This window comes from Hippoglossus hippoglossus, chromosome 20, assembly GCF_009819705.1.
Source record: "Hippoglossus hippoglossus isolate fHipHip1 chromosome 20, fHipHip1.pri, whole genome shotgun sequence".
Lineage (NCBI taxonomy): Eukaryota > Metazoa > Chordata > Actinopteri > Pleuronectiformes > Pleuronectidae > Hippoglossus > Hippoglossus hippoglossus.
This window is the reverse complement of record NC_047170.1, coordinates 7402640-7474728: the sequence shown is the minus strand read 5'-3', so window position 1 is coordinate 7474728 and position 72089 is coordinate 7402640. Positions and strand designations below refer to the sequence as shown.

Here is a 72089-nt window from a genome sequence, read left to right as displayed (position 1 = left end):
TTGTCATCCAACAAAAATGTTGTGGGAGCATTGTACAATAGTAGTTGTATCTCTCTGGTGTGTTTGTGTGTATCAGGCCCTAAGGGGCAACATTTTGAATCAATAAACAGGACTGTTTGATGACACTGCTCTGTTTTTAAACGAGGTTTCCATCAATAAATTGTACTGTACAGTGATTAGTTTGAAATTTAATATTAGATCAGCTAAACACAAACATTTTTACATTTTCTTAATGGAGTGTAACAGTGACGTGCCACTTTTAGAGCGGCTCTGATTCCGGAAGTAAATTTCCCATTCATTTTCTTCATTGACGTTCAGAAAACCTTAAAAAATAAGTATTTTAAACCTGGACGCAGGCTGACCAGCTACGAGAGGAGTCGTGACCATAAAACATTTGATTTGGATAAAGAATGGCAAAGGTACAAGACCATGTACCTAATTATTGGGACAAAGGAACCATACATTCCATAAACTTAAAATACCATAGATTGTTTTCATGTCGTCATCTCTCCTGTTGTTCTCAAGTGGCAGCGAGGCAGCGCTCCCTTTCAAATGACCTGTAGTCAGAAATGTGAAAGGCTGCTGATTGGTGCTCAGGCTCAAAACCAGCCTGAGGGGTTTCCAAAACTGGTTTGTGTTCATTTTCCCTCCTGTTGTCCAAAGCATTCCACCCACATTAGCACTGAAGGTTGTTGTGCTGCCACTCATGTGGAGCACTGCCGTGACTCAGTGCCTCAGCGACCTGATGCCTGATATCATGTGGCAGGCTTTTATGTTTCTGTGCACGGGCTCCGACCATACAAGGCCTTTTTTTAAAAAATTTTATCAGCAGCCCTCTGCTCTCCCTCTCTCTTTCCCTTCACATCATTAAAATCATTTTGCTTTCAGCAGGCCGCCGACAGCGACATTAGAAGAGCTCAGCTGTTAGTGCAAAATCAGTGGGTCGACTTAATGTGATTAAAACTCACATCTGAGAGCAGATATGTGTTTTTTCTGTTTAACAGATGTGCTGACTTTCCATGTGTGTGCACTGCTTTATGATACATGTGACCAGACTGTCTCTAATACTACTGTTACTACCATTACTGCTTCTGTGGCTGCTTGTACTACTAACAATAACAGTAATACACTACTGTCCTCTGACTATTACGACCACACACTCTGTTACATCACTTGCTCACATCTTCCTGTATCATGACTCTAAAGAAGGTTTAAAACTGTGTCTTTTTCTCAGCCTGGGATCTAATCGGATCTAATCCAGGCCTGTTGACACCATGACTGTTCATTATTATTTACCAGTGATCCGAAATAACCCACATGGAAAAGCCATATACAGAAACGTACAGTTCCAGTTTCATCAACAGCGTTTGTTTGTTTTGTTTGTTAGCAGGATTATGTAAACACGACTGAATGGATTATCACAAAACCTGGCGGTATGGGTAAATTTGGTGGTTTTGCTTAATATAATCGAACAACTTTCTGTACCGTATCACAATTTAGTGATATTCAACAGGTTCATCGATTATCTTGAAAAAAGCTCAAAGGGTGATTTAAAAAATCTAATTATTCTCCTGCTGCTCCTGATTCTACCTGATGTTTACATGACCATTTTTTTTGTCTGTGTGTGTTCTACAGTGGGATCTGGTGTGTGGTCAGTACTGGCTGGTCCCTGTGGAGGAGGTGTGTTTCATCCTGGGCGTCCTCACTGGCTGTCTGGGTCTGGGCTATGCTGCAGACAGGTAATAAATGCTAAACACACACATGTAGACAGACAAATTTAACATTTGGTCTTCACAGAAGTGTTCACAGACAGGTAAAGAAGAGGAAGATCATCTTTGCCTGCCCTTATTATCTTTGGATGTTGACTAGGAGACTTAGGACCGTTCCCCTGTTGTACCAATGTACAGGTGCAAACTTTCCCCATGAGGATGAGCAGCTCAGATAATAGGATGTTTTCCCAGCTACCACTTTAGTAGTGACTCAGCAGTATTTTCATGTTCAACAAATCAGGGAATCCTTTGTAATACCTCTTTAACACCAAAATTTGCAGGTATACGCAGATTTTTAAACGTGGGTTAACCTGCTAAAAAAGCGACTTAATGTAGCTGGTTTTCATCGTTGTCGATTAGAACCAGAGCCATTTAAAACCTGTGTCTGCTGCAGAGTCATTTGACCTGGGAGTGAAAGCTTATTGTATCAATTCCCATTGCAGACAAAAGCCAGATGTTAGTAGGTGTTGGTGGGGTTTTTGACCAATGGAAAAGGGGCTATACATCCCTAAGGATGAGCCTGGAAGTTAAAAGAACAGCCGGACATTTCAGATTCTGCAGGTCCTCGTGTCAGATTTGTTCTTGAACTCAAAATTGAATATAATTGTGTGATTCAGCATTAAATATTTTTTTCAATTTAATTCATTTATTTTATTTTATGGAGCCATTCAATTTCTTTTCAATCTTGATTAATTTTTATGTTCAAATGAAATTGCTGTAGATTTACTGTGACTGCCAGTGGTTCCAATGTGAGTCAGCAGCCGGTGGCCACCAGTCGACAGGAAGACAGATTTAGTAACAAGCGCCCCTAAGGGCATCTCACTGGGGTTTCCATCACAGACAGTTTGCTACAGACACACTGTGGAATATATTACAAGCCAATTTACTGCACATAAGCAATGAATGATATAGAAGTAAATAATGAAAAAAACATTTCTAAGCGTCATTATGCTGGATTTTAGGACGTCATGCTCGGGAGTCGCCCTTGGATCACCCCAAGTATTTTAGATAATTGATATAATGGATCTTGTGTGTGTGTGTGTGTGTGTGTGTGTGTGTGTGTGTGTGGTGTGGTGTGTGTGTGTGTGTGTGTGTGTGGTGTGTGTGTGTGTGGTGTGTGTGTGTGTGTGTGTGTGTTGTGTGTGTGTGTGTGTGTGTGTGTGTGTTTGATTGAAAGCCACACAGGGGAAGCTGTATTTCTGGGGGCATTGTGAGGGATGATGGTGCCACTTTAATCAGCTAACAGCCTTCATTAATTTGCTGACCAACTGAGCATAGCATCTGTTTGTTAAGACTGGTGAATTAACGCTGCCTCCTGTGGATGCACAGAGAAGAAAAGAGAACTGTGTTAATCTGCAGCTTTGGAAACAAAACTGCTGTTACATGCACGAAGCTGGAAACTGGCAAATCATCACTCGGTTATATCCGTCAGGAAGTTGCTAGTATTTGTTGTGAGGTCTTCTTGTTCTCACCGTGTTGTTGTATAATAACACAAGTGTGTGTGGGTCATGCGGTCTTTCAGTGTGCATGTCTGTGTCTCTGCAGGCTGGGCAGGTCCAAGACTCTGCTGACCCTCCCTGACCCTGTCGGTGGTGTTCGGGGTGCTGGTGTGCGTCTCTCCGTACCCCTCCATCTTCATCGTTATGCGTTTCTGTCTGGCGGCTGCCTAGTGCGGGAGTCTACCTCACTCTGTACATCACCAGTGAGTATTTTTGAAGGAGGCACCTCTGATACACACTGGTGCAGTAACTATCTTGACCTTCAACCATGAAATCGCAGGAGGGACTGAAATAAATAACATCTGGACTGAAATAAATACATCTGGATATAAACCATTACTTACACGTTGTAGCTTTGAGCTTTAACAACCAGACAAAGTGAATAATTCCAAGTAGAGGACAGTTTTAACCCTCGGAAAACGTCCTGCAGGCCAATCTTAACCGGCTGCAGGACATAGTTGTTGCATGATCCTATTTAAATCTATGTATCTAGAGATATTTAGAATCTGAAGTATGTTTAATGTTTATTTAGTTGTAATAAACATGTTTATTATTTCTATTTAAAAATGTTTCGACCAATTTCAAGAGTTTTTATAATTTATTATGATTTATTGACTTGCATAACCTTTTAGCTTAGCTTGTACAGAGTTTAGTTGTGTGAAGCATTTGAGATGACAAAATGACATCACAGTAAGTGAAAATACCAGCACTAGCACCAGCAGACCATTTGTTTGGAATATTAATAAATCAATCTGTGTTCACTCAAAGGTACGTTTGCGATTTGCTCTAATCCTGTAATGATTATGGCTTCATAAGGGTTAGAATGTTTTGCAGCACAATAACACATTTTCATCCAACTTCTGTCGCATCAATTATAAGGTATGTGTATTATCTGTCCATCCACATGCTCTTTTGCCTGTGCACAATGGCAGATATAGTATGCTTCAGTTTGCTTTCAGAGTCCACCCCCTCCAATATAAGGTGTTTGTCTGTCAGGTCTAGAGCTGTGTGAGCCCTCTCTGAGGCTGGTGGTGACGATGCTGGCACGGGCTGATGACTGTAGTGGAGAGCTGCTGCTGCTGGCCGTTGGCACTGGGCTGCAGTCCTGGAGAGGCCTGCTGGGAGCTGGGGCCGCACCGCTGACACTGTTCCTCAGCTATGGGTACGGTTTGGAGTCTTTGACTTTAATCAGAAGCATTTTTCTTTTGACTGATGTGTTGGAAGCTTTTGCGGATTGTATTGATCCAGGGCCCCCTCATCCACCCTGAGCCCTTCAGCTCATGTCGGAACGCATCAGGGCCACTTTGTTTGAGGTCTCCACTCCCTGTAAGGCCTCTGTTTCAAGATAAGCTTCCATTTCAGTTTAATAATCAAATTAACAGAGATTATAGAAAGATTACTGGCAATGAATTTCAGGTATTAAAAAGAATGGAAGAAAGCTGGATTAAGAACTAAAGGCCCACGCTGGTTATTTTCCATGTCGAAGCAGCAAATCTGGGTAACAGCACAAAATCCTCCAATGTGTATATACTGTTGCTGCTGGGTAAAGGTCAGCATAGATCGAAAAGTATGTGAGGCTTATATTTTGTCTCTGCTCTCCTGCAGCATTCCTGGAGTGTTTCCAGAGTCCCCTCGCTGGCTCCTTCTGTCAGAGCGATCTGCAGACATGAACTCGTTCAGCGAGAGAAGAAACTCCAACAGAGATGCGAGGGATGACGAGAGCTTCACAGGTGTGTTTGTGTGTGTGCAGCGACGGGTTTACTTCCTCATTCTGCTTCGTAACATGAGAGCGACTCGTCAGTGCCGGCCTGAATACGCGTTCAATTTATCTAGTGTGCATTATTTATATGTTCGAGTATCTATCACACACCACATCACCACCAAGAGCACATAATGATGATCAGTTCTAACCCATTATTTATTTAAGGCTCCTCAATAACATTGGACTTTCAATGGAGCACAATGACCAACCAGCCGCTACATAGTCATCTGAGCTGGAATTTCACTCGACAGTTTACATGTAAATGTTGTGAGTCGACGTAACTGAACAAGCTAAAAGCATCAAACAAATCTTCCACTGTGTTATTCACTTGACACTACTTTACTCTGCGATGTTACTCACATTTGGGATCACACTGCTAGAAGGCTCCAGTAACCTGGGATTTGGGAGGGGAAGTGATTTGCTGTCAATACAATCACAGACACAGAGCAGACAGACATGCATTGTGGTTAACCCAGGGTTTCTGCTACATGCAGCTCAACACTTACAAATGATTACCGCCGCTCTCCACTTTCCCGCTGAACTACGCTCACTGTACACTTGGACAATAAACACTTACACTAAAAGTTATTAGGACCCGTACAGTACTTGAAGTTCACTTTCTGTTTGTTTAATCCACACTAGAATTCATAAACCACCAATTTTCCATAACAAAAAAAGTCACAGAGTTCACTCGCCACAAACAACATGAGACCTGCACTGCCAGGACATAACGGCTTAAGTGGAAGTGAACGATCCAGATTCCAACCCTAACCCCCTTCAAACCATGAACCTACTTGACAGTAATAACCACTGCACCACTTCATAAATGAATATGCATATAAATAAATAAATGAAACGAAAATATATGTAATTAGACATTTTATATGGTTCAAGGTCAGTCATAGAAGTTGCAGTTGTTGACCAATGCAACAATAAACACTTACAATGTCATTTTCTCTGTGAGTTACTATAGATAGTGGGTTATAAACGTGAATCTGGGTTCTTCCTCTACTGTGTTCAAATTAAGTGACCTGTTCATGTGCTGTGGTGTGAATCGATTGAGCTTATGTGCTCCTGACATTGACTGAGAGCTATTGATTCAAAGAGGAAAAGCGGCTCATTTCATTATTTTCTGTGTTATTGGACTGTTAATAAAAAGAGAAATGCTGTAGTTGTCCTGTTTGTTTTCTGCAGAGCTGGATTCAGAGCCGTCCACCTCCTCCCGCCCCCCACCTGTCCTTCCCCGAGCTCTTCCACAGCAAGAACATCTGGAAGAACATGTGTGTGCTCGGCTTCACCTCGTAAGTCATCCTGTGCTTTTGTCATTCATTTACACCTCTGGAAAAACATGGCTGCTGACTCCGTGTCCTTCCTCCCTCAGGTTCATCTCTCATGGCATTAGTCACTGCTACAGCTCGTTCCGAGGTGACGTCAGAGGCACTGCCCCCAGTTTCTATTGGATGTACCTGTTGCCTGTGTGCGCAGGCGGCGGCGCCTGGCTCCTGCTCTGGACAACCGTGGACAGGTGCGGTCGCCGCGGCATCCTGCTCCTCTCCATGACGATGACAGGGCTGGCCTCTTTGATCCTCCTCGGACTCATGGAGTGTAAGTGGGCTTTGGTCGGCAGCAGGATGTTGTTTTCTCAAGGACATCTAGAGTTAAATGAGGAGAGCTATTAATAGTCTTAACCAACAAGGTGGGACCCCCCCCCTCTAATGAACTCCCCTCTGCTTTTACCTTCATTCCAGTTAGGACAGAGGGAACCAAGACACACATCCTTGTTCCTTAGTGACAACGGAAAGAATGTAAATGTTGATAGATCTCAGACCCGTGGTCGTAACGTCACTGCGTGATGTTGACCTTGTGTTCCACGATTAAAATCACACCTGTCATCTTTAGTCAAGGTGCCTTCGTTCTCTCTATAGAGAAACACGCTGTCTCCCCCATGTGGCCATTATTGAGCACGACATTGAGTTTATATAGGACACTGCAGTGGCAGCAAAGTCAAAGCTGTGTCAGGTTGTGCTTTAACCACTTATTGTGGGCTGAGGGGGGTGCAGAGGCCGTCACCTGTGAGGAAGGTTTTAGGTGAGTTACTCTTCTACTTCACGCTCTAAGTCAGTGAAGGAGGTTTAAGAAAAGCTGAGGGAGGTTGATTCAGTTCAAGTCAACAGGCATCATGATGTATTATCTGAAACTGAAAAGTAGAAATGCTGGACTTGATCAAGATAATACATCATCCCTAATGGGTGTCCCCCCCCTCCCTTCTTCCTCTTTTCTTTCAGACCTCAGTGAGACGGCCATCACCGTTTTCTCAGTGCTGGGTCTGTTCTCCTCTCAGGCCACTGCCTCACTCTGCATCCTCTTTACCGCAGAAATCATGCCCACCGTTATAAGGTAGGACAACGCACGCACGCACACACACACACTCACACACACACACACACAGACTCACACAGACTCTCAAAAAGTGGACTCATATAGTTCTGCAGAAAAACCTCTTAAGGTGTAGAAGGCTTGTGGAGCCTGCTCAGGATGCCTACATGAAAAATACAGCCAATCATGACTGAGGAGAGTAGGAATCTCCATCAGTAGCTGTCAGTAATGATGAGACATTTTCTGACATCTGGAAATGTCTCCCTATTAACCTGGATCACTCGTATACGAATAATACATCAGTGAGCTGTTGAGGTGCTGGTAGTTGGTCGATGTTTCCATTTGTTTCCAAACTTAATGCAAAACTAAGCTAACAACAAAATGTTCTCTTCTAAGACCTTTGGACCCTATTGTTCACATCTTTAATATAACTGTTATTAAATCCAGAAAATCAGACAAAAAGTGTGTTCACAAATTAACAATTCTAACACTTAACACTGAATCTGAAATAACGTGTTGGTATATGTCAAATCTGATTGGTGTGTCTGTGCAGGGGCATTGGCGTGGGCATCGTACTCGCTCTGGGCTGCCTGGGCCGCCTCAGCTCCCCGCTCATGGACCTGAGGAACCACTACGGCTACTTCCTGCACCACGTAGTCTACTCGTCTCTGGCGCTGCTGGCCGTGTTGTCCATCCTGCTGCTGCCCGAGAGCAAGAGGAAGCCGCTGCCACAGACGCTGGCCGACGGGGAGCTGTACAGACGACCCCCGCTGGGCAGGAGGAGGAGGGACAATGTGCCACTGCTGGCGACGCCCAACCCAGAGACCTAAACGATCCAGAGACAAGAGGCATAGACCGTGTAGCGTTTGCAGCCAGGACATTACAAATGTCATGTTCCTGCAGAGGAGAAAAAGGATGGAGCGGTGCAGAGACTTAAGATGGATGGAGACAGAATGAGGTCGAAGCTTCCTGTCTTCCCGACACAGGCTGATGGTTCAGCTGCCAATATTCTACATCTTCATCTTTCTGTTTCCTGTCATTTAGACGTGTTTGAATGTGTTTGAATACACTCCCACACACACCATCTTTCTACATCTCCTCATGACAGACCCCACACAGCAAGATGTTGGCTGCTTATTACTGACCATCCAGACACAACGAGGAACTGAAATTATTCTTTGTCTAAACCTGCGTAGACTGTTTTTTTTTTGTCATGTCTGCTGTGTATGACGACACAAAATCTGCTCAGAAGTGTACGAAATTACACAAAGGTAGATTTTGTCTACTTCTTTTTTAGCTGACACTCCAAACAGAGTAGGACTCTGTTCTCTGACGTCTGTTCTAACACTATGGGGGCTGTGGGTGATACATGCCGTGTAAATACTCTAGACTTAGTTTCTTTAACTTAAGCTGAGTTTTGGAAAACTATGCACAGTATGCTATGCAGTGGAGAAGCAGTGCAGAGGAGTTTGTGAGCACAAATTAGCTATCATCAATATTGAGATCAGAGGCAAATAAGCAGAACAAAAAGGCCTTTAATCAGAATATCATGTTCGAACCACCGAATCTGGCCTGGAGCCAGCGATATTTATAACTTATGTTGTTAATAAGCATAATCAATAAATTATCCAGAAGCTGGAGGCTTTTGGTTCTAAGCTAAATACTGTTAAATTGGTTTGAAATTATGTGGCATGAAGGAAAAGTTCCATTTTCTCCGGTCCAGTGACTGTCACAACATTCCTGTCTGCATGTCTGGAGGAACTTGAAGGGCTGGTTTTCTTTCCTCTGTTTTACTTCAGTAATTCTCTAGATGGCCAGTCTCCGCTGTAAGAGAATAGACGGGTACAAACAAACTACATTAGAAGTTTTAAAGTGTCTTGTGTGTAACCAGACACATACATTTTTTTTGTCAGGACATGGAGGTCGTTTGTTATTTGAACTGAATGTTTTATCAATGCTGGAGAAAGGGCCCGATGACGACGCTCTGTGAGGTCTAAGTGGGAGCGGGTGAGGGCCCCTGCAGCTCCGGATGAACCCACCCCTCTACTCCTCCTCGGCCACACATCAGAGATGGCTGTTCTTTATTTTGAGTGTGAAATCTTGACAGCGTCTTTGTGATGATGTGCTCGGGTAATTATTTTTCTCAAGTCGGGTGAGTGGCATTAAGAGAACGAGGTGGGGGGGGGGGGGGTTGAGGAGCTATTGAAGGACACTGAACCTCTGCTGGCGCCCTCGTCTGTCAGCCTTTGGTAGTTTTTCTTAATGTCCTGTATGTTGCACTCAACGAGTCCAAACACTTATACACTGATTGTTGTTAACTTGGCTCGAGTAATATTATTATACCTGACAACACTGTTGATCTGTTCAATGACGAGTGTGATGTTGTTAACTCTGTAGCCTGATTTCATGTCAAATTAAACTTGTTACACAAACGACACATGGACGTTTTTGAAGTGGTGTTATGGGATGAGTCAGAAAAAGCTGCAAATGCATGAAAATCAAAAAATGTCACTTTGACACATTTTTCTGTGTAACTGGGTCATTTTAGATAAAAATAGAATCTACTGGTATAAGATGAGTAAAAATTTAGATAGATGTATTTTTAGGTTGAATCCCACAGATCGGAGAGTCAGTCTAAAACACTAATGAAGCCTGTCTGTACTGTTGCATACATTTAACGTCAAGGCGAGAACCTTTTTGTAAAGTCGCCTTGAGGATACAAATGTGTTTAATATCTCAGCATCACAAACTACAATGTGCAGTATCACTAACTCAGCTGAAATAACAGTCACTACTTTACACTAACTATATTTCACATATCATTCCAGATACATGCAGGAGTTTCTGTGAGTATGAATGTTTCATATGCATAAACTCCGATAAAATGTAACTTTACATATTTACCCATGTTTTCATATCCAAGCAGAAACTACTGTAAACTGCACCTGCTCCCTTAAAAATAAAGAGAGGTGGGTTTTCAGCCTGGTCCTGGTGGTTCAACAAGAGGAGAGAAGTGGAGTGAGGTGGAGAGGGAAACGTGCCGACAAGAACCAGTAGGTGGCGATGACTTAACAGCTGAGGATGAAGGCAGCCAGGATACAGCTTCACCAGAAGAGTACGCTAACAATTATATTTCATTTTCATTAGATAAAATAAGATTAATCCTTTACTATTCCCCTAATGGGGACATTTACTGTGCTGCAGTAAAAGTAATAAATAAGAACATGCAAAATCAAAATATTGAAATACAATAAAAACTAGATGCTCCCTCTACAAAAACTACACTTAAGTACAGATTTACACTCTGCCTAATTATTTCCACATAACTTCACATCAACTACAATTGAGGCAAATGCTGCTGTTTTTACCCAACTAGGGCTACATTTATTTGATAATTGTGCATAGTCCACTTTGTAGATTAAAAATATACAATTTAAAAATAAAAAACAATAAATAATGGTGTCTCTGCATAATATATTTAATGTAACAATGTTTACATAATATACACTGAAAAAAAACATTGAAAAGTATAGACAGTACAAATAAAATAGCTTAAATGTAATATGGGACAATAAAACTGGAAGAGATAAAGAGAAAAATCTAAAATCTAAATGTCATACTTTTAAAGTATAACAGCCAATAATGTCTCAGGTGTTTATTTGTTTGTTTATGGGACTATCACATGTGTATGTGTGTTGTTTACAAATATAACAGTGATCGAGAATCATTCTATATAATTTCAAAATAGAAAACTAGTTGTGTGACTCTATCATTTCTCTAATTATTTTTCAAAAATGTGTCCTATATGGTAACACTGGAGTAAATATTATCTTTAAAACCCCCAGCAGATGGTGTGTGTGTGTGTACGTGTGCTTGTTTGTGTATTGGTTTTTGTTTCCTATTCAAGACCTTTTCCAGCATAAACACTAATCTTGTCAGGACCAGTGGACCTCATGGGGACCAAAAGAGGCAAGACATGATTTCTGACCTCCTAGCCCTGCTACTCTAGATGATAAATTAAAGAAATTCATATCATTGATGGGTTTTTCTGTCAATGAATTATTGTCAAAAGAATAGAGAGAAAACAGATTATTTGAAAAACAGAGATATGACGGAGCCGTGTCGCACGCTAGTTTTGAGGCCAAATTTTGGTCCGATACCATCATTGTGAGGACATTTTGGCTGTTCCTCACAAATTCAAGGGACTGTTTGAAGGTTAAGAATTGGTTTTAAGGTTAGGGTTGGATTTAGGTTTAGGTTTGGGCCCGAACTGACTCATATACCTGCTCCGTCCTATCCGCAAAAACTAAAACCTGAGAGCCCGTCCTATGTGGACTTGTGGTGCAGATGCCAATGTTGATAGTGGGGAGTAAAAAATCCAATACCAATATATTGGCAAATATATCTATGAACATTAAAATAATTCAGACATAGCTAAACATAATTAATACTTTGTATGTAATATTTTAACGTATTTAAGACTTTAAATTCAGATAATGGAATTTTAGACTTTTCCAACCAGCAGTAATTGTGGATTCACAGTTTTATTTCACTGTCTTAAACAATATGAGACAAAAGATTTCTTTTACATTTTCACTGATTTCACAGAGAATAATTCATGGATCTTGATGAGAATAATAATACATTTAGGGGACTGGTGGAATCCACGATTATTAATCTCGATTTTTGCATTTTGTGATGAAATATGATTATGAAATATATTGAAAGTAAACATGCAAAAATAAAAAAATCAAGGAATAAATGGAATGTTCCAGAAGAAGAGGACTGTTTGGGGTGGCGTATAGCCTAACTTGTAGAGCTGCTGCCCCAAAGAGGAAAGCCTTCAACCCGCAGACGCCCGGGTTAGATTCCAACCCGCGGCCATTTATGCATGTCCTCCCCCACTCTCTCTCTGTCCCCCTTTCACAACTAAGCCTCTGTCCTATACAAATGAATAAATAAAGGTTATAAAAAGCCCCAAAAATACATTTAAAAGAAAAGGACTGTTTAAAATCAAAGACGTTTAATGTTAAAGATTAAAGACATGTTCAATGTTCTATATCAAAGGCTCATGCTCTTTGATCTTAAATGTCTTCATTAGGTCTCTAATATATAGCAACAATAAGAGGAAGGGGATATACCATCCGTACAAAGGATAATGTGACATCGATTTCAGAAAGTGACACCCCACTGTGAGAGAGGGAAAACTTCTACTGACGCAGAAATCTGTTCAGAATAATTGTAACTTTCTATTTCAAACTAAATAGATTAAACCAGTGATGGAAGGTGTTTTTCACCTAAACGTGGGGACTAGTCAAACCCTAGGTTTGATTCAGCAGAACTCTATTTGTATGTCTCAACAAATAAGCTACCTCATAGACCTGCTGGCCAAGGAGAGGGTCTACCTTAGTACAGAGTACCACTGGAGGATCCAACTGGGCCAAGAGTTGGAGGAGCACAAACAAGAGCTGGTTCGACAGAAAAAGCTAAAGGAAATGTTCATTAACAGAGGAAAGGAAACAAAGCAAGAGCTGGAGATGTTACAAAAGTACAGCAATGCAGAAGCCCTCAGCGCCACAAAGATCGCCTCTCAGGTAAACAACACCATCAAGAGGAAGAAGAAAAAAGACCTTCAGAAAGATTACGAGGAGCTGAAGGTGGCACACATCATCAACCAGGAGAAGTTTAACAATGAGGTTCAGCTGGAGAAGGATAAAAACAAGCTTCTCGTAGAAGAGATGGAAAACCTCATAGCTTCCTTTGGTGAATTCTACCAAAGTCATGCAACCAATCAGGAGAAGTTCAACACCGAGCTTCAGGAGGAGAAGACGAAGAACAACTCTCTCCAACAAATGCTAGGGAAGCTCAGAGCTTCTTACCGTTATATGAGCGAAAGCTATGAAGCTGATGTTCTCACTGCCGGGCTGAAGGTTGACCACTACCAGCATGAGCTTGTGATGCAAATAAGCTTCCATGACGAGAGAGTGTTACAGGATGAGCTCCTGATGAAATCCGTGAGGGATGAGCAGGACTCTCTCCGTCGGCAGATGGAAGAAATGAGACTAATGCAGCAAAATGCTTCTGAGCAGGAAACCCTTTTGCAGCAAGAGATGGAGGAGCTGAAAACTCAGTTCTATACTGAGGTCTGTGGTGAGAGGCAGGGGGTTAACACTGAAGTCTGCCAAAGTCATACAACCAACCAAGAGAAGTTCAACAGCGAACTCCAGGAGGAGAAGAAGAAGAAGAACAACAATCTCCAAGAAGAGCTGGAGAAGCTCAAAGCTTTTAATCACGAGGTCTGCCAAAGTCACATAAGCAACCAGGAGAAGTTCAACACCGAGCTCCAGGAGGAGAAGAGGAAGAAGAACGATCTCCAAGAAGAGCTGGAGAAGCTCAAAGCTTCTTATCACGAAGTCTGCCAAAGTTATACAACCAACCGGGAGAAGTTCAACACCGAGCTCCAGGAGGAGAAGAGGAAGAAGAACGATCTCCAAGAAGAGCTGGAGAAGCTCAAAGCTTCTTATCACGAAGTCTGCCAAAGTTATACAACCAACCGGGAGAAGTTCAACACCGAGCTCCAGGAGGAGAAGAGGAAGAAGAACGATCTCCAAGAAGAGCTGGAGAATCCCAAATCTTCTAATCATGAGGTCTGCCAGAGTCATACAACCAACCAGAAGAAGTTCAACACCGAGCTCCGGGAGGAGAAGAAGAAGAAGAATGTTCTCCTAGAAAAGCTGGAGAAGCTCAGCGCTACTTATGATGAGGTCTTCCAAAGATATATACCTGATGTTTCCAGCACTGAGCTCACTGAGGACGAGTCTCTCTCCAATGTTCTCCCTGATCCCAAACCCAAGGAGACGGGGCTGCCTGAGAAGACAGAGAAATCAAAGAAGGCTTCATTCTGTAAGAGACTCCGCCGCTTTGTGGGGTTGTGAAGGAGGTGGAAGAAGTCAGCGGCGCCAACATCCCCCAGCAACTGTGCTGACTTCACCTTCTTCACCTGCTGTGAGGACTGTCAAGGTGTGGTATATTCAGCTAACGTAGATCGTTTTGATATGGGTGTAAAACATAATGACAGGTTTAAAGCTAGGGGGCCCTCGTTTCTGGACTCTCAGATTTCCTAATTATTATTCCATATGTTACTTGTTAGTTCTCTCCCTCGGAGAATGCTCTTTGACCTGTTCGATGGAGGGGTTTCCATTTTTATGTACGAAGCATGTCTTTAATTAGAGGCCCCTATGTGTGACGTCATTTTATCTCAAGTTTTGGGCGTAAACAAACTTCCCTATATGAATGCTTGTCCGACACCGGGGAGACAGACTTCGGCATTGGCTGAGAATGTCTCCAGGTATACCTAGGTACCTGTCCTGACCTGTAACTTCTGTGTAATAAACCTTATTATACAAGCAAGAACGGTGTCCGCGGAGATTCCTTCATCATCATCTTCAACATTACTGCTGCTTAAATATACAACAAAGGTTAATGGAGGGATTTACAATTTGATTACAAAACATCATAAAAAATAATAATGTCCTCACAATGATAGTATCGCACCAAATAAAACGATAAAAAAATGTATTTCTTGCATATGTTGATGTATTTAGGATAAGATAAGATAAGATGTACCTTTATTTATCCTCCGTAGAGGAAATTCACAAATGACACAGCAGCAGAAGAAAGTGAGAAACATCCTCCTGCAGAACCGTTCCAGATGTACACATGCAAGAGTCATGGAACCACAGTTTAGGCCTGTGCATGCACCACCAGTTTGGTTCTCATGGTTTTCCAGGTATGCATATGTCAAACTCTATCAAAGCTGCCAACATTATTAAAACAACATATATATATATATATATATCAAATTTTCTTCTCTTCTATAAAATGTTTGTGGATATAGATTTTTTTTATCAATATAAACATTTATTAAGTTAACACAGCCATAACCCTACATAATAAACATTCATCAAAAACAGCTGTATGCCTGCACACATGCAAATCAAAATATACAGACACTGATATCTATATCTATATCTATACAGACTTTATACAGATTTTGTGAGTTTTTTCAAGGAAACATAAACTTGAAGAGCTTTTGTTGACCTTCGTTTGGGCACAGCCATGGAAATCTGACTGGAGATATAGAGTGCTACTTAAAGCTGTTCACTATGCCACCAGTATATTTATTTGTCTATCATAGAGTGCTGGAATTAATATTCTGCCTTGATGATGTTAGAATGAACACTAGATGTTCAGTTTACTTCTCTTAGTGGGTTTGGAACTCGTGCATGCGTAGGTCTAAAATGATGGAGAACAGGGGCTCTCCGGCTCTGAAGGTCGATGATAATAAAGAAAGTAACAGCTCAAGTGGAAAATATAGTTAGACAAAAAATATGAGTAAATATAGAAATATATACAAAAGTAGGGATAATTCTATATATACACAAGGCTATTTAAAAAAAAAAAGGCAATATAGAGATGGGATCAGAGTTGTGTTCATGTGCAATTTGACCATTCTTTGGGCCCGAGGTGCTGTGGGACGATCCTCTTAAAGGTTTTCATGACATGTGACACTGAAGACGCTTACATCTGTAAGTGTAACACCTTACAGATCTGAGGGGAATGAATAAGACTAGAAATGTTGCTCTTGACCAAAATCACATTATGAACTATAAATGAATATATTTCTATTTGCTCTGTATTTGTGCTGTAAAGAATCATGGCAGTGATCAGATAAACAGTCTCTAATCATGTGTTTCTATTCAACCTACAGATCCAAATATACCTCGTCGAGCTCTCCACCACCTAAATCAAAGACCGACGCACAGTGTCAGCGAGTTATCTTTGTCCTCAAGGACGACAGGAAGGAGACAGCCACCAGCAGCAGAGACGGGCGGCGCTAACGTCTCATTGTCACGGTGAAGAATGGCAATGGGAATTGATGAGGTTGTCAAGATCCCAAAGATAATTCTTCCTCAGGGTTCACAATTAGCAGCTCGTAACATGTCACTCTCCTTAGACAGTAAAACATGTAAAACACGCAGAGAAAAAAATCGGAGCTCTTCGTTAAACCTCAGAGCGTCAGAGGTCACTCTAACTGGTCTGTGTGTGTCTGTGTGTGAGGATGTTTTGTGTTGGGAAATTTCAATGTAGAATATGTTGTAGAAAGCACGAAAGGAGTGTGTCCATTTATTCGTAGGTTCCTCTGTTAACACTTGATGGAAAGCATCTCTTCTTTTAACATGGTCACTTGGTGTGGACAGTTGGATGTCAAGTGTAAAGCAAAAATATCAAGAGAGGTGAATATGGTGAGCAAAGTCAAAGGGGAACCACAGATGCAATGAAGCGACAGGTGAATACCCCAAAATATCTGTTTCAAACCACGGGGTCAAAATCACTGCTGTGATACTTAATATTGAGCTGAATAACAGAGCTTTTATTTCTGAAAAGTTTTGAACTTCCTCTGAAAAAACAACAGTGGTTCAGCAAATCATTCAATAAGCCACAAACAGTTATGAAGCGAAGTCGGTTTCATTTTATAAAAAACATTGTCTTTAAAATCTTCACTCCAGACGAACCAGGTAGGATAAACACAGAGTTTTCTAACTTCACTCTGCAACATCGACTTTATAAAAAGTGTATCAAAACCTCTGCACACAAACAATAAAAAGTGACAGTATATTGCAGAACTGTTTGAGGAGGACTCACTAATGACAAGGAGACATTCTGAAGTAGCTCCAGAGCATTAACACAGCAAATTACAAACAGGCAGGTTTAGAACTGCACAAGTTTTAAGACTATTACAAGTTGTCTTAATTAAGTGTTATTCTTATCAAACATACAGAAAGTGTGGTGTAAAATCATCTTCACAAGTCTTCACCTATACATCCATGCACCTGTCACATTCCTCATATCCACCTGCTCCAGTCTGTCTTCATGACGAACATACCACCGCAGCATACCAACTACAAGACAGTTGACAGTAAGAACCTCGACACAGATTAGCCCTGAAGGTCCGAGCGGCGCTGTGGATACAAGGTGTGGAGCTGTGGAAGCTGAGATATGAGACGGTAAACAGGTGGTATACTTCCTCCAGTCACTGGGTCATGTGTTAACTGTGCGGAGGGAGGCCGCACTTTCCCTGAAGCACATCACACTGACAGCTCTGTTGAGTTTTATTACAGTGGAGCTGAGCTCAGCACCTTGTTATTTACATGACAACTGTTTGTCATGTTTCGGGAGCCAGCTTGAAATATCTTACATGACTTGCTTGTCTACACTCTTATCAAATAATACTGTAAAAGCGAAAACACGACACTATGGCTGTAATTCCAGCTGTGTCACTGACACAACTCCCTTTGGTCTAGACCATAGAATATGTAGAAAGACCAGACCTGTTGCTCTGGTCCAACACCCTGCATGTCTCCTACTTGGGATGATGCTGTTGAAGAAGGTAATGAGAGGAAGAGGCTGCAGTAACCACCATCAAGTTGCTCAAAAAGCTTGGTATCCATGGAAAAGCCCTGCGAACAGACCATAAAAGAAACCGAAGACATGACGGACTGCAGAACGCTGCAGCTACCAGCTCTAGGTCAGGAGGAAGGATCCCAAGTGGGCCCCAAGATGTTAGGGACACACACCCAGGTCTGATCAGCCTGTGGTGGGCCTTCCTTAGCAGAGGCTGTCTTATAAAGGCTGAATCACCCAGTGGCGCTAAGGTACACAACTGATGACATGTCCCTGACGTCAACTGGTGGTAGCTAACATCTGCTGGTGTTAAGCAATTCATCATCAAACTGGTGTGAAAGACTTTCAAAAGTGAAAGGGATATTCACTATTGTGTCCTTTGTTCTAAAATGACTGCAGCCAGCCACCGGGGGGGGGGGGGGGGGGGGGGATCAAGGGGATTTGGCTTCACTTTTTCAGAGCTGTCATGTCCTACATACAGTCTGATCGATGTGCTCTTCAGACTGTTGTCAGTAGAGGATGAGTGAAAACAGGCTGCTCACATGTAGCAGACAGGCAAATTAGGTGAGCAGTTCTCCATATAACAGCTGATAATCTCCTGTGTGTGTTAGTGAGGGCTAAATCGACTCCTCGGGGTCAGGACCTGAAGTGAGGAGCCTCGAGTGTTGAAAGGCTCTTGTTTGCAACACAGAGGTCATGGAGGAGCAGATTCTCTCTCCTCCTGCTGAATGTCTGAGAGCACTTATCACTTTGTAGACGGCCTTACACTTTGCACGGCGCAGAAATGGCTGCAATGATCCCGGTGTTGACTGCAGACGCCTTCCATTTCCTCACTTCACTTAAGGAGGAGGAAATAGTGTTCAGCGAGTCAGGGGATAAATCTTTAGTTGTTTGCAGAGGCGGACGTACACAGAAGTAAAACACATTCTTTACTCAAGTAGAGCACTTTTGTCAAAAACAGCTCAAGTACTGATTCAACCTCTTGACTCAAGTAAAATGATAAAAGTACATACACACATATATATATATATATATATATATATATATATATATATATAAAAGAAAAGTTACAAGACAGGGATAAATATTAATACACTTTTCTTTTTCGTCTTTTCTCTTTATATTATCTTTTTGATTTAATTTAATTTATTTTTTCCTCTAAATAATTTTTTAGGGGTCTTAGTGGTTGGATTGTTAATATAACAATAACATTTTATTATTATAGTTCCTGTCATTAGTATTACTATCATATCTGATTTTATAGAACTTCCTCTTTATGCTCTTTATGTGGTTTCATGTTCGGTGTCAGTATGTTTGATATCATGTGTCACTGTGCCTTTGAGATCTGCCTCTCTGTGCCAAAGACACTTGTGGAGGCTTTACCGACGTCATGTGGTCACAGCTCAAGGACAGAAGCGAGGGAACAATGAGCCATAACCACCTCTCTGTCCTCTGTGCTTTAAGACATTGTGTTAGGGAGCATGTGGCGGCCTTTTATTCACACCCCAGAGCCTATAAATAGAGTATTTATGAACATGAATTGAAGCAGTGTCCTCAGTGTATTATTAGTAGATATAAACAAAAGTTTTCCTTTTACTCCAAATGCCCACTATTAATATACAGCTGTATTGTACGTTTCTTTCAAGCAGACTCTTGTTTCACACTGGAACTTGTCTAGGTGGGTTTCATTGTCCGTCTTTATGACAAACAGCTGGAGGCAAACGCATTGGAAGTTAAATAACAGTCCTATTTCCTTGTGCCTGGAGCCGGCATCAGTTTGGGCAGTGTGAGCTGACCCCAGCCCCATTGATTATTGTGCTTTAACTAAAATTCACGAACCAACAACTCTCTGGTTTGTGGTGGTTTTGTATCTGGTCTCTCCATTGAACTCCAATCTTAACAGCATGATGTCATTTGTGTTTTTGTGGATCAATTTCTTGTTTAAAATGATCTATTGATATTGAGTTATTCCAGATTCCCATTGTTTCTGTTCATCTATCTACCCTTATTCCAGAAATTTGTGTCTGTATGTGAAACGCATTGTCTCGAACCGTTCATCTTGCAATCTTCACATTTGTCTTGTATTTGTGTATTAAGGGCCCTTGGAAGTGCAGTGTCAAATGTGACGCTTTCAATATTAATACATTTTTAATAAACCGGCGACCAACGCTCTCTGCTTTTCCTTAAGCAAATACGGACAAGAGGTGTCAAGTTGTTGTTTAAACACTCTTCAATACATTGTGTTCACAGCGTCCATGTTTTTTCCACATTCCGACTTCAAAGTTGTTAAAGTCAACAGGGCTTGTCTGCTTCTTGAGGAGGTCTTAAGGTCATTAAACCAGAGTGCGAAAACTGGCAGAGCAGGAACTGCTGGATGTCAGTGAGCGGGTCCAGCTGCTGCACTCCCAGGTATGCAATTTGTAATCAATGTATCATCATCTATCAGTCCAAACTACATACGAATGTTCCGGATACCCTCCCTACAGAACACCAGCCTGCTGAACCAAAAGAAGAAGCTGGAGGGAGACACCACCCAGCTTCAGAACGAGGTGGAGGAGGCAGTGCAGGAGTGCCGAAATGCAGAGGAGAAGGCGAAGAAGGCAATCACTGACACTGCTATGATGGCAGAGGAGCTGAAGAAGGGGCAGGACACCAGCGCTCACCTGGAGCGCATGAAGAAGAACATGGAGCAAACCATCAAGGACCTGCAGCACCGTCTGGATGAAGCTGAGCAAATAGCCATGAAAGGTGGCAAGAAGCAAGTCCAGAAGCTCGAGGCCAGAGTAAGTGATGAAGAGTTAAGAGGTGGATATGGTGTTGTGATCCCACCATCCAGAAATGAAGCAAAAATATCCCTGATATGAAAGTTGAGACAACGTGTATTTGGAGCCAGAGTTTGCGTAGTAGCGATCGGGGTATGGAGCCACAGTAGCAAGGTCCTGCCAATACGCATGCTTGACCAATCATGAGCCAGTCTCAGCTGTCAATCATGAGGGTTCACCCTGTTTTATAGCATCAAATATAGTAAGTAATTAAAACCTAAATTTACTGGAGAAATAGCACTTGAACATATGATAATGTGATCAAACTTAACCTAAAATGACATACCATGTTTGAGGAAAAATTATTTGATGTGTATTTTGACTCTAGTTTCTGATGGAAAAAGTGGTTTAAAATGTTGTATATCTTTTATCTTATAAAAATCACAAATGTACGGGACTTTCTGTCTTGAACAAACATGTAAAAGCTGCATCAGCATGTTCTGTTTTTAGGTGCGAGAGCTGGAAAACGAGGTGGACCTGGAGCAAAGGAAAAGCAGCCGTGAAAGGTATTCGCAAATATGAAAGACGCATCAAAGAGCTCACCTACCAGGTAATCTCTACGTGCACAACAATATCTGTGACGGCAATTCAGCAAAGACATTTCTTGATCATTTATGTGCTGTATTAAACAGACCGAGAAGGACCGAAAGAACCTGGGCCGTCTGCAGGACCTGGTGGATAAACTTCAACTGAAAGTCAAGATGTATAAGCGAGCTGCAGAGGAGACTGTGAGCTAAAATACTACAACTTTCTTTCATAAAATATTGGTCTTAATGAGTTACAGTTAAACTTTAACTAGTTTCCCATGCCATTCTTGATTTTTATTATGTTTTTTTTTCTTTTCTTAGGAAGAACAATGCAACACAAATATTGGGAAGGTGCGTAAAGTACAACATGAGCTGGAGGAGGCAGAGGAGAGGGCCGACATCGCAGAGTCGCAGGTCAACAAGCTGAGAGCAAAGAGCCGTGACCCTGGAGCTAAGGTCCGTAATGATGCAGCAAGATTCTCAATTTAACGGAGAACTACGACTTGTACTCTTATAATATTTTTTTTGTTTCATTCGTGCAGAAATCACACGATGAGTGAAGCGATCCCTTTACCTGGATCTTCAAGAATACAGTTTTTTTTGTAGTGTTTTAGTTTCTTTATTCTCCATGCCACATGAGTGGAATAAGGAATAAATGGGTTTTGACTGCACAGCTATTCTGTGTTTCCTGGGTTTTACTGGAGCTCAAAAAGTGATTAGGAAGTGACTCACTAGACTTAAAAGAGAAAAACAGAGAGTGGATCCCTGCACTGTGAGGGAGTAACTGTAATTAAAACTGTACCTCACGAAAGGCACTTTCCAAACCACAAAATGAAAGCGGTGTTCCTTTTCATGTTTCGGCACGAAAAGAGGAGGAGTTCAAACCTTTGCTGCTCGGCTCTTGTATAGTAATACTCTGCAGTGCTGCTGCTTTGAGCTGCTGACGGCACAGAGGAGAATAAGATGGAAACACAGCTGCAGCACAGACTTATTATTCAGTGGAGAAACAGTACAGTGGGGGATTGTGGCTGTAGAAAGCTCCTCTTAGTGTTTCACTCAATAATCAAACTACTGCCACAGAGATAGAAATTAGAGCAATTGGAATTATAGCACAAAAACATGCTCTACATGGATTCATGCTTCTTCTAAAACAGCAGTGTGTTTAATGACTGTGACTTACATAATTAGACTTTGTATTATTATGAAGTAGCACACAGACACCACCAGATGGCTAAAGAGCTCCATTCAAAAAGGATGTATCTCCCCATAATAATAGAAAGAAGGAGCATCAATAAAATCCTGTTAAATATTTGTTATGAGCTCCATGGTAACCATTAAAATGCTCATGTCTTAAACAGTATTCACCTTTAAGAAAAACAAGGTGGGACATACATTTATGATTTCATTGTTTCAGGTTAATGTACCTTAGTGTGTTTGAAAACATGAATTTGCTGAATATAGTTCAATTCAATTATTACATTCCAAATATATATTTTACTAAGAAACAAAATTAATGCAATTACACATAATCATCAGTATAATGGTGGATAAAGGCGACTACAGTGTTAGCTGGTGATATGTCAATTTAATATGTCGGCCTTGTTTGATTTAAGAGAATTAGAAATAAAAGGAAATCAAATACAAAAACAAAGCAGCCATAAATGTGGCTTATGTAAACTCCTCAGTTGAAAGGTGTTCAGACTAAAATGTTAATGCTTCCTCGACTTACCTTCATTTCCTTATCTATCTTTGCCAGCTCTTTAGTTTGACTTTGAACAACTGCACCCGAGATGCACTCTGCACGCACACACACATTGTGTGTCTGTGACTTCAGAGGACATTGCGTTGATTTCCTGGAGACTCACTTTCACACACACACACACACACACACACAAACAACCATTCACAGTGCTGCAGGTTGCCTGTTTACAGTCATCCGAGTGCTGACCCTGCTTTCCTGCGGCTTAATATCTTTATGTAATGACGTGCACAGTGTGAAGGACCTTTGGATTTTACTTTTTATAACAAAATGAGGCTGCCTCATTAAAAACACTCATCACCATGTGCAAGCCTGATACATTTATATTTGGGTTGTGGATTAGACTTTCCATGAGGAATTTATTATAGTAAAAACAGATTGATGATGGGTTTTTGCACACAATCAAGAAACAAGGCACATCAACCCAACACTACTCCCAGAAGACCAAAAGAAATGGGCTGTTGTGGTCCTTGAATATTGCTGCTTGTTGTGATCACTGTACGACAGACCAGATAAACACTGGCTGCCCATAGATTCAGCCTGTGTTTACTCCGAGTACAGGGCTGCACTTTCCAAATGATGACATTAGATGGAAAAACATTCAAAGCCACTGCTCGACATGCTCATGATGACACATAATGTGAAGCTGCCGTGCCCTTCCCACATGACATCATGGCAACTAATATAAATGCAGCTTGTACTATGTGTCAGTGTGAATGTCATCCTGGGAAGATTATGCGTAGAACAGACAGTCGAGTACACCAAGTACTCCGCCAGCAAACACCCAGGCGATGTAATGATTTTAAACGCACTCTAATGGATGTTTTGTCCAACCATCACCAAAACAGTTTGTGTTGCCACGGCGAAGAACAAAAGGAACCACCCACTTGAAAAATGTGAGCAGCCCTGCCAAGTAAAGTAGATAGCATTGTTATTAATACTGGTCTTTGAAAAACTCCCTGCAGACTGGAATGTGACCCACGGAACTGAAACTTTGATCGTGCCACTACCCAACATTCCCTTTCACTTAATTTAACACTTAACACTGCAATAAAATGACACAATGAGAAACCATACTGGTTAAGCCTGGATCATTTGACATCACAGCAAGAGTGTAATAAAACCACCACAAATACTGTTGGAAATATAACATTTATTTACAAAATAGATATATTAAGACTTTAGACTGTTACTGTGCAAATAAGAGCAAGCGCTGGGTATAGCACAAATGTTAATAACTTAATTGTATTTCATCCCAGATTAAAGTTTTCTTTAAAACCACTCTGCTTATATAAAAAAAATTGACTGTATCTGCATTATGCTGACAACATTTACTACAATTCATTTCAATCTTCAAACACAGAAGACGGACGATGAAATATGTTATAGCATATTAATCCACATTACCTCAGCACTTATTGTTAAGTAGCAGGATGAAATGCAAATGAAAAGATAGGCTGATTGTTAAAACAGCTGAAAAAATGTACATCCCTCACTAATGCCATGCAACTGTCAGAACTATAAATGTTGAAGAATGGTTATTATTTACTCCACATATTGCAGCTAATTAAAGTACACTTTACATACTTTAAAACATGTTTAAAACTGTGCTGATAATATCATGCTTGGTCATTTAACACAACAGCAACCACCACTCTGGAAAAGCAAATCATGCAGGAAACCAGCTGTCCCTTATGACCTCATGTCTCCACTGTGTCATGAAAAGAGTAAACAAGCAGCGGAGGTCACTGCACATGACAGATAACTGCCCATCTTTCTTCTCTTGGGGGTTTCTCCTTATTCCCCATCATTAAGTTCAGGATCACAGACTTGAATGAGAGCAGTTGTTTGACTTTCACAATTCTGTCTCCTTTTCTTCACCATCACCTGTTTCTAAGTAATACTCGTCATCGGTTGTCGTGTCTGAGCTGCTGTCAGATGACTCCTCAAAGGTGCTAAGGCTGGACACATAACCTCTGGAGGGCAAATGCCCTCTAGAGGACTGGCTGTCCACTGACTGTGGTGCTCCAGGTGGACTAGGAAAGGTGGGGGAAGAAAGGCTGGGGGGTTGGGACATTCGTCTGGACACTGGTGACAGGGGAGGTGTTGGAGGCGGTGTTGGGGGACTCTCTGCATCCCATTCAAGCTGGAATGTGTTCATGTTCGGGCTCCAAAGACGAGCTTGCTTTGAGCCTGTGGCATTTTCAGGTTGAGAAACGGAGTCTCCAGAGCTCCAGTTTCCTAAGCGCCTGGTCAATGATCGAGGAAGAGACCTTGATTTCATTTTACCAGGGTCACTGGGAAAATATGAACCACTGTATTCACTTGGGGGCAGGCAATCATATTCTGTGGTCCAATCAGGCCTGAAAGACCACTGATCTAAGTCCTCGCCACTACCTCCACAAGTCAAGGATGATTTCGAGAGATCACCCACACTCAGGAATCTGGATCCAGTGGAGATGCGTCCAGGCCCTGAGGGTCGACTGGAGAGTACTGAGCTCACAGAAAATGACCTCCCAGGCTCAATGCCATACTTTAAGTCTGCATAGGAGGATGCAAAGTGCTCGTTGTCATGTCCTGAACCTGCACTTGGAGGACCAGTTGATGCACGGCTTCTTCTTGAACCCCCCAGGCTGATTCCCTCTCCTGGCTCACATGGTGAGGATGACTCCTTGCAACGCTGTAGCTTTGGGCTGTAGAAGACATTGTCATCTGTTATGTCAGGTGAGGAAAATGGGGAGACGGGGGAAAGAGAGGGGAAGGGGGAGAAAGGGCTCCTGGAGCCTGATGTGGACTTCCTGAACTGAGTAGGACAACTACCAGAGGGGTTAGGGCTCCTACCAGGACTGGGATCTCTAAATGTGGGTAACTGGATTGTGGGTTTATAATCTCTCCTGTTGTCTTTGAAAAAGTCCAAATGATGTACTGTCGGGCTATGGGGCGTGAGATGAACTTGGATTTTATTGTCAGACAATCCTGCACAAGCATTTTGCTCATCTTGGTCAGTTTCTGGAGTAGATTTTTCTGACCAAACGGAGAACTGACCTCCTGTAAGTGTGACAGCTGGGGGTGGTATGATACTGTATCTGTTCTGTGTCTGTCTCTTTGTACACTCTGTTCCTTGGTCACTGTCCTTAATCACCACCAATCCCTCCTTCTCTCTCTCCTTAACCGTTTTGGTCCTGTCAGCGGTGACATCACTGACAATGCTGATGTCACTTGATCCACTGACATGGGGTGTTTGGGAAGCCTTTTTCCATTTCCATGGAAATGATGGATCGTCATCCGACCGTTTGGTGCTAAATGTTTGTTTTATTTTGTTAAGGACCTGGTCCATTTTGTTGTTAGTCTTGTTGGACCTCTCTGAGTCTGACCTTGACAAACTGGAGTTTGGTGTGCTGACACTTTTCTTCAGTGCAAACCGGCTTCTCTTTGGGCTTTGTTCATTGCTGCTCTCCACTGACAAAAACCTGCTTTTACTAAGCACATTCTCCTTTGTTTTTCTGTTGCGGCTTCCCTCACACTGGGACTGACTGTCTGCTGAGCTGCCACTACTTGAGCTCTGACCTGAATGAGTATGTGGTTCACCTGTAGCTTTCTTATTCTGCACTCTGTGTGGTTGTTGGCTTAACTTGGCCTCTGTATGTTGCAAAGGTTTAGGTGTGGTGTTCTTCGAGGCAGATGTAGCTGTATTTGCTTTAGATTTAATGCTGTAAACCAGTGTTTCAGTTACACATGTTGAGTTGTGTGCCTTTTCACCTTGTGAGCTGATATGAACCCTGTTGTTGACAAGTAATATCTGGCCATTCTTGGGATCTTGATTGGTATCCTGGCTCTGATTGTTGAGTTGATATGTATCTGAAACCTCACAGGAACTTTCTTTTGTGGCAATTTTGTTTTTCACGGGAAAAGAAAATGTCTGGGTTGGACTGACGGGTGCCAGAGGGGATTTGGATGTGGGTATGACTATGCCTGAACCAGGCTCAGCATGTAAGGAAAGTGGAGTATACACTGACTGAGAAGCTTGTTGGAAGAGGGGTGATCTGGGTGAAATAGTCTTAGGTTCTCCCTGTGTTGACCTGCTAGACATAAGAGTGGAGTAAGGCGGGGAGCTATAACGAACCTTATAACCAGTTGAAAAGTCCGGAGGTAGGGAGCGAGCAGCAGAGGAACGGCCCTGGACTATGCAAGACTCCCTTGATTGTGTCCTCTCTTGCCCAGTTGTGGTTAAGTCCTGTCTAACTGGTTCAGAGATCAGAGTGTCCTTAGCTCCTTGCTTCGACATCTCTTGCTCCGCAGATGTTAAATGAGCAAGGTCAGATGACAGGGATCGATACCTCCCTCCTTTCCCCATCTGTATGCTGGAAGTTTTGGGGGTAGTGGGGCACAGAGGAGATGTATTTATGGTTGGACTTCCTGATCTTAGAAATGGGGAAATGGATGGGGTTCTAACACAAGGGGAGAGAGGACTTGTTGGGACACCAGATGGATCTGGTTTCTCCACTGTGATGGGCTCAGAACACAGATCCACAGAGTCCTCCCATGTTACTCGTCTCACTCTCTTTCCCTTCACCTCGGGGCCCAGTTTCTTGTTGTCCCTTTCTGGGCTGCTTGAGAATGTCCTGCCTTCCTTAGGGTTGGATGTATCTAAGTAGCTGGGGCTAGTAATGATTGGGGTGGCAGGGGGGGTTAGGAGAGAGGAGATGTAGTTGGTGGTAGGAGATAACTTGATGGCAGGAGTAAGGTAGGACAGGCTTGAAGCAGTTGTGACTGCAGGATGGCTGGCAATGTTAGTAGAGGTGACGGATGCAGTGGATACAGGGATGTTGTTTATTTTAGGGGAAGCACTGACAGTGGGAATCAGACTAGACACTGCTTTAGGGTGCGTGGGTATGGAGACATAGCTTCTTTTAAAGCCAAGAAGTGTGGTGTTGGCTCTGTCAGGTAATTTGGATGTTGGGGAAGAAGAATCAGTGTTTGAAGTGTGAACGTATGTCTGAGAGGAAACTGGATGGAAATGAAAGGAGGAATCAGTTCTGGTGTTTGGGGTTGGAGGGAGAACAGATGTAGTTTTAATAGTAGGAGCTTGACTGTTGAGAGGGATGGTGGAAGAAAGGGTAAGAGAATGTTTGGTTAACTTTTCAGAGTCTTTGTTGTGAAGAAATGTGGGAGTGCTGCTGGTTTCGGATGAGCAAAGATCATTTTTGTATTTGCTGCTGCTCTCAGTGGGTGAATCTGAGCTCTTGAGATTTAGCAAAGTAGAAGGTAATTCAGTTGGATTGTGTTGTGAGATCAGTGTTGTCTGTACTGTAGCTTTGTTAAATCGAGACCTAGACAAAACATCTGGTAAATTAAGAGGCTTTAGTGGTTCCCTGTTATTTAAATAGGAGCCATATTGCTGTCTGAATAGTCTGTCTGATTTGTGTTCAGGTAAGTCCTTTATTTGTTTAAGGTTCTGAGTTCCTCCCTGTGTCATAATAAGGTTCATGTTACCTTTGCAAACCGACTCTGTTGTGTTTTTGTTGTCTCTGTTATTGGGGATTTGACTACTAAATCTTTTGCTGTCAGTTAAAGTTGGCCCTGCCAAGGCACTGCTTTTATTACAGGGTGGAACTAAGGGTGTGTTCGGCTGGTCTTTGATGTTGATTGTATCATCAGGGCGTAAAGGAGAACTGCCTTCCTTGGTTACTTGTTTCCACCAGGAAGTGGATGTCAGTATGGTCCTTCTAGGGAGGGGGTGGGTTTTTAGGAGGTCAGAGGGATTATATGGGGAATGTCTGGGCGAGGGGATTGAGGTCTTTGGGAATAGGTTTGGATTTTTGTTTGAACCCCTGCAGATCTGTTGCCCTGCTGATGGCACATTACTCAGAAATGCCTGTTTGGAACATGTTTGAGGTTGTTGAGTGAAGGGTGTGTCGTTTGTGTCTTCGTTTAAAGGTGAAGTTGAAAAGAAGTGTGATTCAGACACACTTCTTTCTCTGTGGTTGGAGGATAATGGGGAAAGGACAGGCCCGATTTCAGTTGACCTATAAGAAATGGACGATGGAGAGCGGACAGGCTTTGACCTCTCTTGCTCATTATTATTGAAAAAGGTTTGAGAAAGGTGTGTTGGGAGCAAGTTTCCTTCTTGATCACTTGGAGCAGGATTTTCAACAGGGAAGGTGTGGGGTGCATTAGAACTCCTGCCACTGGAATTGATTCGTCTTAAAGACAGAAGCAGACTGCTGGTTGTTGGTTTAGAGCTTAAAGGTGACAGTGGTCCTTGATGGCCGGTTTGTGGATTTCTCCTTTGTTCATTTGGGTCAAAGGATGGAGGAGATAGTCGTGGTGTATTTGTGGTTACAGGGCTTAAAGCACCTGGAACTAGTTTCCTGTCGTCACTCCTTCCAGAGTTTACATCCAGAGAGACAGTTTGAATCATTTTCTTATTAGAATTATAGTCCATCCATAAAGGATCACTCATTGTTGACCAGTCCAACGTGTTCCTCCTGGTACCCAGAAATGGGGCTCTCACTTGGGGTTGTGATCCCTCTGCCATTACCCTCACTGGACCATGTTGGTTTTGAGTCTCCCAATGAGCATTCTTTGCCACAGTGCTTGTCACATCTTGTAAATTCCCCTGAGAATCTGAATTTCCAGTTCCCTCGAATCTTTTGTTCCGTCGTATACGGCCACTCCAGGGTGGAGCGAGAACTCCGACCACAGTGGAAGACAGCATGGTGACAGCAGGTTTGGATCGTTCAGGATCCCTTTGATTCTCAAGCTTTGTATGGTCCTTTATATCTTCCTCTACCTCTATTGGTCCAGTGCCAGTCCTTTTTGGTTGAGCCCGACATGGACGCAAGTGCAAGCCATTACATTCATTTGGTCCATAGTGACCATTTGGCAAACTGTGATTTACATTAAAGTGCCTTGTAGTCTCCAGTTCATTGCAACCAACAGTGATAACATCCTTTTCCTTTGTGGCTAGAAATGGTTTTGTCTGTGGTAAACGGCAGTAACTGTGTGTCTCTGAAGGCGTCTCTGGTGCTGATGATCTGCTGTTCACCTGTTAAAAGAAAAAAACACGGTACATATCAGATGTTGTAAACTTAATACAAATGTACCAAACATCAAAATATTACAATCATTAATCAGTGAAGAAATATTAAAGCTACACATCATATTTTTTCCAAACGAAACGAATTTGTACAGATCATGAATTACTTTAGTTCTATTACAAAAGCCAAACTCCTTATATGTCAACTTCAGCTCATCTTATCATACCTATGTAAATCCTGTAAACATGCTATCTGGCTTTTACAGCAAGTTTGCTATTAGAGCTGTATTATGAGGTGGTAAAGAAGCCAGAGCTTTGCTACAGCCTCTGTTCCCATGGTGTAGCTATTTAAGGGATTCAGGCCTTGAAAAACAGGTTATTTCCAAAGACATGAGAGGTTTCAAAGAACTTACACACAATGCACACACACCCTTTCCATTCTACCTCTTAAAATAATAACCAATCTCAGGTGTTTTCAGTACACAATGTCACTTATTATGTTGTGATATTTTATGTGAACCTTAAAGTAAGTACCTGGAGTATTGATTTATTTGGAATATTTTAGATTAACTGAGACTCAAATGTACAATATAACACTATTTTCATTCCAAACCAGTGTTCTGTTCACATTATGGTGCATTATGGTAAAAATTGTGGATGATTGTTACCTGGCAGGAGCCGTTCTCAGTCTCAGGCCTCTGTGGTTCAGTCAAACTGGCAAAATAGGAGAGAGGAGACATTAAAAACATTGGAGACACAAGACAGAATTACACCTGCCACAGACTAGACATGACGTACAGTTTGCACAGCTTGTTATGGTTTCCAAACATACCGTATGAACTATGGATATGGAGCTTTGATTACAGAGAGTATTTTTAGTACAACGAAAAAGCTGAACATCTTTACTTTATTATCGTTACTGGGTGTGTTATACTTAATTAAAACAGAGGCCAACAACAAATTAATTGGACAAGGCAGTTAATCACCTAGATGAGACTGTAGTATGTGTTTTTATTGGAAAAAAATAAAATGTTAGATGTTTCACAGAGACTTCAACCATCTAAGATTATAGAAATGATAATAAGGGTGAGAAAATAAACTGTCAACGTCTTCCTGTACTCTGCTGTAATGTTTTTTTGTGAACCATTTGAGGAATTTGGCGTCTCACATTAGCCAGGGTAATGCTGATCAGCAGGACAGTCAACATTCCTTGTCCCTCCCGGCTAAACAGTTTTCTCACTGTCGCTTGTGCACTTAAAGTCACACCTCACAACCATTTATGAGAGCACATACATGCTACTTTAATGTTGGACATGGCAGCAGATATTCTATATAAGGTCATGTTGGATGGTATGAAAAGACTGCAGGTGGCAGACAAAGAGGTGTGTCATCTCTTGAAGCAGTAAAGTCAGATAAATCAATGACCTTTTATTGACTTTTGAAATCGCACGCTACATCACACATTGGCATGCAAATAAGTTCAAGGGAAAGTTCACAGCACCAACATCTCCAACGGCACTCAAGGTCAAAAGGAGTATTTATGGCATGTCAGGTTTGATTGAAGGAGTTCAACGTTTCTCCACAAATCAGAATTCACCTCTAATTCTCTTGTGCTGCTGTCGAACAGATGATTTGTGACACGTTGACAGTAAAATGTAAACTATGAGGCTTCCTGGTAGGGCACTAAAAGCTTCATATTTATACTCTGGAGTTAAACACACATCTCTTATATAGGGTCACTTTGTTAAGGGCGCTTCCTTGTTTATACAAGGAGCTGACCCCTCCAGATAGCGTGTCACATGCTGCAGTATGCAGACAGGGTCAGCTGGTTCAGTTACTGTTTAACTTAAAGTTTGTAAATGTGATCTTATGACTCTTAACAAATTGTTAGTGGCTTATGTTCCACTACTCCACATCTCGGCAGCAGCTCCTGTGATGGAACAGTTTAACAATGAGGCACGAGCCATTAATGCTAACAGGTGGCTAATAAATGTCACGTTAACGACAGGTCAGAACAGTAGTGATTCACAGAAAGATAACAGACCTGGATGAGGACTGATAACAAGAGCAGAGACAGCTTCCAGTCCTGTTCGCTAACAGCAGAACGAGCAAATGAGCCACGGTTACTGAACTAAAACAATGACAATACAGCACAAATAATGTAGAGCTAAACTGTATATAAAGATGGATGACATGACCGCTCCCCATAAGTGAAGCCAAAGCATGTCAATTGCCACCTGGTTTGTCTGCATTTGTGCATGTTGCTACATGCACATATGCAGACATGTAGCCTACATGCACAAAACAGATGTCATTTTGTTATGTTCAAGATTGTCACAACACACGCAGACACAACAGCGTGGTGATATAATGTTCTACATGTCAAAGTAGGACACCGTTAGTCCCTGGAAACAAAATTGCCTATAGTGCCGTGTCTTTTCTTGGCTTACCTGTGTAGGCAGGAGTCGGACTTCAAATTTAGTTGTGGTTTGTCAAGGTTTCGATTCCTGGAGAGTGTTATGAGGAGAGAGGAGGAGAATCTTTGTCCATAAGGTTTCTGGAAGTTCACCTCCCGCTGTCTTATTCTATCCGCTCCAAATTTTGGTGCTGTAATAGATCCAGAACAGCTGATTAACTGCTGAACATTCAAATACTCAAAGATAAAAAGATTCTTCACGTATACAGAAATGGTAAGTGTGTGTGTTTTTCACCTCTGTGTGCTCCCTCCTGACTGATGGAGGATCGGTGACAGTCCTGGACTTTCGGGATTTCAACAGCTATATGATTTTCCGGCTGAAGCCTCTCAACTGTTTCAACCTGCTGTTCGCTAAAAAACACAAGTAGAATTAATTATTTCAGTTAGTTACTCATTCAAAAAATGATAAATATTTACTGCGTCCAGCCCTAGTACCTGCTGTGCTGCCCCACTGCAGCAGCTGGGGGAGGAAGTGCCTTGCTGAAGGGCATTTCAGGTGTGGCTAATTCTACGTAGGGCTGGGTATCGCCACTGATTTCCCAAATCAATTCGATTCAGATTCACGAGGTCTCGATTCGATTCAATATCGATTCCGTTAAGGACATTCCATTGTACAATACCAATTTTACAGAATCGGATCATTTAAATAAAGATCGATTTCAATCAGAGAATTGATTTTTTAAAACCCAGCCATACCTCCGTGCATAGCCTCCACAGTTACACTGTAACCTCGTCATGCCTCAATAATTTTTTGACAACAATGTACATTATTGTGAAAGAGTTTAATGAATAAACAATGTTCTAAACTACATTACTAGTTGTAAAATGTCATCGACCTCTTTGCAGTTGTATGTTCTAATGTTATGGGTTTTATTTGTGTGTGTATTAAGGAAAAAAAGACTGCAGTAAAAAAAAAGACAATCTCTTGTCCCGTTAATCTTTTATCCTTTTATGCATCGCACTGAACGACTAGTGCTGTAATATATCTGGTACAGGCAGAAAACTTACGCCAAAGGAAAATCAGTCAGACGTAGCTCTCATCACTTTAGCAGTACTGGACTGATAAGATGTGGTTACATAATAATTCAACTCTGCTCACACCACGCTTTCTCTTACAATCAGAGGATAGCACTAACACACCCACTCCAACATGCACATTTTACTGCTGCTGCCCAATGCAGAACCCACACTGAGCCCACTGCCCAACACGATGAGGACACAGAACAAAGATGAGGCAGCTAACGAAATATGAACACGTACGACTTGAGTTCCCTGCAACCTTTATCCAACACAACAAATTAAACGACGGCCAGTTTTCTGTCAAGAGACACTCCTGGGTCACTTTCAACTCACTTGTTCCTGTGCAGGAGAAAATCACTGCTTATGATCTGCACAGGCCTGATTTAACTTGTGTGGCTTTGTGAGCCTATGTGCGCAATTAATTTCGTTTTTTTCTTTCTCGACCTTAACATGGACCATCATGCACAGCTCCAAATCCACCTTGCCTTCAGGGGTGACTCCATGACCTCATTAGAGCATAATACCAGTGTAGCTATTATAAAAGCCTGACATGATGCGACATGAGATAGAAGCAGAAAGAAATGTGATGGGGGAGGGAGGGAGATCTTCAAGTACGTCGGCTGCTACCTCAGTGCCAAGGCCAACACACGGTCCAATGTGGATCCTCAAGTGTTTTGAATCCTGCCTCCGCCGGAGTCAACAGAAGAAACAGTACAATAGCTCTGCCATATTAGTCCCTGTAAACCTGCCAGTGACCATGTTTGGATTATTCAACCTGTCGGCACGAGGAGCTGCTGCTCAGACATTATGTGCTGGAGCTCCATGATCACATGATCACATGTTCACCAACAACAGATCTCAAAAGTACAGCGCCTGAAATCTTACAAACCGACTGATTATGGGATTAATCGAGCAGTGCAGGGCTCTGCCTGTTACTTGGGCTGATGAAGTACCCATCCAGACTGTAGAGCTGTTTGACTGTAGGACTGCAACTAAGGGTTACTTTCATTGTTCCTGAACCTGTGGACTAATCTTAGAATTCATTCCAGAAAACTGAGAGAACGTTGTCACACTTTCTTTAGTTTTGTCTAAGTAACAATATACGTGACCCAAAGTTATTCTATTAACAGTGATTTGAAGAATTTTAATTCTCAGATTCAGAGAAGCAAGAAAGAGCAACTTAAACAATGTTGGAGCTTATTCTCCCATCTGACTGATCAATTTAATCAAGTGATTGTTTCTGCTTGTGGTGAATCTGTGGCTGCAGAGTTACAAACCACACAGTCTATTTTCTTTTGTTTTGCATCTACTTCAGTTGAGATTTGATTAATCAGGAACTATTATTACAATTGTTTTAAATATTCTGAATTCACAGGCCTCTTCCAGCCTCTGTATGAAGAAACATTGTCTATGTTTGTTTAGTCTAGTTGCTGATAGTAAACAGTTTCCGTTTCAGCTGCAGCAGATGGAAGTTACAATTGACATGATGCTTGTCCTGTTGTTACCCTGTTGTGTAATTTACATACTAACAATTAACAAACTAGAACGTTTCCCAGAGAGGGCATACCTCGCCCGAGGCTTATATCCTATCTCGTCATGTTAAAGAAAGTGAAAAATAAATTCCTGGATCTGTTCCAAAATTTTATGAGTTCGTCTTTGGGTCACGTCCCATCCCAATATGAGATTTCATGGAGAGTAGTTTTTAAGTAATCCTGTGACAGGCAGACAGACAAACAATCAGACAGATAACAAACGACATTTAGAACATAACCTACTTGGCCGAGGTAAAGATAGGTATCACACCTTTATTTAATTCTCTTTGTGTGTTTATTTCCTCTTAAATATACATTTGTTTTTATGTCTACATATTTTAGGGCTGCATCTAAGGATTATTCTCATAATCTTTGGATTATTTTCTAAATTAACTGATAAGATTTGGGGGCGATAAAATGCCAGAAAATAGCGCATCATATCACCAGTCGACTGCGGCTTGTTTTATGTATTTGATTATCTTTATAGATTTTCAATCATCAGCACAGACGAAGACAAAAACCAGAAAATGTAAAAATCTGAGAAATTCGAACAAGTAAGCTCTGTGCTTGAATTAATCATTTGATTGATTAAATTATGTATAGGAATGCCAGACTGATTGCAAAATATTTTTTGTTGATGCTCGTATTAATTTATCTGCTCCAGCTTTTTTTCTATAAAATAATTAAACGAGACACTACATGATCTTTCGTGGTACATTTTAGTTTCTGTAGAAATACCTGTGGGATTTGGCAGGTGGGGATCAGCAGCAGCACGCAGTGATGTGCACCCGGAATGACACCAAAGGCCAGATCTGACTCTGTCTCTGTGTTTCTCTGCACCAGTAAACAAGCGATCCTGTCCCTCTGCTCGCTCTCGGTTTAAACACTCACTTATTAATCTTTGGTGCGGGAACACTGCTTTGACTCTTAACTCCCATCTTCAAGTATGAAGTCATGCTTGACATAAAATTTGCATTAACCAATGAACCAGGTTTGGTGATTGATTAACTGAACAAGTAAAACACCCATTGTTCTGTTTCCAGCTTCTTTCTATCAATCAAACTGTGTCAGTGAAAACAGAGGGACAACTATTTTTTCAGTTTTTAAACTAAACAAATTCACCTGAAACAATTCATAGTAAATCTTGTTTTAAAATGTATTGAAAGAGCAGCATAAGTTAATGTGCATTTTAATGTAAATGGGACTATGGATTGTTGTTGTCAAAGTACTTTGGTGACCTCTGACCTTACGTCGATAAAACATTCGATCTGTGCTGCAGCCGTGAAACATGCCCGCTCTGTGTGAGCCGTTTGTTTTGATGCATCGTGGGCTGATGACTAACTGTTATTTTTGCATTGTGGTGTGGTGTGTGTCTCATACAAGTATGTCGGTGTGTGCTCCAGTGCAGGTCAGCCTGGGTTGTGGGTGTGTGAGATCTGCCAGCTAACACTTGCATAACAAAAGTTCCAGGATGAACCCAAGTGTGGGTGTGTGCTCGGCACTGTCAAACACTTGTAATGTTCGAACTAATGATCAACACCCTAAACGGCTTTATTCAAGGCTCATCCTCCAGTTGGTGAGGTTAATGAGTTTTCAGTGGTAAGAGCAGATGGTCCGGACAGAGTGAGACTTGTTCTGTTAGCTGCCACACCTTCAGCGCCCTGTCAAACTTCCAGCATGGCTGCTTGTCTTGCAGCACATAGATGGATATGCTATAATAAACAGAGCTGTGGGCATGCAGCTACAGCTTTAACATGGTGGTGACAGATAACCTGCAGGCCTGAGTGTGCACGTACTGTATGTCAGGGGTGTTAAACCACTGAGGCTGAAATGCACCAAACTACTAGTTAAACCCTTGTTACTGGTTATAATAGTTTGGGATATTTAAGAGTCCAACAGGCCCTGGTAGGCTCCACATTCCACAAATACGTCACATTTTATTTACAAAGGGAAGACCACGTCTCCGCCAAGCTTTACTTAAAAAAAGGGCACTTTTCCCAAACCAAGACCAAAAAGAACCACTTTTATAGAGATGTATTGGACACGTTTGCGTTACTTCCATGATCACTACACTGAAATGTATCAAAACTACGACATAAAACACGTGGAAGTAAAAACTATTTGTCTTCCTCCTGCGGCTGTCAAAGTACGGTCACTGTCCTGCGGCTGATCCGCGAGGAACATGTTAATGTGGCTGCAATGTTTATCAACCGAAATCGCACAAACAAAGTCACAAATCGCGACGTCTATTTGTTTTAGCTGTCGAACGTGTGTTTGCGTTCCAGACCAGCACTGAAACACTAAATGTGCAGATTTGTCAACGGAGTTCGGCGTGGGTTTGTAAAAAAGACTCCAGCAAATATTTAAAAAGTGCACAACTGCGATACATCTGCGCCGAATTGACCGAACTGCAGCCGCGAATCGTGACATCTTCTCGTTTGGCCGCGAGGCACAGATTTGCTTCCAGGCGAGAGCTGGGACACTCAATGTGCAGATTTGTCACCGGAGTTCGGCTTGGGTTTCTCTCTCTCCGCTCACACGGACCCATCACACCGCGGCCAAAGAGTCTCCGGCGAGTATTCAAAAGTTGTCAACAACCTCCAACAAGCACACGGACCCATCGAAACTCAGCAGATAGTACAAGTGTGTCGGTGAAATAGCGTGAAAAACAGACGTGTTAGTTACCTTGTCCGCAGGGTTCGTGTGGTGCTGTGCGCAGGCGGAGCAGCTCTGAGCCGCAGCTCTCCTGCGTCACGCGTTGACATCCTCCTCGAACCGGTTCAGTGACACTTCGCTATTCACACCGACCGGTCCACGTGTCCAGAATGTGCGGAGCGGAGCAGCAGCAGCAGCAGCAGCAGCGAAAGTCAAGGTGTCCGCGTGGAGGTCAAAGTTCAACACCTGCTTCCAACAGGTGGGACCGTGAAAGCTCCACCGGCCGCGTCCCATTTCTCAAGTCCTTCTCCCTAAGCCTCCTTCTCAGGACACTGTCCAGCGTCTCACTGCTTTTCGTCTTATCACCTTTGATCTGTTTTTTTGAGAGATATTGATCAAATGAAATATGTTATTACACTTTTATTACAGACAAAGTAACTCACCTTTATTATTTCATCCATTTTGCAGACTTTTGCGTGCAAAATCTTAAAAGGAAGCTTCTTTACGAATTACAAATGCACCATGATTCAAGTCATAATTTACTTAATCTATACAAATGTGTATTAAAGGGATAGGGGTGGGTGAAGTGTTCAAGTCCACAAAACACTTTTGGAGTTTCAGGGGTAAACAGCGTTGCAGCCAAATCCAACACAATTGAAATAACTGGTGACCACTTATTCAAATAAAAAAAACAAACAACAGAAAAGAAACATTCCTCCATACTGCTCCTGTGGGGTCATCCAAGTGTCCGAAGGCCCCGCCATTCAAATTCGGCATCATTTACACCACGTTTTTAGCCTTTATTTTTCGGTGAACTATCCCTCTATGACCAAACCAAAGAACCATACCTAAAATGACAGACACCATCTTCGAGAAAAACATATTTGACGTTTAGGAAGCTGTCATGTCGTCCATATATACAGTCCATAATTATACTAGCCATCAAAAAGCTGATCACATAACAATGATCATTTATCTATTAATAAATTAACTTTAAAAATGTCCTCAACTGTCTTTAGATAGAATTCCTCAAACACATAATTATTAGTGCACACAGATGGTCTGTATCCTGCAACTGAATACACAGTCTATGATTCTAACTTGTTGAGGAAGGTTTGCACTGATTCATGAGGGGTTATATTCTCCAGGCAATTGTGCAAGAATTGATCAGAATTGAGTCCACATTTCATCAGTTTTCTCTTCTGCTCTAAAATCCAGGGCAAACGTGTTGGAGGTTTTTTTTTCTGTCAATCTGACTTCCACACCCTCCTCCACCACCTGGCACCAACTCTCCACAGCGCCCTCTTCCTGCAGCCCTCTCTGCTGAGCTGAAGAAGGATTGCTCAACTCTATCTGATGCACTGTAAGCACCCTTGTTAGTTAGAAACGCCAAACTGAAGTTATGAGATAATCTCAAAGGTTTTAATATTAGGTGAAAACAAAATGTGCAGAATGATTCTGCAGGGGACTAGTTTGTGTTGGCCTGGGTCCAAACTCAAAGACAATAGATCTACACTGCACATGGAAATGTCCATGACACATTAATCCATAGTTTAAAAGGCTGATATTTATTTAAAAAAAAACACCAATCTAGAAAAATGTGATAAATAATCATTCGGAAAAATTCACAATTTCCACATTTACTGTCACAGACTAACCCTAACCCTTAGGAAGTGTAGGATAAACTGATTATTTACCTAGAACCTCCCATTAAAATGTAAAATTAAACTCAGTCTGCACTTGATTAGGAACACCACGCTAACACTAAGAAGTTCTCACCATTGTTCTCACATACCCCCAGTTCTTTATGTAATGGATTCCACAAGAGGTTGGAAACATTCTCCTCCGCATCGACCTGATTATACGACACATCATCTCTGCTGATCTATCTGCTGCACATTCACGCTGTGTGAATCTCCAGTTCTACAACATCTCAAAGGAGTTCTACAGGATTCACATCGAGGGCCACTGACGTTCACTGAACTCACTGCATGTTCATGAAACCAGTTTGAGGCGACTCTTGCTATGCAACGTCACATGGAGCATCATTCTGCAGGAAGTAGCCATTAGAGGATGGTAAACTGTGGCCATAAAGAGATTAACATGATCAACAACAACACTCAATGATTCATTGAAATAATCATAATAATAATGGTGTGTGTCCACTGCAGCCTCAGATCTGTCTCCTGCTGTTGCTGCAGTGTGAAAAGAAACCAGATGAGGTCAGTGTTGTTCCATAGAAAAGAAAAAAAAACATTTTCATGAGACTGGAGCTGATACGTGATGTAGACGGGCAGATATAATCAGAATATCACGGAATTACATCATAATAATGACGTTTTATTTTTAATTATAGAGGGTAAAACTTCAAAGCGTTGTAAAATAATTAACTTCATTAATATTGGTTGTTTGTATGTGAAAGACAGAAAGTCAACAAAACAAATGTATATAAAACAACTGAAAACATTAAAGGATTAATTCAAATTTCAAAAGCATGTATTTACTTTAATTTACCTTCTTTTTTAAAAAGAAAGAATTTTGAATTTAAAAATAAGGGTTCATACCATTTTAACACATTATTAAAAATGTTCTGCTATTACAAATTAAACATGTTATTACAAATTAATAATTTTTTCAAAACAAATACACACACACGCTCACACACATGTGTTCAATTTGTCATTGAATATAATCCAGTGGTTGTCAAAGCTGTGGATGAAAACCTCCTCCTCCTCCTCCTCCCTCTCCTCCCCCCGCACACAGAGGATGCGGGACAGTGTGCGTGGTCCTGACTCCTCAGATCATCCCGAGCACAGTCCGGACAGGAGCCGCCTCCACGCTGCATGGGACCACATCTCTTCAGGAGTCTCTTCTCTTCTCAATTTAATTTGTCCTCCAGATTCTCTCGGCCTCTCTGTGCGGGCTCATGACGGAGCTCGGATCTGCACGATGGGGATAATTGTAACCATGGTTCGCTTCAAATGTGCGTGTTCCCGGAGCAGCAGCAGCAGCAGCAGCTGAGGTTTTCTTCCAAAGTGCGAGTGGATCGTCACAGCGTGATGGATCATACACATGAGAGCGCAGTGCTGAGAAAACTTTTTGTTGTTGGGATTTTGGGTGAGTTTGATCCCCGTTATTATTCATTAATAACAGAGATGTGCTGTGTGTGTGTGTGTGTGTGTGTGTGTGATGAGGAGAAGGTCTCAACATCACACAAAACCCAAAGTGGAGCCCTCTTTGCATTATTAACCCACATCACCACTTGCACAGCACTAAACAATCCCCTCCAGGGTGTTACTGCACAAATACAGGTCTCATGGCATGAGTGCACACAGCTGCACACCCAGTGTGTGTCCCTGCATGTGCACTAACACAGAGATGGCTGTAAGAAGTACAAGGATCATCCACCACATCTCCCAGCAGCACATGCAGTTAGTGCAGGAACACTGTACCGCGGCTGTCATGCTCCAGTGGATATAGACCTGACCTATATCAGGGCCAATGGGAATTTCTGGATCTGGCTCATTAGCTGGTGGTTGCTACACGGATGAAATCATGTATGAAATTATGTTCCATGTGGTGCGAGGCTGTGACCGACAGACCCTAACAGACACACACTGGTTTAACCGTAGATGTTTGTGTTGACGCCGTGGAGATGTGTTGCCCTGTGGTGTTAGTGTTGTTTTAATCCCTGTTTTGTCCTGTGATCAGCAGTGGAAAAGAGGGTCAGCAGAGCAGAAACAGTGCTGGTTCACACACTGAGCCGAGCAGGAGCACATGTACTGTAGAGGCTCCAAGATGTGGTGATCAGGGCCCAGGGCTCTTACTGTTGTTGAGTTGATCTTGTGTGTTGGTCTGACACTGATTTGGAATACGGACCGCTCTCCCAAGCGGACACATGAGCCAGGTGATACAGCATTTCAATTTCAAGGTCTGTGATTTAGAAAGACTTCACTCAGGCTCTTATCCTGAGGCAGAATGTGACGGTTTACCCATCAAACCCTCTGGAGAGGTAAACCTGAAATGGATTCAAAACACTTCAGGAATCAATTTCCCCATTTTAAAGAGTATAGTAATAGTATTAATAACTTTATTTATATATCACCTTTCAAAACACAGTTAAGGTTAAACATTTTTTTAAATCAAAAACAAATAAATTAAAAAGTTAATATAATAATAAATAAAAAACTAAAAGTGCTAATATTTAGGAAAGACCACCCATTACAATAATGAAAACTATAATTAGATATTCAGGGAACAAAATACTATAAAAGTATATTTTAAGCTTTGATTCAAAGGACTCAGCCTGCCGTATTTCCTGGGGCAGGGTGTTCCAGAGCCTCGAGGCTCTTATTTCAAAAGCTCTGTAGTAGTATTTTGTAAGTAAACCTTAAAACACACTGGAAACCAGTGTAAAGAGGCTAAAACCAGGATGGTGTGGTCCAACCTGTTTACTCTGGTTAAAATTCTGGCAGCTGAGTTTTGTACTGTCTGAAAACGCTCTACAGATTTGCAGTTGCAAATCGACTGTTGCAGTAATAAGAAACTATTAAAAGCTATTTGAAGATCATGCAGCATTAGAGCACAGATTTACCGATGAGAAATGAATAAAACCAAGATAAAATATAACGTTATAAAATGATTTCCTCAGGGAGATTGTTTCAAAGAGTGGGAGCCAGGTTACAACCCAGCACATATGGTGTCAAAAGATCAGAAATGTATTTAGATGCAAGTCCACAAGGGGAACTAAAATTCAGCAATAAAATCTTAACATCAATTCTAAGATTTAAAATCGGAGTACTATGCTCTGTTTTAAGTTGAGAGGAGGATGTTGATGTTGAGACTCCCCTGGATCCCTGCCATGTCACAGCTGTGGCCCTACAGCTCCGTGCAGCCATGCAGAAAACAAGCTTACAGGCTCCTTTTCTCAATTAAAACATCATTTATGGTCAGTCTCTGTAAATACTGAGCATCACAAAACACTTTACACACGATCAAACGTCTCTCATTTATTTTCAGAGTGAGTAAAAATGATAAGCAGTGGCTTTGCTATGATATCGCTCGTCTAAAAGAGGTTCCCCCATCCAGATCTCCACTGGGAAGACAAAACCCTGTTCAAAGAAAACCAGAACGTATCAAACTGAAATCGTTCTTTCAGTCTAAGAGCAGGATGGTTGGTGGGTAAAGTCAGAAAAAGCATCTACTTACCCCAATAAACAGGGAAGCATCTTTTCTCACAATGTGGGAAGACGCCTCGGGGGGCTCCCTTTGTTCCACTGGAAAACAGTTGTTTATCTTTTGGGAAAATGCTTTTCTTAGACCTGTGGTGAGAGTTCAGTGGGCTTGGATCCTCTTGGTGCATGTGGCTGATGTGATGTGCATATCCTGGGGTGGATGTTGGGGTTTATCACTTGCACATTTCAGGTTTACCAAACAAGACAAGTCACATGTACGACTTGAGAACGCGAGCTGCTTTTGTGTTTGCACAAATCCTGCTTGTGTGTGACCAGTGGATTAGTTTGCATGTGTATTATCATATTTTGGTTTGTTCAGCGTAAAGAATATTTGTCCAACGTTTAATTGATCATAGTCTAACTCATATGGGATATTGAAAACATTGCACATGAATGGTGTTATTACACATGAAAAGAAAAAAGCAGCATAATATTGCACTTCTATTGTGTGTTTTTTTGGAATTAAGTGTCTGATTATAATGTGTGGTCCTCCCTGCAGAAGGAGGAGGAGTAATACAGTGTAGACTTTAATTTAACTGTATGTGAGTGTGAGGGGGAATTGTTGTTTAACCCTGGGATATCCCGATGACCTGTCCAGGGTGGACGCCACCTCTCGCCGAGTGTCCGCTGGGATTCGCTCCAGCCCCTGACGGATGGAGGTTTATATTGATGAGACGTAGAGTGGCTTCAGTAGGAGAGGAGCTGCTCTTGTCGGCTTCAGGCGGAATGTTGTGTCAGAAAGATTATAGATCGGAGTGCTCTACAATCTATAGTCTGAGTTCTGTGGTGTGCTCCCTTCGGAATCTTACAGTTATATGCGTCGTACAGTTCGGCCTATGCATATGGTTAAACAGCAAGTATTTCGTGAGCCTTAAAAGGATTTTTTTTGTTGTAACTTGAAGTTTTTCTTTACTCTATATTCACAAATTGTGATCTGTGAGTATAAGCTGTACAAAAGAAACTTGAATGATAGAACATTCACAGTTAACACCATGGAGCACCAGAGCCTCCAGTTATAAAATGTGTAGCTCGTCCACAGCCATAGATGTGCAGTGAGAGAGCGTATTGGGAGCATTATTAATCTTTCAGATGGCTGTTAAAGATTCAGACATCATCAGAAGAGACTTGAACTTTGAACGCACCACAGAGCATTCCTGATGAAGCAGCGTGTGGTCAACACACTGCAGAAGTAGTTTACACTCTGCAGATGCTCATCATTACCTGTTATTGTGATAACCTGATTTAACTGTCAGCCCGAAGCCATCATACCATCACAAGTGTAGTTAGTCATCAAATTAAAAATACAATATACTTGTTATTGTTAGGAAGCATAGGAAAATAAACTATCACAGGAAATACCTATATAAAGAATGGTATTTCTAATATAGAAAATGGTTTTGAACAATTATAGACCAAACCACTGAAAATTATAAATAAAGCAATAATGAAGACGATTATTAAGTTATAAGGAAGTCATACATCTCATGAACCTGTGACAACTGCGAAGGAGGCTTTATGTCTGTTAGCAGAATTACGCAGCCATGAAACTTGGTGGGGTGTCAGCCAAGATTGAACCCATTTATTTTTGGAGCAGCCGCAATCAAGCAATTGGATCTCGGAACTTTTCCTTTCTTGTAACATTGCTGGATGGAGCATTTTGTGAATTGCTCAAGAAAAAATGATCAGAGAATAAACCAGGCATATGTAGAGTGCTTATATCTATGAACAGGCGCAGTATCTGATCTCATTACATGTAAATGGAATATGGTGATAAAGTGGCCGATCAGTGTCCAGCACTGTGGCTTTAAACCCCTGAGGGTCTTTCTGTGCGGACTTGGCATGTTCGTTTGACTGTCAGCAGGGTTGCACAAGAACGACATAAATTATTTTATTGAAAGCTGTTGGAAGGGTGGAAATATCTGAACAGGTGCAGATCTGGATACAATACATATGCAACATGGTGATTAAGTGGCCAATCAGCCATGATGGAGGTATGAGCTCTACTACGAAACCGATTTCCACTAAACTAGGTGTTGGGATGGGGCCTAGGCCCGGGAAGAACCCATTAATATTTGGCACTTTGATAAAGTGGCCAATCAGACTTGGCGGAGGTATGTGCTCTCAGAGTGACCCTATTTTTCTATAAGGCAGCTGGCTTCAGGGCTCACAAACAAAAGGCAGTGAGAGTGTTTTCCTCGTGCAGGAGCCGTCTTACACTGGTACTGGAGCAGAGAGGAGAGAGAGAGCAGGAGGGAGGGTTAGCTCCGTCTTTATTTCCCAGTACAGGAGAGCTGACTGGCACCAGCGTCACAACAGGAGAATGTGATGAGCACCGTTAAAATGGATGGAACTGAATCAACACTGAGTCTGGTGACTTAATGATGTCAGTAGAGGGCCACACTTAATCACGTGAAGTCAATTTATTAACAGCGCAAAAAGTAAACAAGTTAAAGTGGTACTGTAATGAGCCGGAGCTGTGGATGTGTAACGGTCAGTGAGGCAGAAGCTGTTGGACCGCACTTACATAACATTTAATTAACACAGATCGTATCTCACGTCGAGGGACTTTTTGCATCTTGCTAGAGAGGTGCACTAAGCGATATGGCAGCTTTGTCCTAATTCAGGAGCCGTTGTGTTTCGGGGACGAAAGGATGCACTTGTCGGCCAAGTGCATCCTTTTTTTTGTTTGTGATCAATTATTAATTAGTTATTTTCACAAGAAAGGGAAAGCACCACAGCACACACAGCAATGTCACAATGTAAGAAAACTTTTAACCAGAGTTTCAGAGTATTACCAAACGCTCCCTCTCCCTCTGTGCGTCTCTCTTCCTCCTTCCCTCCCCTGCTGTCTCTGAGAATGACAGATGGACAGCTTGTTGGCGGTGTCCTCCCCGCCTTTGAGGCAGAGGTCTTTGGCACCGCTGCTCCAACCACCGACAAGAAGAAGCCTTTTTTGATGAAATCCTTGTCCAGTGAAACAAGCAATATGTTGGTTGACATTTGTTCTTTCATGTCAGTCATGTGTGATCGGACACTGAACGGACGTTGATAGAAACAGGGCAGTCGATACAGTCCATTCTTGATCACTCACATTGTGTTGTGTCAGTCCTCAGTGGTCTCCGTGTATCCATCACATCCCTGATGTGGCCACAGTTGGAGTGGTAATGCATTCCACGGCTGTGCTGGCGTTGATCCCACAGATTGTTGCTGCAGAGGCCTGTAATTAATCCCCAGAACAAGTTGACATGTTGATTACACATGGTCTGTCTGTCTCTCTGTGTGTGTGTGTGTGTGTGTGTGTGTGTGTGTGTGTGTGTGTGTGTGTGTGTGTGTGTGTGTGTGTATGGGGGGGTAGTTGCAACATCATTCAATGTGCTGAAGTGTTTACTGCTGCAGTACTACAGCTAGTACAGCTTTGGACTTTTATGGAAAAGTGTGTCAGTGATTGTGATCACATTGACACCAGAATATGACATTATGGTGTTGACATGAGCTGATAGAATAATCCAGTCATGTTCCTATTTACATGTTACAAAGCGTACCCATATCAAGACTCTATTCAGTGAGTTTTATAACTGACGCCTCAAATTATTTAATCTACGATGCTACCGTATACCATTTTGGGGGTTTTCTTCTTCCTCAAAAGTTGCAACTCCTTTTTATTTTTCTGTCGTTAAGCAGATGGTCACTGCTGTATGTCGATGACGCAGAATGGTGTGATAACTGCAATAGGACTTTATAATGGGTCTAAAATGTATACACGTCAATGTGATGTGACTCGATTATCTCTTTTTCTGAGTATGATCTTATTCTGAGATCTATTCTGATCTTATTCGGGTTATGGTAATCAGGAAGTGCTGTCTACATGACAACATCTTTTCCAGACTATTGTCTTTATTAAGGTTAATACTGGGATATTATTGGTGTCCATATACACGGAGTGAAGGAGGCAAGGTCAAATCATCAATTACCTTTTTTCATCACGGTGTAAGTTCTCTTGAACAGCCTGTGAGCCAGGCTGAATTTAAACAGCTATCCAAAAGGAAAAGACCCTTTTTCGATTGAGCCTCTTAAATTTACAGCTCTGTCTTCTTCTATGTAGCATAGCAACTGTGACCCATGTCACAAGCTCGCTTTTTGGGGTTTGTAAAAGTGAGGCTGAAACAAAGAGGCTTTCGGCTGCTTTTTGGCTTTCAGCGTTGGAAATAAATCCTTGTATGGAGCTGGAGAGGAGCAGGCGGAGGAATACTGATGAAAGCCTGAATTGCTTTGCCTCTCTAATGCTGTTATTCCAGCTGATTGTCTCTGCCAATGAAGAACGATAGGGGATTTATTCGCTGTTATAGTTGCTTGCAGCCTTTTTGTGAGCACTCAACTGTTTGTGCACATATGCTAAAAAAAAACATTTAAATGATTAGACAAAATGTTCATGAGATGCTCAGTGCAGCAAACAAACCATGATAGCTCGGAGACAGATGGATTCACTCCACGGGGGCTTGTTCCCTTAAAGCAGCGCTGCAATCTTCCTCTTCATGTGGTAAATGGATTGCGTTTATATTGAGCCGTTATACAGTCGCAGCGCCTCACAATCACCAGCTACATGATCCCTGGCTGACCTCCCCCCCCCCCCCCCCGCCGCCCTGTGAACGCTGTGATGGAGCATCTCTCTCTCCACTGTCATGGCTTCTCTCTTCTTCTTCTCCTCCTCCATTTATTTTTGTCTGACTCCATCACGGTCATCCAGCACTGCCCCCCCCCCCCCCCCCACCTCGCCCTTTTTCCTGCTTTTGTTTGCCAAGTACCCAGAGTTCCCCTCTTGTCTTGCACATGTGTCTTTCCTCAGTGTCGTCTTCCTCTCCTTCCTCCTTGACCCCCAGAGCCACCCTCCCCTCCTCAATGGAAGACTCCACAGTCTGATTGAAACAGCCTTGTCCTCAGACTTATGAGAAGGGAAAATACTGCAGGTGGAGACGTGATGTTCTCTTTTATCCTTGAGAGACCTTTTTTTTTTCTGGATTGAATCAGTGGAAACATGAACAAACCAATGAGGAAGAAAAATGTGGCCTTCAGTGAAATATTTACATTCCAGATTTGCCTCCTCTGTAGATATATTCATAAAGCACCAACCATTGTCTCAAGGCACTTTACGTAGGTCGAGACTGGGCAACAGTGGAGAGAACAAAATCTCCTTCCCTTCCTTTAACAGGAATTAACCTCCAATAGACTCATATTAGTCTTTTAGCGTCATATTTGTTCTGACCAAGACCAAAAGGAGAGCAGACATTTCACCTCTTACAAAATCTGCATTGATTGATTGATGACCAATGAGGGGGAAATATTTGGCGTTTAGTACACTATTTATTTACCCTCCAGATTTTTCTCCTCTGCACTTTTTCAAACTTCTGAATTGTCTTTTTTGGCACAACAGCTGGCTGGTGAAAAAGAATCACCTGGCAGTCGATCACTGCGCCTTTTCTTCCACTGCGAGTCCCACAGGCCTGTTATCATGAGCGGGAACAGAGAAACGGATCGTGCAGCTTCACTCTCATGCAGTGAAAAGCGATTTATTTTGTCTGCCAGTAAAAATACCCTCCAAACCAGTATGAGGACTTTGTCAGACAGTGTGAGTGGCAGGTCTTCCTCTCCTGTGGCTGTCTGTATTTTCAGATCTGTGATAACGTCTGAAGCTTTTCATGCAGGCAGAGGCAGCTGCAGACAGCTGCTGTCCATGGCTGGTTTTAAATGTGCTCGTTTAGCAGCAGTGCCCCAGAATCCAGACAGACTTCTTTCACAAGTCTGTGACGTAAAAACACGATGTGACCCACTAGAAAAGTTTGTAATCAGTGTGTGAAGATGTAATAATCCTGACTGGCGCAACGATGACTCGCAGACATCAGGAGGAAAGAGGAAAGTCAGAGACGTGTTATAGACGTGAAATCTGTGTCATGTACGGATTTTACAGCTGGCCCAGGGATTTGCACCAGGGGGAAGCTTTCAGTCATTGCAATTCAGTTTTATTTATATGCCAACAAATCACAACATACTGTGCATCATCTCAATGCACTTTAGGTTATTATATTATAGAGAGAAACCCAGCAGCTCCCACAATCTGCACACACTTGGTGTCGGTGGAGAAAAGAAACATCCTCTGACAGAAGCAGACGTCTCAGGGGGAAGGGGCATCAGCCGAGATAAGTTTGATTGAAAGGGGGGGAGAGAGATAGAGAGAGAGAGAGAGAGTCCTTAAACAGCTATCTACTCAAGCACTATGAAGGTGAGCGCTGTGTCACTATCCATTAACAGGAGGCCGGGGGCCATTGTGCCAGTTGCTGCCTGGAGAAGTGAACTGTGCATTGTGTCTGTCAGTCTACCAATCATGGACTGTACGTCAACTGAGAGCAATCATTGGATCAAGATCAAATGCCCCTGCCTCCAAGATCAGACTGTCTGTTTCAGACCAGACAGTCTGCAAAAAGTTTCAAAATGAAGACTCAAGTTTCAAAATTTCCGAACCGTTTCTTTCCAAAGTAGGTGCCAGTTTTCACATCACCACTAACAAGGTTTCAAACATGGAAAACAAACTAAAACAGCAGGAGAACCGTGACAGATCTAAAACTGAAATTGTGTTGGAGAAACACTAAGAAGAGTGCTTAAGGAAAACTCAAAGAAAAAATAACAAACAAGGAGATTTTTTGCTTATATCAAAAGCTTATGCAAGCCTCCCAAACTTTCTTGTAAAGCCCTTTTAAACATTTTCCTCTCAACGGTTTAAAGCCTATTCCCCCCCAGAAGATTCAGCACAAAGACACTGGCACTTCATTGTCTTCAGTAGTTGTAAATGAGTTACTACAGGGACAATATGTTCTAGTGTCATGGCTTAATAATGTATTAAACACTTTAGTTTTATTAGCTGTTGCACAGTGAAGCACGGGTCATCACAACATAACACTTCTTTTCTCTTCTCTCACCTCAGACCTGCGATCTGCTCTAGAAATTGTAAATTTTGTGAGGCAACGTGATCTTTGTTCGCAGGTCAGCGTTTCTATCACAACAACATCCTCCCCGCGTTCTGTTGGCAGATGAGGACACGACGTTGGCCACTTATGTTCACCTCTGCTACAAGGTCCTTCATCTTCCTGTCAGAGACAGCTCTGCTGATAACAAGGATGATGGACAGTCGGTCCCTGAGTTGATACAGCTGGAAGGTCAAACTACTGCTTTCAACACTCGTGTTTAATATCCATCCAAACTCATTTTGAAATCATGTCATATTTCAGCATTAATTTACCAGGACCACATTCATTTTCATATATCAGTTTATTATTGTTTGCTCGTTGCAAGGCCTCAGTTCATTGTTTGAGGAGCTGTGGATTTCCCTGGATATTAAAGCAGAAACAACAACGAACAACGAAGGAATAACTTAATACACTTAAAAAAAAGTAGAGACCACAATTCTCATTCTGGTCACTCTGGGTGTTTTTTTCTTTAGAGTGACCTTAAAGTTAATCACTGCAGCTTCTTACAGCTTTAAGTTGATTTATTATTGTGTAATTTACTATGATTTCTCCAAAAATGTGCCAGTCGTGCAGGTTGTCAACTCATTCTTCACCTCTATTCTAAAATAAGGCCTCCATTCTGCCCCTTTGCTTCCTTCTGCCCTGCTTCAGTATCATTTCTGCAATGCAAACAAACCAGAGCTTCCTTCTCAGCGATGCAGCCTGCTTGTTTTTCTGCAGATGGTGAACACAGGGGGCGGCGTATGAAACAATGATCTTCCAGAGTTGCAGAGAGGGAGGTCATGAACACCGAGGGTCATTTCCTGAAATTGATTCAGACATATACAGCTTTTGCTCGATTCACCTCATATGTTCTCAGTTTTCTCGAAGATGTCCTCATGAGCTACTGCTCTTATAGGAGTGTGACGTTACTGACGCACTGAACTGTGGCTCTTTTTTTACTGTTTTGTCCAAGGCTTTTGTGACAGTTCAAAGGCTTGGCAATCAAGCGGAAGTTAAAATGAAGTCGATTATTCTTAAAATAAATCCTGCATCTATTGACTGCATCTTGCTGATTAGAATACATACTTTGTACAACTGAGGCCATCGTGAGTTGTCCTTAAATGTTTACAGGGAAACTTTGGCCTGATGATGGAAGTCAGAGGAGCTACAGAGTCAGCAGGATTTGTCCCCTGGGGATCATGAATATTTGGATAAAGTTTCATGGCGATCCATCCAATAGATCCAACATGGACCATTATCACCATCCCCAGGGTTGTGCTGCTAGCAGGGCGAAAACATACTATGTATGGTAACAGTGTGTTGTTTATTGTTGCTCCCACAGAAAAGCACAAAATAACATTATTTAGATAATAAAAAGTCAATTAATACATGGATTATCTGTCTTCTGATGTTGAAGAGTCTGGCTTGCATTTCACTCTCCATTCTTCACTCTTCCTCTCCCTCGCTTACGTCTGTCTTTTTTCCAGTTTCTCTCCATCTGCCTGTAAAATCCTCAGCTGACTATCTGCGGCTTTGGTCTGTCTATCTGTGCAAAAAGACAAAAGATGTAACAGGGAGAGGAAGTGGAACCTGAAGTGTCATAAAATCCATAGTTTGATTTGAAGAATGACTGAATCCCAAATCCTTCCCTCAGTAATTTAATCTGACCGTTATTACCAACGCTCCCCTGCGCCGCTCACTGTAAGTCATTAACCTCCTTGTCCTCTCGGGGATGGCGACGCCGACCTGCCACTTCTGCCTGTGGATTTTAACTGGGAGGATAGTGCTGGCACTTCATCTACTTTCTTTCATCTTCTGTTTTCTGTCATCTATATTTATCTCACAGAACTAACAGGCCGTAGATGACAGTGTGGCAGCGTGCATGACAACTGAGCAGATTCTTAACTGGAAAAGCCGTCAAGCAGTGTGGAACACCTACACACTGCTTGATTGAACTCTCTCTTAAAATAGCTCCGGGTGGCCTGCATAATTCACAGGTTTAATGTTGCTTTAATATAGAGGCAGTGCCACATTTTATGTGACTTGACAGTTTGTAGCTGAGACTGGAAGGTGGTTAAAGTGACTGCTCATAGGTTACAGGATCCTGCTCAAGTGGAAGTTGTGTTTCTTGTGAATAATTTCAGCTTGTCAGTGTCTTTCGGATTTTAAACCCCCATACACAGAATCTTTTGAATATCCAGCATTATGAATTAATCCCTCCTTTATACATTAAATCACAGGATAGAATTCATCTGATCCCTTTTGCGCCTGTTTGATCAAACGTCAGCCGTGCTTTTTTAATCAAAGCCAAGGGAGACCTTATTGAATAAGCTATTAACATGTTAATTTGCAAGTGTGATACTCCGCTCTCATGCTGTGATGTTTAAAAATAACTGTGATGGAGACATGCAATCTGTTCCTCTTTTAAAAAATCATAATTAATCTGGTCATATGACGAAGAGCTCCGTGGCCAGGAAAGGCTTCATTTGCATAACTGTGTCTTCGCTACTGAGTGACCAGCAGTGGACCTCAGTGAAGACCAACCTGATGTAAATCCCACCTCCTCCATGTTAGATGATGGGACATCGAAATACACACCAAATAATTTTTTTCACAAAAATGGTTTCCATCAGTTTAGGAAGTTCTTACGCGTCCTCCATCTTTATAAAAAGGCAAAAACACTTTAACCTATAACAAAACTGATTTTTTGCTCCGCGGACCTCAATGAAGACCAACTTCGCAGCCTGATTAATGGGTTGACAATAGGTGTGCAGCTGAAACCGCCATTTCATGTGTGACTAATAGGAGGGTTAATAATTGTCTGTAGTACTCAAAGATTTGATTGGTGTGTTATTTTAAATGAGAATCTGAGAGTGAATGATTGAATGCAATCTTTTTAAAAGTTCAATTTGCATTTTCTAAGACGTGAAGAACATAGACTGTCAGTCACCTGTGTTTGAGCTTTCACTCAGAGCCACTGCACCACAAATGGTTTCAGTAAATTGAAAAGGAATTGCCATGTTCTGCCCAGCTCTCAGTCTTCCAAGTGTCTAGTGGAGACAGCCACAGATGAATTACACTGCTGCTATATACCTTCTGCAGAGGCATGATAACAGTTAGAGTAGCAGCAGGGTGAAGAGCTCTGTGCCCCCATACAGACCTTATGAACAGATACTGAACCGGTTGTATGTAAAGTGTAAAGCTAAACTCCTTCATATTTCTAAATTAGCAATAACTTAAATGTTGAGTTGTAATGTGTGTTGTGATAGAATAATAATAATACATTTTATTTATAGGCGCCTTTCCAGAGCACTCAAGGTCACCTTACACGGCAGATAAAAAACACAACAACATAAGAAACAATGTATCAAAAACATCAATAAAATAAATAAAAATGAGATGAACAGTGAACACAAAATGGAAGACAATCAAACTGAAAAAGCCTGTTTTAATAGATGAGTTTTTACATGTGATTCAAAAATGGAGAGAGAGTTAGTGTTGCGAATGTCCTGTGGGAGGGAGTTCCAGAGGCGGGGGCAGAGCGGATGAAGGCTCTAGATCCCATGGTGGACAAACGGGCAAGTGGTACAATGAGGTGAATGGAAGAAGAAGATCTGAGGGTGCGGGAGGGCGTGTCGACGTGCAGGAGTTCAGAAAGGTATGGTGGAGCGAGTTTGTGGATGGCCTCAAAGGTGAATTGCTCATTGTCCACTACATGCTCAGGAGCAAACAGCACAAACACAGTCAGAGAGCAGCTGGTGGTTCAGACGGGAACTCTTTCCCCTTTCACATATGAAGAACCCAGCAGGAGATTGTCCGAGTCAGATGGTTCTCAACAACAGGAAAATGTCAAAACATTCAGGTGAGGGGTGGCATGTAGGTACAGCCTGCAGGAGGCAGGACATAACTTATCAAGTTTATTTTTTTACAGCACATCAACACTGACACCAGCCCATACGACCAAAAGCTCAGGAATCTCATTGTCTTTATTTATATGCCATTTGTTGGCATATAAATAAAACTGAATTGCAATAACTGAAAGCTTCCCCCCGTGCAAATCCCTGGGCCAGCTGTAAAATCCGTACATGACACAGATTTCACGTCTATAACACGTCTCTGACTTTCCTCTTTCCTCCTGATGTCTGCGAGTCATCTTTGCCGGTGTCATCTACGTGTATGGCACCTCTTTTTCATTTTGAAAGTTTTAGAAACGTCCTCGGCATGCCTACTTGCATGGCTGTGAATGTTCCGGATATGTTCGATAAGTTCTTCAACCGACTTGGACATCGTTCTCATGTATTGCCCCTCCTTTCAGGAAAATGTCCAGAGATCATTGGATGCCGGAAAGCAGCTAAAGTGGAACATTTTGCAGCTGAAGCACCAGTTATTTCCATCTGCAGGTGGAGGAGACCCAAAACAGAGCTAAAAGAGATGGAACGCTCAACTTGATCAGATGGACACAAACACCACTCCACATGAACCGTGATGTTAATCTGCTGGATGTGGAGATATCTGAAAATAAAGTCAAGTAATTCTGCCTCATAAAGTTCAAGCCAGTGCTCCGATATGTTATCTGCCATCTAAATCCAGAGTGGGATACTGATTTGAGGCTGTAGTTCATACTTTGGCATGAATCACAGTATGATGCCTCCAAATCTCTCACACACACACTCACTCACCCCTGATGCCAGATATGCCCATGTCCCCTGAGTTTAGCGAGCTGACGGAGCGGATTTAGTTTCAGACTTCCCCCTGCTGTTATGCAGAGCTCATACTGGGGGGAATCCTGCTGCTAGATTGTCGCTCCAGGTTATTTTCATCACATCCTCCATCCTGTTTGCGTTTATTAATACCGTCGATGATAAGCAGTTGTTACTAAGTCACTAGACAATATGAACAAGAAGAGACACTGTTTGTTAAGTTTATGTGTCATGAAGCAGCATCCAAAAGAACTGAACTGATTCAGCGACAAACAAACCGGTCAAATCCTCCACTACATTCCTGTAAAAGCTGTAGTCGCCTTGAACCCACTTCTGGTCAGTACAAACCTGTAGAAGGCCTCACACTCAGCTTAGATATGTTTTAATACCAGCACTGAACTACCCAGCTCTTACCGTTACAATGGAGGCACGGCATTGGATTTACAGCGTTTTTTTGTTTGTTAATCTGTTTGTTAATCTGATCCCGTACAATAGGTTGTAATGTTGTAACAATGTTAAAACCACATAATGTTTATAAAGATAGACGCCGTATAGGGTATAAATCCCATCTCCTCCATGTTAGTAAGTGGGACCAAACTAAATTAAAATAGACGTCAAATAGATGTTTTTCAAAGATTTCTGGCATTTTAGGTAGTTCTTATTGCAGGGATTTATGTTCAAGTGCAAATTTTTCCTTTAATTTTGGTGTTTATTAACTATGTAATGCTGAAACTTTGCCTCCCGTTCCAATCTGTGCTAACAAGGAAGTAAATATAACCTTTGCTTCCTGTGGCAAAGCAAATCGCGGGGTGGTTTCATGTGGAGTTCATATTCATTTTGCAAATGTGTGACCTTGCCCTGATTCGTGATTTGTCGTGAGCATATATATCAGCGTGACCTTGCTTCCACGTAACTGTGCAGACTCTGGCTCCAAATGTGCAAGATGGCAGCGTTCATATCAGGGATATTTTGGCAGCATTTCTGGATTGTGGGAGGAAGTGGAGATGCATCGTCATCTTTCCTTTTATGATTTAAACAGGCAAAATAAGTTTAACCTTTAACAACATGGTTAGCTATCAGCTTTTAGCCCCACATGTAAAAATCCACTTAACATACTGATATAATGTTTAAAATGCTGCTGGGTGCTCCCACTGAGCTCGAGCTATCATACTGTAAGTGGCTTGTTATCAAAGGAAGTGTGGGATATTTGCTTTTACTGAATCCTGCTGCTTATGTATTTATGTTGGATCTTATACAGCAGATGTTATTTTTGGACTGGCCTGCATGTGGCTTATTGTCAGGAGATATGAAAAGCAACAGGAGACCTGTGGGAAAGAGACGGCTGAAAGCCAAGTTTTGAAGTCAGAGAGTGTAATTCTTACGGTGCTGCGGAAAATCTGTCACAATATTTGATTTGCTGTATTGATCGGCACACGCAAAGGACATATCTGTCTTGTTCTGACTGTTCGGAGAGGATAAGAAATGATTTTCTGTTTCAAGTGTCTTCAACTCTCTAACTCCCTTCTGAAGCGAGAGCTGAAAGTGAATTTAATGTGGTGAGGCGGTGATAAAAAAAAATAGTATGGATTTGACTTTGTGACCTCTCATGACCTGAGGGATTCTCAGGCAGTGCCCTTAGCTGCCTCCTGATTGGCTCTAATAAATCTGAGGGCGACTGTCCCCTCCTGATCCCACTTTTGTTTTCAGACAGCTCCTTGTCATCTTTAAAAGTCTCAGAGAGAAAAGCTTTTACCAGCACTGAGAGGAATTCTTAGATATTTCCTTATAGTATATTTCTGCTTAAGTGGGGCCGAGATGGATGAAGCAGGCAGAGGCGACAGCACCATCTCTTCCCAGTGTTCTGCATATACTTTGTTGAGAAAAGTGCTTCTTTCCAAGAGCACTCTGCCTAATTAAGAAAGATCTTTCTTGCCCTTTAGAAACTATTTTGACCTGAACTCTAAATTATCGTTCCCAGAATGGAGTAATGATCATTTTTATTCAGGTCCTGTGGCTCAGCTTAAACCTCTCTGAAAAGTTGGGCTTTGTCTGGTTTGTGCTCAGAAAATGTCTTTATAAAAACCAGGTTGATAACATTGTAGGTCCGAGATAAAGGGAATAATCTCCTGCTGTGTCCGTCATGTGTGAAAGGAAAACTGGAAATTGTCCGGATCCAATTTGCCGGAGTTCTTGTCTGAAATTGTCTTATTAAAGTGATGGTTAAAAAAGGTTAATTTTTTATCAATGTGAACATTTATTCCTTTAAATCAATGGCAAATACAACTATGCTTTCACCGTTTTTTTGTTTTAGAGCGACAGTTACATTTAAAATAAAACCATAGGCCAAAATCAGCTCTCTTGATTGTTCTGACACACAGCCAAGTGAAATAATCTCACCCCCACTCCACTTCAAAACATCCTCACATGCTAAAACAGGAAAGCATCTATATTTAGCACGCTAACTTGCTCGTCTTTGTCCTGCGGGGTGTCTTTCAAACTGCTTTGTAAGTGTGGCACTTCAAAGGGAGATGCACTTTCCTGTGCAGCAGCACATTTAGCTCTGGTCATTGTTGTACTTGCTACTGTAAAAATTTGAGTTTGGATCAGAGAACAGGGAGTGCGGGGAGTATTTCAACTTTGTGTTATGAATGCAGGTTAGTATTTACAGGGTATCACTGGAATACCTCTCTTTAGATTTGATCCATCTCTGTTGTTTTCTCTCCTTCAGCTTTGCGGATTCACTGAATGACTGAATGCAAGAAGGAATGCTAATGCACAGAAAAATGAAAATGCAGCTCATGTCATAAATGATGGATTTTATTGATCCTCAGTAATTGTCTGCTGCCTGACAACAGATTCTGCTCCGTATGAACAGTGCTTTTCTCGCCTGTCTATGGTTCAAAGACACAACGCAACACTTTGAAAACTTGTCAAAGATTAGTTCTCAGTATTGATCCGATCCAGGGCAGCGGACTGTGGTCCTCAACGTCATTATATAGCCTTTTTGTGGAAGTTACAACATGAGATGAAAAACTCCCAAAAGAATACGAACCTTCAAATGTGAAAGGATGGAACCACTCTAACTGTTTTCTGTTGTTTCTTTACAGTCAACGTCTGGATGATGAGAGGGCTGTCAGGTAAGCATATTGATCCATCCATCCATCCATCCATCCATCCATCCATCCATCCACTAACAGAACCTAAACAGCACGTGTGACCTTGTGTCCTCTGCTCTCGTCCTCTCAGCCGCCGAGAGCTTCACCACGGAGCCCCCCAAGAAGCCCTGCAACGAGTCCCGTCTGCAGTGGGAGGTGGATGTCTGCGGGGAGGGCTTCAAGCGGGACATGGCTCACATAGATCCACAGTACCGGTGTAACCTCACGCACTTCATCAGGTACGAGTGGACACGGACGTTCATCGCTCACAGCCCACACAGTTTGCGGCTTCATTTAATTTGTAGTCATGCATCAGTGCAGGGGTAGGGTTAGGTTAGTGTATCCCATCTGTCTCTGTCTATGTGATATTGAGGCCATGTTTAAGTGTTGTCATGTATACGTCTGGTTCACAGCAGACATTTTGACATGCTATAGTAGAGGCACTGGTGTTAATAATGAAATTAGTTAGTGGGACTTCACACAGCCATTGTTAATGTTATCAGGAAATGAGCTCCAGTTTGTAGTGCTGTCCGAATGTTTAGTGAAAATTTACTGATTTACTGTATGTGCAGGTTCATTCTAAAGTTTTATATTTCAAAATTTGACTCCACCAGCTCCCATGAGATTTGCGTTGGAGGAGGTCAGACTGATACTGATCTGTTGTTTCTTTTTCTCGTGTGGCAGCATTACCCTAATTGTCGTTGTGTTTGGTTCTTGGATTTCTATCTTAGTTGTTTGCATTTTGAGTTCATTATTTCTTAGTTCTTGTTTTACTTTGAAGCTTCTTTCCCTGTGTGTCTCTTTCTGTGGTTTCCCCCCTTGGTGATTTTCTGCACCTTCTCTAATGTGTCTCACCTGAGTTCAATCATCTCCCTTGTTATATAAAGTGTCTGTGCTCCTCACTCTCCTCAGTCTGTTTCTTTTGTTGATGTCCCTACAGTTCCCTGTGCTTTCTATAGTTTGTTGAGTTGGACTTTTAGTTTGCTTGCTTGCCTGCCACCTGCCTGCTTTGTCAAATTTCACACCATATCTGCTTTTAAGGGTCCAAACCTAATTTTATGTTTTCCCAAAATGCATTCTCAACACACACTCTGCTCCTTCTTCACTTCCTTATGGATATATAATAAAACAAACACCAGTTAAGTACATCATTCAAACTTAAAAAACTGACTTTAAGATCTTCATCGCAGAAAAACCAGGATGGATGAACAAAAATTTCCACCATCGACCAACACTTCTGCACACAAACAAGAAAAAGTGACAGTATATAGTGAGAACTGTGTGAGGAGGACTTACTAATGACAAGGAATCATTCTGAAGTAGCTCAAAAGCATTTACACAGGACAAGAGAAAAGCCCACTGCCAACCGGCAGGTTCAGAATGGGCCCTGCACTAGTGTGACAAACGCAGCAGAGAATCTCGTTTCCTGACAGGATTTATGTGGAACACAATGAAACCTGTGCCCAGTGCAGCTTTAATTTGACAGTGATTGAAGTGTGAAGTGATCAGGAAACGACGCTGGAAGCAGCTTTTACGAGTCACCACGGAGCAAATCTTTCACTTAGTGCAACAGACAGAGGAAAACTGTGACAGAGACAAGACATGTGGACGCTGAAAAATCCCTCCACATTATGAGCTCTTATCTTTATCTCCTCCTTCCTCAAGCCCTGTTGTCTTCCTGTTTGACAGATCTATATTTGTAGTTCTAGTTAAAGGGGTCATCGCTCCTATAGGTTAAGAGAGAACTGTTATCCCTGTCAGCCCCATGCTGCTGGGGGAACGGCTGTGGCCGGTGTACACACAGCTGGGTGCAGCTGTTTTCAAGAAGCATCTGGGCCCTCGACCTCCCGACTGTTTCCATCTTCAGCTTTTCACCTCATTCCCCCTTCTCACCTCTGGCCTCTCATGTTCATCTCTTTTTATAGCTCTACATTGACTGCAGAGCCAGCACAATAACAGTCACATGGGAGATTAAAATCCACGTTTAAAATAAACGTCTGAGTCAAGTGGAAAATTAAGGGATTCCGGGAAGAAGAAGAATCACCTGATTCATCCACTGGTCATGAACTAGATGTTTTGTTTTTTTGTTCTCCATCAGAGCTTCATGCTGCTTTCAAGCTTTCAAGTTTCTTACTATGAGACACAAGTGCATTTGGATCGGTTTGAATGTCATCACTTTCGCAAATAACATTAACAGAAACAATACTGGGAAACGGGGATTCTCTGAAAGCTACAGTGTAATTTGAACACTGGTTTTATCTGTAACATTAGTGTCAGCCATTTTCTCTACATACTGCGCAGTTCAAACCAAAATAGACAGTTAAAACGAACCTTTACCACAGTTTCAATGTCTATCTGTTGACTGTCACAAACACATAAACATTCAGTATTCACACCAGATACCTAATGTAGCAGCTCCGCATCAGGAACGCAGATAACACGCTCGCTGTGTGAACAACAGATGCAGCAGATCAGCGATGCAGCCGTCACGCGCTGCACATGCACCCAGTGTGTTTCAGCCGTTATCCTGCACACTGTAGATAAAATGGCCAAGAGTCAAAGTCATCACTACTCCTAACAAAATAGTCTGTCCATTAGTTACCAAAACATGTTCATCTGCACCGTCTCCCAGAAACAGCTCAAGCTGCCGACCGTGGCTCACTCACACAATCACCCTCAGGTTTAACTTGTGAAATAAGGGTCTTTCCAGGGCTATCCCTCTCTTTTCTCTCTCTTTACACAGTATGAAATAAATCATTTATTCAGGCGCACATCATAACAACTCCCACTGATCTGCAGCTAGAGCTACACTTAGAAGACTGGCCTGAATATCTGCACTTGTCTGATGCCGCTCCAGCTCAGGGAGGGTCTTTAAGGTCCAGTTTGATTTTGGTCTTAATGTTTGTCTGGCTAGCGTCTGCTCAGCTTCACAATGGAAATCTATAATAGCTTTTCCAAGAAAGTGGATAAAGAAAATGAAGAGGGATAAGAGTTAGACACATTTTTGAATCAGAACCCACTCAGTGTCAGTGACGTCTGACATATCAGACGATGAGAACATTTATCAGCAGGTTTCATCGTCTACAAACTCTGCCTGCATGACGTTTTCATCCAGGTGTTTTGTGTACGATGGCTACATCCACATTACTACATTTTTATTTGAAAAACCAACATTACACTACTGCAGAGTTTGAGAGCCACTAAAACTGAGTAGATGTTTGAAAAACGATGACTTAGTAGACACTCTCAACTCTCTGCTGATTGGGTGTACATAGCCTTCGCTAATTCGTCAGGCTCCTATCACATGACCCAATTATGGAAGGAAACAACCATGGATATTAAACTACAAGTATTGCTCACCGTTGTCTCTGCTAAAAGATGTTGTGCAGTTAAATTCTGCATTTTACAGTTATACAGTTGCCCTAATGCGTAGGAGATCATTCAAGCAATTTTTAAAAGCAAACATATGGATGTAGCCTGAGGACAGAGGAACCTGGGAGTGGAGGGAGGGAACAGTGCAGAGTGAGAGGCCACCAGTAGTGAACCCCCCTCTGCCGATACCAGCTTCTTGGAACACAGAGAGCGGTGTATACAGACCACTCACTGTGCGTGTGTTAGTGTGTGCCATTTACACACTTCAATCATTTAGTTCAAATTACATATTGATCATCTGCCTAGGTGACTGTCGTGCAGTCACAAACAGGGGAACAGTGATGGTACTAGTCAATCGTTGACCTTGTAATAATATATAATGCCATAATGTATTTACTGTTATGAATTGTGGTCGGTCCCTGTGTGGACCAGATGCTGCTCTGAAGACACATAATTGAGCGTTTACATGAGAGAGCTTTATGTTAAGTGGATTACATGCTCCATACGATCTGTGTACGTCTGTGACGCAAGCCGATAAAGACCCATATGAGCAAAATTACATCTAATCCTGTTTGGAAATGCAAAGTTCCCCACAGACATTTTCTACTGAAGTGGTACATAATAAGTTCACGTTGTGAGCCAGATACAAATGTCCAATTTTTTTTTTTCAGATTTACTAGTTAGCAGAATCAGTCTCAGAAGTTGAGAAAACCAAAAACTGCCAATGACCAGAAGCAGGATTGTCTTTGCGATTTTGTGTGTGTGTGTGTGTGTGTGTGTGTGTGTGTGTGTGTGTGTGTGTGTGTGTGTGTGTGTGTGTGTGTGTGTGTGTGTGTGTGTGTGTGTGTGTGCTCAAGGCTCAGACACATATTTACACCAGAGTTAATGTCAACATGGGATCCATCCTCACTAAGATGTGTGTCTGGAGGTTCATCACATGACCACAGCTGCAGGCAGCCACCTTTAGAAAACTGAACATGCTGTGGTTTCCCATCATGACTCACATGTTATGGTTGTGTTGCCTGCAAACATCCAGCTCATTTTTATCAGTCCTGCTTTCACAGGGAGGTTTTAATGTCTCAGGGGAGGATATGAAACAACATGCAAAGGGAAACATTACTTTTTAATATGCAGTACATTACTCGGGTGATGCTCACTGGTCCACTGGTGATCAGCAGCGTCTCTATCTGCTCCCACACTGTGTGTAATGTGGTCATGTTTGTGTTATCACATTCACACATCCACTGTGAACCTGGTTCCGCTATTTTTACCCTCCCACAGGGATATAATGTGTGGATGACAGTTTGAAACCCTGTAACATCTGGGTAATAACCTCAGAAGTGTGTCATTCCCTCGGCCCTGCAGGCTGCATCTCATCACTTCCGCCTTAAAGCTCTCGTACATACATTTTTTATTTCTCTTTCTCTGCCCTTTTTATTATCTCTTCCACTACCACTGCAGCCCAAGCAGACAGGTTTATATGGACGCCAATCTTCTGATAGGAACCCCGGTTAAAACAACAGTCTGAATAAGACACTTCGAAATAAATACTACTTCATGTTGTGTGACTCACGTTTACACACAGACTTGTCCGTCATTGAAGTCTTTGGAACAGGTTCAATTTGCTGTGTTTTTTGTATCTGTCCAGACGGTTGTTTGAGCTGTTCTCAGGATTGGATGGACCCAATGTGAGAGGATCACAAAATTATCATCACCACTCAACTCCATTTTATCCCCATTGTGGGATTAATAAAGGATTATCTCATTTTATCATATAATAAAATGCATCTGAATGCAGTGTGCAAGGCTTCTGTGCGTGACAATAAAAAAAAAACATTTACTCTAACCTTTAAATAATTGCGGCTTAATGTCCCTAAGGCACAGAATGACCGAACACCTTTACAACAACCAATTGATTGAGCTTTATCACCATTAAGCCACAAAGTCTGAATACAACAGCATCACAAGATAAAAGCGGAGGCTGCAGCAGCTTCATCAGCACTTCATCACTCAGACAGATGTGCACCTCACTGAAGAGTTATTAGACAGACGACATGTAAGGAACAGGGACAAACAGAACAACAGGAACACACACTCACACACACGTAAATGATAACAGCCTTGGTCTCATGGCTGGTAGAAAATATCCTACAGCAGTTTTACAGCGTGTTCTAGATGTTATCTTGTGACTTGGGGATTGATGTTTATGTTCATATGTGTTTTTTCAACCACAAAAAAAACTCAGATCTATTAACCCTTTGTGTGGCCTCTCAGGCTTGTGCCTCCCTGAGCTCTTTGGGGCTTTACTGCAGCTCAGCAGGAAAATCTAGAGTCACTGTTCAGAGCTGAAGAAACTACGGAACCCTCCTCTGCATGGTAGAAGCATCAGCTACTCCACATGATGATATGTAATTACAGTATTCCCTTTAAAGGACGATAGCATTGAAAGGTAGAGGTAATTAGCAGATTGCCATCTTTAAAGTCTGTTATAGTAATAATGACACAGTTAATTCAGTTTCCTGCAGAGAGTTGGATGAGAAGATTGGCACCAGTCCCACAAGTGAATTTTCAATCTGCAGTAACAAATATATGAGAGTGTCAGAGTGTGGGAAGTGATGAAAGACTTGAACATTGTCTGAGACGACTGAGCCACGACAAGAGAACAACACATTCTTTATAGGGGTTTTGGAAATGACAGCCCTCAGTCCAGTGCACTTACAGCTGTGCCTCCATTGTTGGGCACATCCACACAGCTCTGTATTTATTTAAACACGCATCAGCTCCGCTACGGGTTTGCCTGCCATCAACGCTACTCTCTAAGAGAGTTAGAGCTGATAAAATGTTTGGAAATGCTACTGGCCCCGTTTTAGTTTGAAAACTCAGGGGCAGAGATTTATTCTAGATGGGCAGACACGCAGATGTTTGGAAATAATGTGGTAGAAACACACAACTGCCTGCTGATTGGGTCTTAATGGTCACGCTGATTCGACAGACTCCTATCACCTGACCCCTTACGGAGGAAAACGCCTTGACAACCAGTGTAGAAGACAACGTGGATAATCAATTTCAAGCGTTGCTGACCCTGTTGGGCAGTTAAAATCTGCATTTTAGTTTCCGACATTGCAGCTGCTCGTCTGTAGCGAAGCTCTTTCTGCAACAACCAACCAAATGCATCCTGTTTACGCCGGCGCACACATGCCCAGTGTATGTGATGTGATATGCATGTCAGGCACGTTAGTATGGAAAACGCCATCTTCAAACGAAAACATACGGACAAAGTTGTAGAGTCACAGTAGAGCCTCAGGTCCAAATGATGTAAACAGAACATTTCATCTTCAGATTTGGAGCCAGTGTGCGCAGATGGTAGAAGTGTGACAGTTTTATAGTGAAGCTGATGGGAATACCGACTCCTGTCATGAGAAAAGAAGCTGGACCTGTTGGACTCATAGTTCAGGAAGCAGGAATGAGAATTAGGGCTGACTGAATGGATTCATCAAAGCAGAACTCTAAGCCGGAAAAGCTCCACAAAGGCTGTGAGCGGTCCTCGATGCTTTCTGAAATACAGGAGGGTAGTGGGTGGAAAAGGGAGGGAAAGGCGGAATATCCCCAGCTCCAGTGATGGATTACGTACTGAACTGTCAATGCTCTGAATAATACCAGTTAATCCATAGTGTTTAGTTTTTTTTAATAGTCGTCCTTCAGAGAACCAGGTGTAGAATAGGTGAGGTCATGTTGAGTCTGTATGGGTGGGAAACCTTTCACTATGATATGCCTTACAAGAATTTCATACCTTTATCAGTTGTTCTAATCCTTTCCTTCTCTTCTTCCCCTCTTCCTCCCCAGTGAGTACCACCTCTTCACCCTCTGCACAGAGACAAAGGCCCGCCTCGTCCACTGCTACTGGCCCAATCCGCTGGTGGAGGCCTACATAATCAACATACACAAGCACTTTTTCTCCAACTGCAGCTCGAATCTGGTGGATTGGGTGGACCCGCCGGAGAACACGCTCACCGCCCTCATCCTCGTCCCTGTGTTCCTCACTATGGCCATGATCGCCCTGGTGGTGTGGTGCAGCAAGAGGAGCGATAACCTGGCCTAGGGAGGGGAGGAGGAAGGAGAAGGACTGAGTTCCCGGTCTCAGCATCTTTACTGAAACAGCACAGCAAACTGTGCACAATATAGAAGTGCATGTTTGGTCAGTTGGTCAAATGTTCCATAAGTGGCTCTGCAAACCACCACATCCCACAGAGACGAGGAGAGCAGTCCCTGGTTATTTAACGGGTTTGTGTATTTTAAAAAACGTCTTAGAGTTCAAACACTCAATATGGTCTCCTTTTCAACTCTGTTTCTATACAACTCAATTGATTCAACATATTTAGATTTTCTGGAGTCATGTCTGCGGTTTATACAACAGCAGCACTTTGGTTAAGGTCAGTGAAAGATGGTGTTGAACCAGACCTGTATCTTTCACTAACCTGAACCAAGAGCTGTGAGATCTAGGGTGTGGATACCTGACCAAAGCCCGTCGGCACCCGGTAGTGAAATGCTATTTAGGATCTGCCGGATTTGATCATGTTGTCTGGTCTATCTTGATCCAACTTGATTTTTTGATTATATGTACACTCTGCATGTGCCTGTGATCAGGGACAGGTTCTGACCCAAAAAACGGAATGCCTAAAAGGTTCAGGTTGGGCATGATTAGTTTTTTCTCCAGGTTTGGGTTCGAACAGTAAATTGTGGGCAAAGCTGCACTCTAAACAGAACCATAGAACACATTTTAGTGATATATTATCTGATATGGTATCAACATATTTGGGACAAATAATTACAATTTAACACAACATATCCTCCTAAGGGTCACAGAAAACATGATTTGATTGCAATTACGTTTCCGTCAAACATTTGCTGTCTTAAGTTGAGTTGTTTAGAAACATAATTTCTAAGAGATATAAAAGAAAATGGATATCACCAGTCTGCCATATATTAGTATAGAGCTAACAGAAGCTTAGCTTAGCATAAGCTAAGTTGGCTTTGTCCAAAGGTAAAGGGAAAATCTGCCAACTCGCTGTTTGACTGCTTATTATTGACAGAAACCAGTGGTCAGGCAACTAGTGTATATTTGTACAAAGCCAAGCTAGCTGTTTATCAGTGTTATCAGTTTATAGTTTTAATCATATAGCTAGCTGTTCATCAGTCAAAAGCATGAGTGATATCAATACTCTTTTATTCCCCAAAATATCCCCAAATAATTTTCTGGTTCTGGTTTACTACATTTCTTAAAATGCACTGCACGCTGGGAACTCTAAAACTTAAACTTTAAAATGTGTTGAATGTGTCCCACAGAGGATGTTGGTGGTTTGATGTAATTGTCACTCATCAGGGAACTTGACCAGCGGGACAATTGACCAAATTCTGGGGCATTGCGTAATTCAGCTCATGGATGTGGACCGTGGAGCTCTTGTCGGATTCTTGTCGGAGCACTGTATCATTGTTGAAGGCCAAAGTATCCACCGAGCACCAGAGGCAGCAACTGAAAACTTTTGGACAGAAGACTCCCAGAGGACGCTCGTTAAATATTTGAACATGATACCACATGATGGCAGCATGGGAGGATGAAAAAGAGGCCTGGGTCTGTCTGTTGAGCCACTGAACAGACTGTTGCCACAGGAAATGAAAGAAAAAAAACCCCACAGGTGATTAACCCAAAGACAAGGCAACACTATAATTTGTGTGTTTCTGGACTTCATTTTCATGTGTGACTACCTGAGCCCCAGTGGACTGTATAGAGCAGTGTAACTTATCACATACTGTTGAATAAATCACTGTTAATACTCACAAAGAGGGGTTCTCAGTGGAAACAAAGTAACTATGAGATGACATTGAGACCTCATTCTGTACAGTCATACTCTGTCCGTGCTGTCTACTGTATCTGCACTGCCTCTTCAAAGTTCCTCAAAGAGTGGAATTGAACTTATCGTGCACACTTTTGTGGTTGATTCTCTGGCCCACAGTTCTCACCTGTCAAAGCTAAACCTAGCACAGATTTCCCATGTTCTTGCCCAGCGTCGGACGTCGGTGTGTGTTGGCCAGCTCTCACATCAGCTGCTGTCTGTGGAAGCAGCGACTCCTCACTGAAAGTGATTAAATACCAAGTCTCTTTTAACATTGCTGGTTTTCTCTGTCTTTAAATGAAGAAAGCAAACACTCGCAGACAGTTTTGTGATGCGGTGTATCTGAGGTCATCCCTTCATGAATGTTTTAGTGAAGATGTGTTGTCTGCTGCCTCCTGTTTCTCTGATCCAGAGTCGGTGTTTCGCAGGGTCTCCCTCAGGAAATTGGGGAGCGATAAGACTCTCACCATATGATCACAACCCTTTGTGATACAGATGTTCAAAAATCTATTTCCCCTTCCCAATAATTCCCATACCTAAACTTTGTGTATTGGCCGATACCTAGTACCGATCCGATACCAGAAAGAAATCCAACTTATATTACATTTTAACAGCTGTATGCTTCTAACCTTGTGTGGAAGTGATGATTGTTATCATTGTTGCATGGCTCAGGTTAAACCATTTGACAAATACAAATACACACAGACAGTGCTCAAATGAGATGTCAGTGTTATGGCTGGCAACACTTGGGCCTCCCATCAAAAGTCTTGCATACAGTTCTGGTTGCCTTTTTTATTGAGGGGCTTTCCAGGGTGAAATATTGGCAAATTGCTGACATCGTAGCTCTGGCTAACGCTACAACTCCTGGAAATCACTTCTTCTTTTTCGCTGCTCCAAAACGGTACTTTCCAGTGGCAGTACAGCGAAATGGTTGTTTTGGAGCGGCAAAGAAGAAGTGATGTCCAGGAAAAGAAAATTGCAGCTTTATTTGGATGAAACTAATATATTCACCAATACCATTGATAGACCGACCCAGCATTTTCAACAGTATCAGAGGCATTTCTGATGCTGGTATCAGTGTGGAAACATTTCTTCTTTGTGATACAGTTCCAGCTGGTCAGCACGCATTTCATTTCTCTTGACATTTCCCCAATTGTGAAGACTCATGTTTTCTTTTTCCCAAACATTGTGATGCACTGCTCTGGTTAATTATTGAAAGAAGCAGTTCAGTCCGTCAGTTATTTATATTTATATTTATATTGGTTAAAAAGACACTTAATAACATAATATGTGCCATAAACAATGAAAGCAATGGAAGCGTAACGTGGCCAGAATCAAGCAGAGCACAAACTTTAACCCTGGAATAATGTAAAGCCTCTAAAGTTGAGCATGAACTACATTTTCCCTTTACTTTTCCAACTCTCTGAGTCTTCAGTAGCTTGTTTTATTTTAATGGACGTACAAACAGGAGTTTCAGTCCAGCCCAGGGGTCATGAGGTGCATCAACAATGATTCAAAACCCCAAAGGCAGTTGAAACAAATGCTCATATGTGCCCAGATTTATCACAAGGCCTAAAGGTGTTTCCTCCCAACAGACAAACCCGCCCACCTGAGCCTCCCTGTTGAACTCCTTTATAATCTGTCATCTGAGAAGTGTGGAAATGTGTGTGTGTGTGTGTGTGTGTGTGTGTGTGTGTGTGTGTGTGTGTGTGTGTGTGTGTGTGTGTGTGTGAGCATTCATCACTGTCAAAAGGAAACGCAACCATTCCCGGCTCACGTCATCACATCCTGAAGGGATCATTTTATCATCTGCTCACTCAGTTATTTACTGTAGATACTATTTAAGGTCACAAATAAAAAACCCAAATCAAAGACAGACCTGTCCCAGTTTGCTTTTTCCTCCACGCATTCTGCTCGAGAACAGACGACATGACAGCAGCTGCTGACACACGCGGTCTCTCATCTTCCCGATTTGCTTTGTTCCATAGGAGCGTGAAATTAAGTTTTTATTAAGCTGTACATATTTACCTCCACATGCAACAACATTACCAGAAGCTCAGTTTGCAGCCGCTCAGTTTTAATGGCAAATAAACATTTAAAAAGACAGCGAGGCAACGGTATGATAGTGAAGTGTCACATTCAGAGATTTGTTTATATATCGCCTGATGGTATATGTTTTATAAGCTGCATTAACTTATTGTCCCATTAACGTCAGAGAGACACAGCAATTCACTCTGGATGTATTCGAGCTTGGCCTTGAAATACCAATAAAGCTTCTAATATCATTCTGATGTTTCCACTTCCTCCTGTTGTACAAAAAAGAGGCTACACTATCCCAGTAATGGGTGCCACCATCTTTGCGCTTTTGATGCCATTTGGAGTCAGTCTGCACAACAGCCATCGTGATGTTGAGCCACGGTATCACGGTCCTGCCGATACATGCACTTCAGCAATCACGAGTCAGTCTCAGCTGTCAACCATCGCCCCCATTTGTATAGCATCAAGCTAATTAAAACCAATCTTTCTGGACAAATTAACACTTGAACATACATCAGCGTGATTAAAAAAAACAGCAAAAATAACAGAAAGCATATTTGAGAAAAATGACTTTGACGTGTACTTTGACTTTTTGGTTTGGTCCAAGTCCCGTCTAGTAACATGGATGAGGTGAGGTTTATAACTTGTACTGCAGCCAGCCACCAGGGTGCGATCGTGACACTTTGGTTTGTTTTGAGGAGCTGTCATTTAGTCCATCTTTACAGTCTATGATGTGATATATATCTTGAGTTACTAATGTATTGTGATGTTTGGCTTCTGTACTTGATTCAGTCTTTTGTTGACAATGTGTCAGTTTAAAACTTTATCTTTTCCTTTGTTTTAGATGGCAGAGAGCAGAGCGTGTTTATGACTTCTGTTACCTGGCAGATAACGTTTTTTCTGTGAGGAAACACACACACACACATCTCTGAATCCCTGGGAGTGTGACTGGTGCATGCATTCAAACTCACAGTATTCCTTCATAAAGACAAATAACATTATCTCGATTGAAACAAACAGACACACAATTGAATCAATGACAGATTTGCATTGTATCTGTGTAAACGTTCAAAACAATACAAAAAAAAACCCAACCATGCATTTTCAAATCTTATCGTTTTATCATTTAAATAAACTCAGATTCAGACAATGCAGTCATCACTGTCACTGGGTGATGGCCCCTGATGTTGACACTCTGATCTGAGTCAGATCTTCCACAGGCTGCACTGCGAAGCTGGAAACGACAAACTCGGCAGCCACAGAACAATCACAGCATCATTACTGACTCCACCTAAACAAACAAATGGGAATATATCAGGCTGTATTTATTCCATCTGTAAGTGTCCAGGAAGCCACGCAAGTTTTTCTTTCTTCTGAGAGGCAAAACAAGGAGACACAAACAGAGGAGACAATAGTTCACTCTGCAGCGAAGGCTACGCGTCGCGGGGCCGTTGCCCTCAAGGATGGCTTTTCTCTGCGCAGGCAGGAAGGATATTAAAGCTTTTTCCCAGAGTTGACAGAAGAATACAGGGAAGTAGGTTGACCCGGCGGTTTTGACCAAAAGCTGTGCAGGAAGTGCGAGAGTGCCATGCTTCCAGGCAGAGCATGCACTGCTGTGATGGGTGAACTGCTGGTAAATCACAGCGCTCTGTGGCTCAGCTGAGGCTGGAGTCTGTTTCATCCACTGTGTCACAAAGCAATGTGCTATTAAAGCAGCAATATAAAAAAATGCATTTATTTTAATGGCAGGAATGTCAATGAGGACATAGAGTTTTTCTTTTGAACCAGTCACCTCAGCCGGTGATTTCCCTGATGACGCTGTAAAAAATGGGGAAACCTGAGACTTTCAGCTTTCATATGGGGGATATTTGGGCTTCATTTCAGGAAAGTTGGAGGAAGTGGACATGCCTTGTCCATCTCTTTATACAGCAGCCTATGGTGCTGTCACACAGAAGCAGGTGGATGTACACACACCACAGTGCACAATCTGTATCAATTTCAAAGTCATACATGTCGAGGTGCAGTATATCCAAGGATCAAGGATATCTTTGTCTCCTTTTGGCAATTTGTAGTACAGACAGCAGTGTCCACACAAACAGCTGAACACAAAAGATGGACAGTAAATATATTTAAAAAGATATGAAATAACTGTACTACAATAAAAATGTACAAATCTGCAGGGTCTCAATAACAGTTCCCCTTCCCTAACAGTGCAGTGTTAGTGAGGGAGCAGAGGAAGGTGAACCTGCACGTTTAGGCTCTGACTCGTCCTGTTACTACTAAACTATGTTCTCCATCTTCATCAGGATGATGGATGACGATGCCTCTGGTATTGTTCATGCTGGCTGACTAATGAACATTTTGGGCATGAATACATGAGTGAAAATGCTGGGAAATGAAAACAAAGTGAAAAGTTTTAAGCCGAGAAGTACAAGTTGCTGAGTGGATGAATCCCAAACAATGAAACAGGCTGAATAAAGTCTGATGTACATGAGGCACAAAGAGACGCAGACATGAGATCTGTGCGGAGCAGAAACCAGACTGGAACCTTCCTCACATTAAAGTGTCTCTTTCCTTTCGTGTGTCATAGCTTTGTTGTGCATATGAAAGTTCTCTAATGTTTGCTGCAAAATGACTCACAGAACACTGTGCTCCTGTTATCTGGTCCAGGCTAATGATGTCTTGGTTAGACTTACATTATCTCCCCTAAAGCCGCTATCAGACATGACCAGAGAATTTCTCCACAGTTTTCCTTTCTCACATGCACAACGCAGCGGGGGGGGGGTTTCTGCCCAGACACGTTCACATCTTATAATGTCATCAACATCAACCCCCTACTCGCTTGCAGTGACTTAAGCTACCATCTCAGTTAGAGTAGTTTCATCTTGTTGAGCTCAAAATGCATGCTGGGTGTTCACATCCATGTATTTTGTGAATGACCACCAAAGTTCTGGTATTATGATGTACCAACTTTCATATGTATTCCCAGTTTCAAAGTATTT

General features: G+C 42.1%; 3 protein-coding genes and 1 pseudogene across 3 annotated transcripts in view; 3 read left to right on the top strand and 1 right to left on the bottom strand.

Annotated features, from left to right (window-relative positions):
* Positions 1-9843, top strand: part of slc22a17 (solute carrier family 22 member 17) — a 15706-nt gene extending 5863 nt beyond the window's left edge. The window contains 11 exon segments of the mRNA XM_034572026.1: positions 1636-1739; positions 3315-3342; positions 3344-3436; positions 3438-3471; positions 4265-4430; positions 4874-4998; positions 6225-6256; positions 6258-6331; positions 6412-6635; positions 7316-7427; positions 7960-9843. Of these exon segments, the coding sequence (XP_034427917.1) occupies positions 1636-1739; positions 3315-3342; positions 3344-3436; positions 3438-3471; positions 4265-4430; positions 4874-4998; positions 6225-6256; positions 6258-6331; positions 6412-6635; positions 7316-7427; positions 7960-8236 (1269 nt within the window). The 3' untranslated portion in view covers positions 8237-9843.
* Positions 9844-12757: 2914 nt separating this feature from the next.
* LOC117754256 lies at positions 12758-21708 on the top strand (annotated as a pseudogene).
* A 5328-nt stretch (positions 21709-27036) lies between these two features.
* LOC117754255 (uncharacterized threonine-rich GPI-anchored glycoprotein PJ4664.02-like) lies at positions 27037-37911 on the bottom strand. The gene is made up of 8 exons (XM_034573082.1): positions 37731-37911; positions 32729-32844; positions 32468-32624; positions 30686-30731; positions 29371-30026; positions 27537-29274; positions 27316-27426; positions 27037-27057 (listed from the first exon to the last, which is right to left on the bottom strand). Exons 1-8 carry the CDS (start codon positions 37808-37810, stop codon positions 27037-27039), a joined length of 2925 nt encoding a protein of 974 aa, XP_034428973.1. The 5' UTR covers positions 37811-37911.
* Positions 37912-40452: 2541 nt separating this feature from the next.
* LOC117754038 (receptor activity-modifying protein 3-like) lies at positions 40453-66144 on the top strand. The gene is made up of 4 exons (XM_034572675.1): positions 40453-40817; positions 57740-57769; positions 57879-58026; positions 65003-66144. Exons 1-4 carry the CDS (start codon positions 40682-40684, stop codon positions 65256-65258), a joined length of 570 nt encoding a protein of 189 aa, XP_034428566.1. The 5' UTR covers positions 40453-40681; the 3' UTR covers positions 65259-66144.
* The last annotated feature ends 5945 nt before the right edge of the window (positions 66145-72089 follow it).

Excerpts from the sequence above, each read along its gene's own strand:
- LOC117754255 (XM_034573082.1), bottom strand. The coding sequence starts at position 37,810 with ATGTCAACGCGTGACGCAGGAGAGCTGCGGCTCAGAGCTGCTCCGCCT. Across the intron at positions 32,845-37,730 it reads ACACGAACCCTGCGGACAAG|CGAACAGCAGGTTGAAACAG; the intron begins GTAACTAACACG and ends TGTGTTTTTTAG. Across the intron at positions 27,427-27,536 it reads CCGAGGTGAAGGGAAAGAGA|AACCCCATCCATTTCCCCAT; the intron begins GTGAGACGAGTA and ends CCCTTGTGTTAG.
- LOC117754038 (XM_034572675.1), top strand. The coding sequence starts at position 40,682 with ATGTGCGTGTTCCCGGAGCAGCAGCAGCAGCAGCAGCTGAGGTTTTCT. Across the intron at positions 40,818-57,739 it reads TTTTGTTGTTGGGATTTTGG|TCAACGTCTGGATGATGAGA; the intron begins GTGAGTTTGATC and ends GTTTCTTTACAG. Across the intron at positions 57,770-57,878 it reads GATGATGAGAGGGCTGTCAG|CCGCCGAGAGCTTCACCACG; the intron begins GTAAGCATATTG and ends TCGTCCTCTCAG.